Here is a 66,268-nt window from a genome sequence, read left to right on the forward strand (position 1 = left end):
TGAATGTGAGGACTTGCATTGAAGCGCATGGTTTTTTATTGGGTGTGACATTCAGTTGGTCTTAGCTGATAGGTTGTTTCAAGGACGCGTTTACCACAAGTTATGATTTCCATTACACAAGAGTAGATGTTAAAACTTCATGCTAATTTGAACTCGGCTCTCGCCAAGATAAGAACCAACTAAGAAGTAGATTTACAGTATACTAATGTGATCCATCTGTGTCTCCATCCATTTGCGCTTCCTTCCATATGATGATGTAGATATCCTTCTGTCTGGTGTTGATGGCTGAAGTGTAATGCTGGCTCCAGGGATCAGCTTATTGCCTCCCTAGCGCATCAGCACACAAAATGGCTGCGATGCTGGCTCCGGGGATCAACCACAGTGCGGTCTCCCCAGCGCATCAGCATGACAACCGTGTGGATTGAGCTAAGTAGGGTACATCTCTGGGGTCTTCAAGTGGGCACCTTCCACCCTCAGTGTGTTTCGTCGACTAGCCCATGACACCTCAAGACGGCTCGACGGTGATTCTGGCGTCCCACTCAACTCAGCCCAGCTTACTTACCCGTACATCAGCATTTCTTTCTTTCTTTCTATTGTGCTTGAGATCCCCAGCCAGAATCTTTGCGTCTCAACCACAGCCAGTTGCTGCTCTTCTCTGCTGCTTCAGATAAGTTAGAATTAGAACATGTTGAAGATTGAGACAGTCAGCTACTGGCTGATATACACACATGGCCTAAATAAAATGGAGACCTCTACTGTACTTTTGTGTCTTCCACAACCTCTAAGCGGTGAGTCCGATTCTGTGTCCGTTTCTGTGTCTTTTTTGGGGGATCAATTGTACTGTTTTATTTTTAGAGTGAGAAGAAGATTTACCCCCCACTTAAAGTTGTACAATGTTTTAGATGCGTACTTCCAACAGTGCGTGATCACATAAATAAAGACTGTGGAGAGAAAGCTGCGACTTTCTAAACTGCACGGAAACCCAGGCAATGTTAGTCACAATGGGCGTGACTGCAAATCTTTCCCACTTAATAAGGGCTGCTAGACAGACCTACCGAGAGGGCGGGGAGGACGGGGGAATTTCCCCGGGGCCCTAATGAAGGGGGGATTTTTTTTTTTTATATACAGTACTGTGCAAAAGTTTTAGGCAGGTGTGAAAAAATGCTGTAAAGTAAGAATGCTTTCAAAAATAGACATGTTAATAGTTTATATTTATCAATTAACAAAATGCAAAGTGAGTGAACAGAAGAAAAATCTACATCAAATCCATATTTGGTGTGACCACCCTTTGCCTTCAAAACAGCATCAATTCTTCTAGGTACACTTGCACACAGTTTTTGAAGGAACTCGGCAGGTAGGTTGGCCCAAACATCTTGGAGAACTAACCACAGTTCTTCTGTGGATTTAGGCAGCCTCAGTTGCTTCTCTCTCTTCATGTAATCCCAGACAGACTCGATGATGTTGAGATCAGGGCTCTGTGGGGGCCATACCATCACTTCCAGGACTCCTTGATCTTCTTTACGCTGAAGATAGTTCTTAATGACTTTCGCTGTATGTTTGCGGTCATTGTCATGCTGCAGAATAAATTTGGGGCCAATCAGATGCCTCCCTGATGGTATTGCATGATGGATAAGTATCTGCCTGTACTTCTCAGCATTGAGGAGACCATTAATTCTGACCAAATCCCCAACTCCATTTGCAGAAATGCAGCTCCAAACTTGCAAGGAACCTCCACCATGCTTCACTGTTGCCTGCAGACACTCATTCGTGTACCGCTCTCCAGCCCTTCGGCGAACAAACTGCCTTCTGCTACAGCCAAATATTTCAAATTTTGACTCATCAGTCCAGAGCACCCCAGTTCCTGTGTTTTCGTGCATAGTTGAGTCGCTTGGCCTTGTTTCCACGTCGGAGGTATGGCTTTTTGGCCGCAAGTCTTCCATGAAGGCCACTTCTGACCAGACTTCTCCGGACAGTAGATGGGTGTACCAGGGTCCCACTGTTTTCTGCCAATTCTGAGCTGATGGCACTGCTGGACATCTTTCATCTGCTGCAGTAAGTTTCCTTGGCCGACCACTGCGTCTACGGTCTTCAACGTTGCCCGTTTCTTTGTGCTTCTTCAAAAGAGCTTGGACAGCACATCTGGAAACCCCTGTCTGCCTTGAAATTTCTGCCTGGGAGAGACCTTGCTGATGCAGTATAAATACCTTGTGTCTTGTTGCTGTCCTCAGTCTTGCCATGGTGTATGACTTTTGACAGTAAACTGTCTTCAGCAACCTCACCTTGTTAGCTGAGTTTGGCTGTTCCTCACCCACTTTTATTCCTCCTACACAGCTGTTTCTGTTTCAGTTAATGATTGTGTTTCAACCTACATATTGAATTGATGATCATTAGCACCTGTTTGGTATAATTGTTTAATCATACACCTGACTATATGCCTACAAAATCCCTGACTTTGTGCAAGTGTACCTAGAAGAATTGATGCTGTTTTGAAGGCAAAGGGTGGTCACACCAAATTGCATTTAGTTAATTGATAAATATAATCTATTAACATGTCTATTTTTTAAAGCATTCTTACTTTACAGCATTTTTTCACACCTACCTAAAACTTTTGCACAGTACTGTATATATAAAATATTTTAAAACAACTAGTCCTGCACAAGACCCTTTGCGTTCCCACCAGCACATTAAAAAGAAAAACTCCCGTCCTGCACACCGAGCCGATGTGCTTCTGTGGTGTAATGATTGTGTATCCAGGCGCTGTCAAACACTTCCTTTCACACAGTGATTTGAACTTTAGCATTTCATATTTTACTACACCAAAAAGCTGAAAAAAAGGCAAAGCAATTATGTATTTTTTTAAAGACTTTTAGTTTGTTAGAATAATTGTATTGTGTAAAATAAATAAAGTACTTTCTTCAGCTGGTGGTAAACACAATTAGAGAATGATTTGTTATATCGCTTAAAATACAAATATATTTACCAATACAGGCTATTAGTTAAGAGCAGAGATGGGTGGTTTATTTTTGGCACGGGATAAATAAAATAGTGTATAGCAACACCATTAAAATGTAGTTTATGCTAAAGACATATGTTATTTGATGTTAAGTAAGCTTCCGATTAATGACTATTACACGTGGAATTTGTACAAAAAAAATATTTATTCACTTACCTAAAAAATAAGTTTTAATACTGTAAATAACTTAAACATAACTACTTTGAGAAAGAGTAGATTTTAATTGAGATATTGAAACTTCTAGGCGTCGTTGATAGTTTTCTTCAAACCCACTGTCAGAATACTGTATCGGCTGAAATGATCTTCCTCAGACACTGCTAAGATTGCAAGTATCATTGCTTGGTTTAGAAGCTTGGTTTAGATTACAGTATACTACAAAGTCGGCTCTCGGCAGCCCTGCTGCTAGATGGTGATCTGTTGGCAGGTGCTTGATGCTTCCCTGTGAACAGCCTCTTGCTTTGCAGAGTTTTCCACCCCAGCTATGAATCTCCTTTTAAAAGGGCTCTGGTCCATGTCTTTGTTCTAAACATGTTCCTAATTTGAAGCAACTAACCCTCCGCCCGGGTCCTAAACAGTATATGCTTTCATTATATTCATTTTACCACATTAAGAGTCATGCCTATAACATTAGACATAACACAAGAAAAACAAGCTCCTAAATACAAATGATGTGTGGGTGAGTTTAAAGTCCAGATTGAATGAAACCAGCTCACAGAACTGGCTGTCAGAGTTTTTGTATTGGGTTCAACCTGAATCATTTTTTCTACTCTGAATCTCAAGCATACCATTTAATCATTTTCAGTTTTCAGATGTATTACATTCTGATTTTTTTTAATACACAATGGCAGAACAATTATAATAACACAATCAGAATCACCATTAAAACCGTAAAGAAACTGTAAAATACAAACTTAAAGGACGCATTTTACCAAAAAACTTTAAAGGGTTAATAAAGCATACTTTAGTTTACTTGAGTAAGCTACTGTTCTTGGTAACAATTCTTCCCCCCCCCAAAAAAAATGCTTAAAGTTGCTTAAAAAAATGATACATTTTATGAATATACAATATTCTTTGCGAGTCACTGTGATATAACATGCAGAACTAGTTCAGCAATGCCAAATAATATTATTATGCGTGGACCCATGTGCATGATTTCAGTCCCTTTTTCACTAATACTGTACACACTTCAGTAGAATATGTGCATGCAATGTATTAATACAATCTGTATCTAATAAAGCAAACAAAAGAATAATTGCAATAGAAATTCAAAGGAGGATAAGTGTTTGTGTATATATTCTGAGGAAGTGTAGTCCTGGGGGAAAAAAAGGACTACGTCTCCCAGAAGGTCATCGGCTTCATTTGTTTAATTTCATTTGTAAATTGTTTGATTAGTAATGATCCCCTGCACCTGGCTATCATTGTAAATTAGAGCCAGGTGCAGGGTATTTAAAGAAAGCAGCCAGTCTTTTTGAGGCTGCTGTGTGGAGAGCCCGCTTGTTAGTGTGCACAAGCGTAAACCTGTGTGGTTTTGTTTTGTATTCCAGGTAAACAGCTTAGCTGTCCTGTTTGATAGTTAGGTTCCGGTTCTGTGTTTTAGTTAAGTGCTCAGGAAAAGAGCTAGGTGTTTGTTTTGTTTATTTTGGTTTTTAAGGCGCTCTTGCACTATTTTAATAATAAACACAAAAAACTGCACCTGCTGCCTAAAAGACAGAAGACAGTGTATTTAATACGCAAGGTGTTAGTATCGGTTCCCTGTTACTTACAAAGATATCCTGTCTACAGTCTAGTGATGCCTACTCACAAAGCTTTAACTTAGGAGTTGTGGAAAAAAGGATTTTATTTTCAAAATCAGTTTTTATGGAGAAAAATAAAACTATTTCTGAAACTGTTGTAGAGCAGTGTGTGCAATCTGCATCCCCTGCGTACAAGTCAACTACAGGACAGCTTCATCGGGTTACGCATGACAGCAAATGTTGCTTTAACACAAGAACTGGGCAAATCCGAGCAACTGCTATTGAGACATTAAACATAGTTTTTGAATTGATACCATAAAAAAGTCAAATGTATGATCAAATTCCAAGAATCCAACTTCTTGTAAATAAGCCCAGCCATAAGAGGGTCACGAGGTCCTCAAGTGTGTTTTGCTCAGGTTCCTCACCCTTGTTCTAGACTTTCTTAGCAACAATCTAGAACAGTTTTATGAATATCAAACTTTATTTGAATCATAAAAACAGACTGAAAAATGTCTTTAAGTAATGTTTAAGTCACTGTATTTTTTAAACGTGAGAATTGCACTGGAGTGTAATAACTCATTAATGTTAAATAACAGCAAAACATTTGCATAGCAACATTTCTACCAGTCTGTTGGAGAGTGCAGCCAGCGGCTGGTGTTGATTTGCAGGGAAGCACACAGATCACAGAGAAGTTTGGTGCAAAACCAGTTATTTATATTTAAGAACAATAATAAACAAAAGGCTAATTGAACAAAATATCAAACAATTTGAAGAAAGAAAAAGTGAAAACCAAAAATAAATATTTATAGTCACCTAATCACAGGTACTGTCTCCAATAACTGAGTCCAACCACAGAGCTGCAAAACTGCCCTCTGATCTACACAAAAGGAAGATCCTGACTGAACAAACTAACAGCCTTTATACCCTTCAAGGCCTACCCCTCCCCCAGAATAAACCTGTATGCAGGTGGTTATATAGAAACAAACCAGCAAACAGTTATTAATAATAGATAAAGTATTTAAAAAGAAACATAAATCAATGAATATATATATATAACTAAACATTAATCTAGCACGTGCATTAAAACTATGTTTTAAAACAAGCAGAGGGAAACTTAATTAAAATCAGCTATCCCCCTTTCAATATCTTTGAAATAACTTGTACGTCTGTGTGACAGGAGTGAAAGGAGTCCCTCTTGTAATTCGCCCTCCCGACTATTGGCAGCGCTGTGCAGGAAGGACCAAGACCGAGGAGAAAGGCTGAGTCATGGTTGGGGCAGAAGCCGCAGTGGTAGCGCCCATCTTAACTTGGGGCAGGACCTCATGGTCGAGTCCCATTATTGCAATCAGCTGTGCTGCGCTCGACGATTGGCTGAGGTGGGGCAGTGCACTGATTGCAGGGGTGGGACTCGGCACTATTTAGGTTGTGGGGTTCTGCCATTCGGTCTCCTTGTCCTGGACTGAGACGGTCGTGCTGCGTGAGCTCTGTGATTTTTGTTCATTTGTTTGTTGTGCTTATACCCAGACTGAGGATTCCCAGGCCGGCTGCCTCCGAGCCCGGAATTCCCCCTGTGATCCTTGGCATCTCCAGGAACTACTTATCCTGCTTGGGAGAGGGAGCCCAAGCCACCTGCTGTGCTGTGTGGATTATTGAGATACTACGTGGCAGTGTTTCTGTTCTGTGTAGACTATTTGTTTTCATTGCAAGCCTCTGCTTACCATAGCTGGTAACAGAGGCAGTTTTTTTTGTTTGTTTGCTGCAATTGTGTGGAAACCCACTGCTTGGGACTTTGTACTTTTGTGGGTGTTGTAAATAAAATCCAACCCCAACTACGTTTTTCCTGTCTCCATCACTTCTGGGTCACGTCACTTCCTCCCATAACCCACCACAGTCTGATAGCACAGAAGTCTCGTTTGTTTTGATCATGCTTGTCCTGACTGTGTAAGCTGCATGCACTGGATATTCTGTACACTTCTTGCTTACAATTAACTGCAGCCTGTCTTGCAGAGAACCGTTTTCCATGAACTGGTAAATCAAGCAATATGAGCCATTGTCAATGCAGCAAGCCACCAACTCCAAAATGTTACTGTGGTGATATCTGCAAATAAAAACATCCCAAGATAATCTTTATATTATGTTTCCAATAAGTCAGTACTAAACAACAAAAACAACAAAGCTTTCAGCGTTGTCCAAACAGATTGCAACATTTTTTTTTTTATTGTTCTAGGCCTAGTTCAGTTTCATGGCACTTAACTGTAAGATAATGACTTTACAGCACCTGAGCGATTGAGACGATCTAAAAGGTTTTTAATAAACTCTTTCGATATTGCAGACCTGTATTCAGGTCTAGGAACCGCAACGCCGCTCTATAATGCAGTATAACAGCAGACCAGTAAAATAATATCTATCTACATTTGTATTTCATTATGTTCAATGTAAGGCACTAAAATAATGTAATTAGTTATTTTAGGGTAGTTAGTCATAAGACTTTATGTCAAGTGTCCCTAATTGCTGTGTATTTACAAAGCACAGTAGTTACATGGTAAATACAGGTGTACTTACACATAACTGCAATGTTATTATGCATTGTTACAATGCACTTAATGTGTACATCTTTTTGCGCGATATATGTAAGTGCACAGTTGTATCAGAAAAGGGTTAGGTTTGAAATTAGGTTTAGAGCTAGGTTTAGAGTTAGGGTTGGGGTTTTATCATTAAGTACACTGTAACTATGCATAATAACATTGTAAGTATGTGTAAGTACACATGTATTTACTAAGTAACTACTCTGTAAATACACAGTAATTAAAGACACTTAATGTAAATCTTTCTTTACTAAGAGCTGACTTAAAGACTGGAGTAAAATGCTTCAAAACATATACCCATGTCTGATAATGTAGAAGGAATCTGTGTTACCAAATCAACATTTTTCAAGTCCCAAAGATATTGGCACATTGACACTGAACAGAAGAACATATGAATATTTACAAAGAGAGGAGGTCAGTAGCTGATTGATCCCACCAGAACTTTGTTAAGTCGGGTCTTAAGAAACACACAGATTCAGCATCAAAGCATATTGGATAAAACATGGATGAAAGCTGCTGCAATATGCAATAATCCTACATTATACAGTGCAATGCAGTTTGCTCTTGGAATCACAAACAATGCTTCTGTGTTGCCAGTTTCCTGTGCATTCCAAGGCTGTTTGAAAACTGTACATGTAAATATTTGTTTAGCCTTTTAAGCAGAGATGCCCAGTTTGCCTGGAGGTCAAAACTATAATAAACTATTTGTCTTTGTATCTGTTATGTTGCTGTGACAAACATATTTTCTATTGGCTACAGTAAGATAGGGTGAAATTTGATTACCGCGTAATGATTACACTATTCAACAATTATTTTATGTTGGGTGTAGCTGCTGACATAGCATACATACTTAGAGAGGATACATATCTCTGTACAGAAACATTTCTCCAAAGTTCTTCTGTACACCCCACCATGCTATCAAAAACAGAAATGACAAATGACATACAATATTATTATTATTTGTTTATTTAGCAGACGCCTTTATCCAAGGCGACTTACAGAGACTAGGGTGTGTGAACTATGCATCAGCTGCAGAGTCACTTACAATTACGTCTCACCCGAAAGACGGAGCACAAGGAGGTTAAGTGACTTGCTCAGGGTCAAACAATGAGTCAGTGGTTGAGGTGGGATTTGAACCGGGGACCTCCTGGTTACAAGCCATTTTCTTTAACCACTGGACCACACAGCCTCCTCCTACATTAGTACAGTGATGGAACATTTGAAGAATGTAGCACTAAATCTTTTTAAAATGACCATTCAAGGGAGCTTACAGTGCAGTAACTTTAAGAAAAAAATGCTCATTATTTTTGGAAACTTCTACCCACAATATTACTTTAGCACAGTATACTTGCCTCGTGCAGTTTCCTGAAGGCATATTGCTTATTAGCTTCAACCTCTCTGTAAACATCTCCAAACACTCCTGAACCAATTATCTGATCACTACTGAAGTTGTTGGTGGCTTTCTTAATATCTTAATACCTTCTTAATATCTTCAAATGACCACACCTTCCTATAATACAAAAGAAGAGCTGAAGGCTAATGTATTCAGAAGCTATCCCAACCCCACCTCACAGACATTGGTCATCAACTTTTTCACCTGATCACATGGCTCTGAGCTATTCAAATTGTACAAATGTTCTCTTTTTGCGCCATTTAATTGAAAAAACATTAGAAAGCTTGATTGCACTGCACTTAACATTATACTTGTATTTCTAGATTTTTTTTTAATGTAAGACAACTTAGTCAAGGCTTATCTTTCTCTAAAAAAGGTAAACATTTATTTACACCACCCTCCCGCAACTATTGCTCACCTTAGTTTGTATTCAGTTATTAAATCAAACATTGCATGCACATTTACTTACTGTAAACTGCAGTACAATTCTGTAAAAACAAGCCTATATAATTCCAAAGGTCCCACTTACCAAACTTCCTCCAGTCTCTGTCTTCCAGGCAGTCCATTCATTTGGAAAACTCTTCAATTACATGGTTAGAGAGGTCACTAATACGGAATATTTCTTTATTTTTGAAATTAACTAAATGACGCGTCTCTTCTGGTTATAACACACACACACACGCACACACAGTGTTGGAGGCTAGTGTGGTATTCTCTGTTCCGTGCAAGAATTTAAACTTCAGACCCAACTTCCTTTTTTTCTGACATTTTTACTTTGATTGAAGAGTTACCCGCAAGGGAAAGTCGGTTTGCTTAGCACAAGCTCGCTCTAGGGTTAAATAAAAGATACATTGTGACCATATACTATATATATATATATATATATATATATATATATATATATATATATAGTATGTGTGTTACTGTATGCAACACAGTTTCAATTTTCCCCAATTGCGATAACAGAGTAAAGAAATCACTGCACTCCCTGGGATCGAGTGGCGAGACTGCTTCCGTTCGACCCGAAACTCTTGATGCGAAACAAGGGCCGAACCCAAAGGTGGCTGTGAGTGTAGATGGCCCTTGGTCATCCATGTGACGCAATGGGATATCTGTGGGGGAGACATCTTTGAAAACATCATATGGTGCGTCTACCCGTGTATCTTCGTAACAGTGTAAATCCATGATGTATTGCGTAGTGAGTGAATAGCACAATAGACAGACGAAGTGAGAGATGATTACAGTTGTGAGGAGTGTTTATAGGCTTTGCTCCACCTCTTTCCACGTGTGTAACACACCTGCCAATGGTTACTGTCCCAATCCAATTCCCAATCCAATGTTCCAATGTGTTCCAATCTGCGGTAAACGCCTCCTTGAAAGGTCTTAATATGTGATGCGTTACCTGATAAACAACACCATGACTCTCCCACCCTCTCCCTTTAGACTCATACTTCCAATTGCCAGTTACACACACACATTCACACAGACTCGCACACAAAATACATTCATTATATTTATTTATTGTTAGACATTATTTTTCTTATTACAGAAAAAAATGTGGCAACATAAACCATGCATTTAAAAGTATGTGGATCGAACAATCCTTTTTCATGAAGCCTAACACAGAAAAAAATGTGGCAGCATAAACCATGCATGTAAAATTGCATCAATCCTTCAGTCTGGTCATTTGAAACAGGTCAACAAAGGCGCGAAGTCTCCCGACTGTTAACTCAGCTTTCACGCACACATTTTTCAGTTCTTTGTCTTGTTCTAATTTTTCTATTATCTATGAAAGGCACAAACACAAACATCACAAAACATCACAAAATCATAATAGGTATCACAACTTAATATATCAGACATGATTATACAGATGGCATTCTTTTTTCCAGATTCCAAACGGTGCTAGATGCATAATTATATTTAAAGTACCATTTGAAACCAGCCTCCTGAGGAAAAATACAATAGGCGATAAAGGTGTCTCCCTGTTATACCTTTTCCCCCTGCCCTTACATCACTGAATTGTCTTTAAAATTCGAAATCCTCATTTGCAAACAGTCTCCTAGGGAATCTCGGAAGACAATGTCCAACACAGACTTAATGATAAAGCAGGACTCTTTGATTCAATTCCAAAGACCCATGATCATCATCAGTCTGTCATTGGACCGATAATCTTGTCATTCTTTGTAAGAAAAATATATTTTTTAATTAAAATATGAATACAGATGTTGTACCTTTTCCCTGGTATTCTTTCTGCATTGTCCAATTTCTGTTTCAAACTTCTTTTGAATCATAGTTGCAGTTGTCCGTCTAATGGCATGGTGTGTAGGCCTGTTTTTCTAAAAAAAAAACAAATATCACTAAGTAAATAACAGATAAGTAGGGGTCTACTAAAATCGCTGTAAATTTATGTATTTTTCACGGGTATGTTGTGGAATAAAATTAGGATTTCGCGGACATTTCGCGGACCTGTTAAACATTAAATAAACCTAAGTAGACAGTATTTCAGAATGCTATAAAGCCTAAAAATAGTGGTACTTGCTTCCTTACTAAAACAGAGTGCTGGCATTTGTTAAAAGGCAGGCATGCAGTACCCCCCTGCAGTTGACTTGCCCATACATTGAGACTGCACATCTGCATCCACTGAATTGGTTGGAAGTTAAGGCAAAGCTTTGCCAAGTTATACAGATGTGGAAATCGATTAGAAACAGCCCCAAAACTCGGTTACACAAGGGCATCTGGCATACTTTAATGAAGGCAATGTATGCAGCACGTTATGTTATTTGTCCCATCCAATAATCTATTTTATCAGTACCGAGTCAAAACAAAGAAAACGTGGCTATTCGGATCAAAAATTCCAACTGCGAAAAAGTAAGCAGCAGGTTGAAGCGAGGTGGCTGTGCTGGATCGTTTTAGTACTGATTTAACTTGCAGACAGGAATACTTTTAGTCTGGGCTGACTTTCCAGTTTGGTTTCTGAAAGCTGTTTATTTTACGTTCTGTTCAGCAGCCTCTGTAGTAGCCTTTTGTTTAATGTGTGATTCTGAAGCTAAATTGCGATTGATCGTATTTTCTCCAAAGACACATTAAGATATGCAAAACAATTACCTCAGTCTGCATGTACAGTTTCTCTGGGAAATATCTTGAAACGATCATCATCCGAAATATACTCTGCTTTTTTTGTTGTCCATTTCTACTCTTTTACCTCCAATGCTGAAAACTAAATTTTAGCAACCTAAATCAAAACAATGCAGCACCAACTTTGTCCCACCCCCTACTGTACAGTACAGATCACAGAAAAGCAGTACAGATGCACTGATAGGCTGATTAAAACTTTGTCATTTGAATAGTAAACAAGAACGTTAACCGCTTTGTGTAAATATTATTTGTGGACGTTTTTTGTTTGTTTGTTTTTTGCTTAAGTGCAATGCACACGGTACGGAAAGGAATAAAAAAAGCCTATCTACAGAAGGAAGACACGTAGTTTGCATTGCTTGCGTTGTGCAGTAGTTCATTTAAACAAGGGTCTTTTTTTTCCTCTCCATACTTGTTTGATTGCATTGGCCCCTAAGAGGTGAATTTCGCGGTGACCCCTCAATTTCACGATTTCCGCAAAATCGCGATTTAGGTAGATCCCTACTTATAGTAGGCTATAACCCAAATATCAGTTAATTAAGATTCTTATGGGGTAAAATAAATCAATCTGTAGGTAGCCTAACGTACTGAATTTTACAATACTAAAAGTATAGTATTCAAGTACACCGGTCAAATATTATGGTTAGATTTTCACCCGAGAATACTGTAGCGATCTTAGTTCCCGCAGGCAGGCGCATCACAAAGAGCGAGGCAATCCACACACAGGCGGAGGGCGGGCGCGAAACCGGGACCTCTCGCACTAAAGCAAAGCGTCGATACCGCTGTACAAAAAAGCCAGCTCTCTTGCAAGGAGCGTATATTGGGCTTATGTCTTTGTGTGTGATTACGTCACCTACCAGCCCTACTGTTGCCTTCCCCCGTGCACGCTACAATACTTTCAGAATAATTATTTTTTTGTGAATAATAAACAGATGGGAAGTGAAGGACAGTAGACTGCTGTTTAGTAAACTGGGGTTATTCGCTAGATGTGATACGTCATCGTAAGTAAAATTTGTAAAGTAAAATCAGGAAAAGAGTGGAGTGCACTATTTTTCTAGCGTATTTCAGTTTTCGATGCGAATAATTTTAGCTCCGCCCACAACGTCATCACGTCGGCCAGTTTGTCTGCTAGAAATTGATTTGAATGGAAACCCAATTTTAGGTTGATTATGCGCATTACTTTTGCCGAATTTAAAATGCGCATAAGACGTTATTCGCTTCGATATCTTAATGGAAACATAGCCATAGTTAAGGTTTGAATGAAGGTTCTGTTTAAAGTTGATTTTACAACCAGCTCAAAAAGGGGGTAAATCCCTATCGATATGCATGAAAATTGGTGTGTGTGGTCGGATTGACAGGTTCAACAAACCCTGTGAACGGGGTAGCATTAGGTGAAATACTTTTTGAGATATAGAGTGGCGATAAAAACAGCTGTTTCAATAAAAAAGAAAAAAAGAAAAATTAAGTCGCTTTTGTATACACCTGTATCTCAAAAAGTACTGCCAATTAAGGAACCACACTTGGCATACGCAGAGTCCCGGCAGTGTAGATGTGCAACGGGACCATAAAGATAACGGTCTGACGTTACTTCTGTCTGACGTCAGTGCTTGGCAGCGTTGCTTTCAACCGTTCCATTTCACTGAATAGGGAGACATTGAATAGCCTATAGTTCAGCACACACGGGTCAGATCTGTGTTCCTTTCTGGATAAAACTGGTAATCAGTGGTAATGATTAGTGTTTGTGCCTTCAGTACTGGGGAAACTAATACTAACACTTTATGATACGGTCGGGAGTTCATCAAAACTGTCAGTGTTCCATTCCACACACACACACACACACACACACACACACACACACACACACAGCATCAGCGGTCAGAGAAACAAGCAAGTGAAACAGAGAATGCAGTGGCACTTTAGTATTACCCTGTTGTATTGTTGCTCACCAGTCCTTAATTTGTAATGACAGGGATGGCGGGGCCAAAAAAAAAAGATAACGTTTTGCCAAATAGAATAAAATACAAATGCATACTATTATATGTATGGATGTTATATATTCCATATTTAAGCACATACATTAAATACTTTCTGCTATTTGTTTACTGTATATCGCTGTGTAGCAGGATGGCTTGCAGTGGTGAGATGTGGTGACGTCACGGACCAGGAAGTAACTGAACCAAAACAGTGGATGGGCAGGTGAAACTGAACGCAACGGCGTTCAGCGTGTTTAATAAATAAATAAACACAACAAAAGATTTAAACAATAACAAAACACTAAACAAAAAGGCACGAGGGCCAAACGAATCAGACAGACAAACAAGTAAGTGTCGTGCTGGCTAATCCAGCACGTTTTAGCAATTGTTATTTTAAATTCTGTCTCCTCTCTATCTCCCCGTACCTCCTCTCTGTACACCCAACCCCGCAGCACTGACAGCTGCAGGTTCTTATACTCTGGCCAAGGGGTTTAAATAGCTGTTAATTATCTTATTACCCCTCGGCCACAGTCTGCACGCGTTTGGTAAGTCACAGGTTTTTAAATATAAATACCAAATAAATACCAAATAACAAAAGATGCAGCGCTTTTATCTGCGCCGCAAACAATAATACAAATAATAATAAATAAATACATAGGGGCGGGACACTCCGCCACACGCTGCCAAAGGAAGTTTGAGATTTTTTTAATTAACAGCGCGCGCTGGTCCACGAAGTTGTTCTTCAGCTGCTACAGAATGTTTATCATGAAGGAGACCTTCTTCACAACGCAAAGTAATTTACTGACAGGTGGGTAAAAGCTATTATTAATCATATGTGTTGATTTAAGAAACCCCTGAAATAAGGATGTATCAGACAGCAGTAGAACATCCACGAGTAAAATAAAAAAGTTATTTAACTTTTGTTAATGAAATGGGTGAATAATTATATATTTTTTAGAAAGTATAAGACATGACTGATGATGATAATCAATCAGCCTGAATTGAGAAAAAAATTAATACTACTTGCAGCAAGTTGTCTAAGACAGTAAAAAAAACAAAAAAAACCATTACAATACAGTATATTATTAATGCAGTGTAGTAATATTCATATTGTAATTGTTTATGTGTACAACTCATCAAGACAGTACAGTAAAGTACAACTATACAGAATTCTATTTATTACATTTCGAGTAAACTTTTGGACAATTCAATTTAGAAATGCATGTAACCTGTTATTGTTATTATTTCATTTTTAATAAATACTCTTAGTATATCACAGATTATTATATACATGTTCAGACATCCAAATCACTATACAGAATTCTATTTATTACATTTCAGAAACCGATAGGTTGCGGATGCAACCCCGGTTCCCTGAAAGAGAAAATAACCATCAACATGAGATATTGCCGTCAGGCAGCACCGGTAGGCTGAGCTTTTATAGCAAAGCTGCCGATAGGCCCCCACGCCAGCTGCAGTGTAAGCCCGCCCCCCTGGGAGCTTACTTAACTGCGCGCGCGGGGATGCACCTCCTCTTTTGCTCTTCAGGCCGTGAAGGCTACCGGAGCGACCTCGCAGCTTGATGGTTATTTTCTCTTTCAGGGAACCGGGGTTGCATCCGCAACCTATCGTTCCCTTTCAAGTCGAAAATAACCATCAACATGGGATACAGTGTACCCTAGCTGTCGCGAGGGAGGATTCTCGGCAGTAGGACAGACTTACGTCATAACGCAACTGCGTAGGCAGTACATCTAGGCATATGCGGAGCTGCGCCTCAGCGTCTATGCTCGTAATGACACCTGTTTTAAAGGTGGAACAGTCAACACCATGCTATCAACCACTCTATACGTCCGCATCCTGAGGCGTCGTAGAGTGTAAAACAGATGCTCCAAACAGTGGAGCAGAGGAATCCAGTACATTTAACCTGTAAAACCTCATGAAAGTATGCGGCGTAGCCCAACTGGCTGCCGCGCAAATATCAGACACCGGCACCCCTCGAAAGAGGGCCCAGGATGTCGCCATACCCCTGGTAGAATGCGCCTTCAACTGCCCTGGTGGTGGAAGGCCTGCAGATTCATACACTAATTTAATAGCATCCACTATCCAGTGGGAAAGGCGCTGTTTAGACAGCGGCTGACCCAAAGATCTAGAACCATGGCATATGAACAACTGTTCTGTCTGCCTCACAGTCTTTGTACGGTCAATATAACACCTCAATGCCCTCACGGGGCAGAGCATGTGTAACCGCTCTTCCTCTGGGGAAGAAAAAGGAGGAGGATGGAACGCCATCAACTCGACTGACTGGTTCATGTGGAACGGGGATATAACCTTTGGTAAAACGGCCGGATTAGGGCGCATGGAGACCTTAGAACCGTCTCCTGCAAAACGAGTACAAGAAGGATGCACTGAAAGTGCATGTAACTCGCTCACGCGTTTTGCTGATACCACAGCCAGCAAAAATGCAGTCTTAATAGATATGAGCTTCATATCCACGCTGTGGAGAGGCTCAAACGGTGCCTTGGTAAGGGCTTCTAGCACCACATCAAGGCTCCACGACGGTAAACTGGTCATTCTTGGAGGCCGCAAGCGTCTTGCGCCTTTCAGAAACTGAGATGCCAAAAAATGGCAACCAGGTGATAAACCGTCAATGCGTACATGACAAGCCGAAATGGCGGCTAAATACACTTTAAGTGTAGAAGGAGATTTCCCTTCATCCAGCAGTTTCTGCAGAAACTGCAATATTACTGCCATAGGACAGGAGACTGGGTCGTGGCTCTCAGCCAGACACCAACTCTGAAACAACTGCCACTTATACGCATACTGCGACCTAGTAGAGGGCGCTCTCGCACTCTGGATGGTCGATATAACTGCAGTCGAAAGCCCTAAGGCTGACAGGCGCTCCCGCTCAGGGGCCAAACCCATAACTGCATGAGTTTGGGGTTTGGATGCCAAAGCTCTCCTTGAGCTTGGGACAACAGGTCCGCTCGCAGAGGGAGCTCCCTCGGGCGACCGTGCAGTAATTGCACTAGACTCGGGAACCATATTCTCCGAGGCCACCGAGGAGCGATCAGAATCACTGTCGCTCGCTCTACCCTGACCTTCTCCAAGAAGGCGGGGAGCATCGGAATCGGTGGAAAGGCATACAGGAGCCCTGGCGGCCATTCGTGAGCCAGTGCATCCACCCCCAGGGGGCTGTCGAGGTCCTTCACCGAGAACCATAGGGGACAGTGCGTGGTCTCTTGCGAAGCGAAGAGATCGACTTGCGCTGTGCCGAACCATTCCCAGGTGCGCTCTACCACCCGAGGGTGAAGACGCCATTCGCCCGCAAGAGGACCTCCTCTGGACAGGAGATCCGCTGCGTAATTGACTCTGCCCGGCAGATGAACTGCACGCAGAGAGGCTAAACGCGGTTGAGCCCAGAGCAACAGCCGCGTTACCATCCGGTGAAGACCGGGGGACCGCAAGCCGCCCTGGCGATTGATATACGCCACTACTGTGGTGTTGTCTGACCGCACTAACACGTGCTTGTCTAGAAGCACTGGCAAGAAGTGCCGAAGGGCGAGGTCCACTGCTCTGAGTTCCAGAGCGTTGATGTGGGCTGACCTCCAGGGTCCTGACCACACTCCACGGGTCCCTGTCCCGTTCCAGACTGCTCCCCAACCTTGGTTGGAAGCGTCGGTTGTGATAACTTCCCTTCGGAAGATGGGACCCAAGCGCACGCCCTGGCGGATGTTCGACTGAACTTTCCACCAGCGTAATGCTTCCCAGCAGGTTCGGGATACCCTCAACCTGCGGTGCTTGTCTCTCCGCGGGTGCAACGCGAAGGCATTGAACCAGGTCTGCAGAGGTCTCTGGTGTAGTAAGCCCAAAGGAAGGGCTTGCGAGGCGGCAGCCATCAACCCCAGCATGCGCTGACAGAGCTCCATGCTGACTGTTTCTCTCAACCTGAATAGGGAGAGACACCGCTCTAATGAGGCAACTCTTTGTGTCGATAGGGTCGCTTCCATGGACACTGAGTCCAGATGCAGACCCAAAAACTCGGTCTGTTGGCTGGGCACGAGGCGGCTCTTGTCTGGATTGACCTTCAGACCTAGCCGCTGAAGATGGTCTGTAACCATCACTGTGTGCTGTGCCAGCTGCTCCTTTGACTGCGCGCAGACGAGCCAGTCGTCCAGATAGTTCAGCAGTCGGACGCCTTGAGCCCGCAAAGGAGCTAAAATGGCGTCCATACACTTCGAAAAGACAGACTGGACAATGTGCCTGTGCGTGAGCATCTTGAACGACAACACCCGTAGGTATTTGTTCAGTACACACAGGTCTAGAATAGGGCGGAGCCCGCCGTCCTTCTTTGGCACAAGGAAGTATTTGGAGTAGAACCCCTGGTCGGTCAGAGCAGGGTCTACTAGTTGAATGGCACGCTTCCTGAGCAATGCCTGTATTTCCACATTCAGAGCTGAGGACTGAACCACGTCCTTCACCACAGTTACCACCACCCCCCTGAAGGGGGGGGGGTTTTAACCGGAACTGAAGGGTGTACCCGGTGAGTATAGTTTTGCGCACCCAGATATCGCTGGTGCATTGTTGCCAAAACAGAAGCTGTGGAACAGTATAGGGTTGGGTTAATGGCTGCCTGGTTTTCTCAGGGCTGCTTAGGCTTCGCTCGCTCACGAGGGGCCTGGCCAGAGCCACGAGGGCGTGGTCTGCCGCCTCCTCTAGGTCGCCACCCTGTGCGCTGCGGTCGTACCATTGGGATTTGGCCACGCGCTGCTGTATCCGCCGGGGAGGTCTTAGTACCCCCGGACGCGGCTGGTGTTGCGGTGGTGTTCTACGCCACTGATGTTCTTGTGGGCGTTTGACCTGGAAAGGCCTACGCGGCCATATCGTAGCCAACTGCTGTGATGCCTCTCTAGCCTTAGCTGAGCTTTGCAGCATCTCTTCCACCGCTGGGCCAAATGTGTGCCCCGGTGTAATTGGGGCATCCAACAAGGGAGCTTTGTCATGCTCCTGGACTCTCGCCTGCAAGAGCCAGAGCTGTCGTCTGGCCACCACCAGAGACGCGATGCTCCTGCCCTGGGCCCGCGCGTTAAGCTGGGCTAGCTTGACCAGCAGCTGGGCAACTAGCCCCAACTCCGCTCTCAGAGACACCGAAGGGTAGTCTGGGAGATCCTTTATTAGCGCAGCCTGATAAACTGAGAGGAGGCTGGCCAGATTGGACAGCCTAACTGCCTCTGTAGCCGCCGAATAGCCCCTCTTGAGGTGCACCTCAGTGATCCTGCACTGCTTGTTAGGGCAGGTGGGGTCTTTCACCAACCCAGAGAGTGTTGGTGACTTCACCAACGCTGCGAACGCAGCGCCAACTGGCGGAAATGACGCCAGACCCGCTTCACTCGCACCTTGCATGGTAAAGGCAGCCGCCTTACGCGAGGTTGCCGGGGCGGAGGCTAGAGTCCCCCAAGTGGACTGCACCTCCTTAACAAAGTCTGGGAAGGCCGGAAGCGTCCTAGACTGCTGGCCCTGTGCCAAAGGCGACTCAAAAAGAGAGCGCCTAGGTTCTTCAGTGGCAGGCCATTCTAAGCCCAGGTGGCGAGTCGCCCGCTCTACTAGGGACCATAAAGAGTCATCTACGCCTACCTCCATCTCAGACTCTGAGTGGTGGGACGTGAGCTCTGCCTCCACACTATCCTCTCCGTGGAGAGGCTCACCCTCTGATGCATCTCGAGAGATAGCATCCACGTCCCATGCGTCCTGTTGCGCAACTGGAACGGACAGGGGTTGTGGTAGGATGATCGGCTGGTTGACAGCCGGTCTGACTGGCTCCTCTGCGGCCCGAGCTGTGGCAAGGGACATGAGCAGCGATTGCTGCCCCATCATAAGGTCCATAAACTGAGACATCTTATTAGAGAGCTCAGTTACACCACCTCGCCTGTCGCGACGAGGAGAACGGGAACGTCCTCTCCTTCGGGGCGATCTAGAGCGGGATTTCGAGATCTGACGGGGGCGTTCGCCGCGAGGAGAAGGGCCTCGTATTACAGAAAGGCTGTGGGAGCGGTCTCTCTTACGCCTAACGTCAGGAGATCGTTGACCAGGGGTAACCTGGGAAGGCGAACTCCTGGAAAAAGGCAGCTTCGCTGGCGGGGAAGCCAAAGAAGGCTGCGGGGCGGAAAGGGTGTGTGACGACCCAGATGAAGGGGAGCGATCCCCGACTGCTCTCCTCGCCCTACGACGCAGAGTGCGCGTCTGAAAGCTTGCACATAACGTGCAAAAGGCTTTGTCTGCCAAAGCAGATGCAGCATGCTCCGGCCCCAGACAGGACACGCAGTCCTCATGCGGGTCATTAGCCGGTAACTTCATCCCACAGGTGACACAGCGGTGAAATGACATGGTGCAGCACGTTGTATGCCGAAGCGTACCGTGCCAGTAATAGGAGCGCCGAGCGTTAAGCACTGAGCACCAAGCGAACAGCTTTAAGGTGCGTTGAGGCGCGTGCACCAAGCACTGAAAAGACAATCGTCAAGTGCGTGCACTGAGGCACCGAGCATCGAGGTGCGTGCACCAAAGGTGCGTGCACCGAGCACCGAGCGTCGAGGTGCGTGCACCGAGGCACCGAGCACCGAGCGTCGAGGTGCGTGCACCGAGGCACCGAGCGTCGAGGTGCGTGCACCAAGGCACTGAGCACCGAGCGTCGAGGCGCGTGCACCGAGGCACCGAGCGCCGAGCGTCGAGGTGCGTGCACCGAGCACCGAGCGCCGAGCGTCGAGGTGCGTGCACCGAGGCACCGAGCACCGAGCGTCGAGGTGCGTGCACCGAGGCACCGAGCACCGAGCGTCGAGGTGCGTGCACCGAGGCACCGAGCACCGAGCGTCGAGGTGCGTGCACCGAGCACCGAGCGTCGAGGTGCGTGCACTGAGGCACCGAGCACCGAGCGTCGAGGTGCGTGCACCGAGGCACCGAGCACCGAGCGTCGAGGTGCATGCACCGAGGCACCGAGCACCGAGCGTCGAGGTGCGTGCACCGAGCACCGAGCGTCGAGGTGCGTGCACCGAGGCACCGAGCACCGAGTGTCGAGGTGCGTGCACCGAGCACCGAGCGTCGAGGTGCGTGCACCGAGGCACCGAGCACCGAGCGTCGAGGTGCGTGCACCGAGGCACCGAGCACCGAGCGTCGAGGTGCGTGCACAGGTGCGTTGCGTGCACTGAGCCCAAGCACTAGGCGCCGAAGCGCTACACCAGGCGCCTAAGCGCTGACACCGAAAGCGCCGGAGCGCGTGTACTGCACCAGACGATCCACGTCAGCTGACCCGCAAAGCGGAGACGCTATGTGCTCTAGTACTGTGTCTGAGTCTCGAAAGACAAGGTGTTGTGCTGCTTATAAGGGCAACAGTTAATGCACTTGGTGGTCGTCTTCCTTATACTGTATGGGAAAAAAACTTTTTTTTTTTTTTTATTTGTTTGGACGCTGCAGCAGACACTACGTATAGTGTAAGACAGTGGGCTATACTCAATAGCAGCCACGTGGCGGTAGAACGCGCCGCGGTGGGGGGGGAGACTGCAATGCAGGCTGCACGCACACACACACACACACACGCGGTCTAGCCTAAGCAAGACCGAGGCTGCAAATATGCGCGTGGCCTAAGGCCAACGCAACACGCGTCCCAAACAATACACAATATAAAATATATATAACAATATATATATACAAAAAACCCAAAATATAAATATAATATAATTATATATTAATAATAACAATAAGAGAAGGAAGACGGGAGACCACGAAGACGCGATGCCGAAGCAAAGCGAAAGGAAAAATATATATTAACAAGAAATATATATAATCCTATTAACACAATAACTGAAATAAACTCAGAGAAGGGGTAATTAACCAGCTTCTCAAGCGTAAAGCTTATCGAGTACAATCAGTTAACAAGCTCTATTATCTATTACCTACCTTACCAAGGCTGAAGACAAAAGAGGAGGTGCATCCCCGCGCGCGCAGTTAAGTAAGCTCCCAGGGGGGCGGGCTTACACTGCAGCTGGCGTGGGGGCCTATCGGCAGCTTTGCTATAAAAGCTCAGCCTACCGGTGCTGCCTGACGGCAATATCTCATGTTGATGGATATTTTCGACTTGAAAGGGAACTTTTTTTCCTTTGGTGGTTGATCCAAATATCTCCTATCTAATTCAGGTAAGAACTGACAAGACTTGAAAGATGCGCCTGACAAATTGACAAATTTGCCATATTGGCAAATCCAGTATGGCATCAAGACCTCAAATTGCAAACAACGCATCTGTCTGCCTAAAAACCTGCAGGATTCTTACATGATCTTTCTAGAGAGAGTGGACAGAGCCACACAACATGAAGAATAACTGCTCCCTGGCAGTACTGTTCAAATAATGTCACCAGCTCTTCAGCCTCAGGTACAGCCCTTGCTTTCCCCACCTTTCCAGCCTCAGATAGAGCCATTGCTGTCCCCACCTCTCCAACCTCAAGTACAGTCCTTGCTGTCACCATATCCGCAGCCTCTCTGGCAGCCGTTGCTGTCCCCACCTCTCCATCCTCAGGTACAGCCGTTACTGTCCCCACCTCTCCAGCCTCGGTACAGCCATTGCTGCTTCCACGTCCTCAGCCTCAGGTACAGTCCTTGCTGTCCCCACCTCTGTAGCCTCCAGGGCAGCCATTGCTGTCCCCACCTCTTCAGCCTCGAAGGCAGCCATTGCTGTCCCCACCTCTCCAGCCTCAGGTACAGTCCATGCTACCCCCACATCTCCAGCCTCAGGTACAGTCCTTCTACCCCCACCTCTCCAGCCTCCAGGGACAGTCTTTGCTTTCCCCACTCCTCTAGCCTCAGGGGCAGGGATTAACAATATTTGATTTTGCCTCATTAAACCTGGCTTTTAAAAAAAAATCTTTAAATACTTCTTGTTGGTTGTTTGATTTTCCAAGATGCCTTCTGCAAAATTATGGAAATTCAATGGCAAAAACTTTGTCAAAGTAACGTTAAGGTTTGTTTGCAAATGTCCAAAAGGTTAGGAAATTGCAAGTTAAGGTAGCCACGCAACCTTAACTCTGCACCCTTATGTGTGTGTTTCCTGTCACACTTGACATCATCAATGACATGGGCAATGACATCACATGACAAATTCTCCCCGAAGACTGGCCATACGGAAGTCATTGTGATTGGTAACATGTTCAGTAACTGCATTATCTTTGCTGTCGAAATGTGCTTTAACCAACAACAGATTTCCATGTTATTATTTATTTCTTAGCATGTACTCAGAAATGTGTAATTCATGTTGAGGTATGTAGTGATGAGTATTTGATGTTTGGAAAGGAGTACCTGAAAATGGATGGGACATGCAATATGTGCAACCTTACATGTAAGATAACACTCTCCATTAAATTTCACTCAGAAGGCGCCAGTGAAATGGAAAAGGAATCTTCTGTAGTACTGTATGGTATACTGCTGCTCCATGTATACTGTGGTACACAAAGCGGTGTTTTATGTTTCTTGGAAGCATAAAATCCACGCATTACAATCCACTTCTGCTTTATGTACTTCATTGAACTGCAGAAATCTGCAATTGTACCTAAAAATTTCAATGTCATAATTGGTTTCCAGCCATAAGATTATGTTAGCAAGAATTCTTACTGAACTGTAAAGTTTGAAAGAAGAATGGGTAACAGTGCAAAAATAAAATGAATAATAATACTGTAGAAAATGCAGTGACTCCTTTTGCCATGTGAAACAGTGTAGTTCACACAAGAAAGCCAATGTTGTGGATTCCAATGTTAGAGTTTAGAGAAATATGGCTTGTGGAAGGTCCCAACTAATTAATGAGCTCTACTGTATTCTGAGTTAATTGGTTTTATTTAGAACACTGGTGAAATAATGAGCTTGATAGCAAAGATTGTGGGAATGGTAACATGTTCAGTAACTGCAATCACAATGACTTCCGTATGGCCAGTCTTCGGGGAGAATTTGTCATGTGATGTCATTGCCCATGTCATTGATGATGTCATATGTGATGTCAAGTGTGACAGGAAACATACACATAAGGGTGCAGAGTTAAGGTTGTGTGGTTACCTTAACCTGAAATTTCCTGACCCTTTGGACATTCGCAAACAAATCTTAACGTTACTTTAATTAAGTTTTTTCCATTTAATATATATATATTGTAACAGCAGCGGGAATGTGAGACAGCAGGGAGGGGGTTAAAGCCTCCCTGAAGAGAAAAAAACGCACCTTTTGTATTGTTTAATTGTTTTGCTTTTCTGTCAATTTTCTGTTTTGCTTTTTTGTTAATTGTTTTACTGCAAGTTAGTCAGGGATATAACCTGTTTAGTTAGTGCTCCAAAACGGAGTTAGGTGTTTATTTTTGTGTTTATTAAAAAAATAGCGCGTCAGCGCGGAAAAATCAATTTCTGTGTTCTGGATCGTAATTTTTAAAGGGGCACGAACCCGTGTGTGCAACAATCATTTACAATATATATAAATAAACAAAAACATTGTCAATGTCAAAAAACAAGTTAGAAAAACGCATCAGCCGTTTAAAGGGGTGATATCAAACACAAAAGCCCAAGTTAGGAGAAGCAATTAGGCCAATCTTGTCAAGCATCAAGCAAATAGGCACAATTGGAAAGGTGCTGGGGCCCAAGATTCACACAATTCTTGCTTCTAACTTGGCGCCTTTTTTGATCGCTTCGCTCCACTTTATCGCTCCACTTGAAATGCTCTTTGTATGACTTGAAGTGACTGAGACACACTCACACACTGAGACAGACAGACACACACTGAGATACATACACACACACTGAGACACACACACACGCTGAGGCACATACACACACACACTGAGAAACACACACACACTGACACACATACACTGAGACACAAACACTGAGACACAAACACTCTGAGACATACACACACTGACACACACACACCGAGACACATACACTGAGAAACACATACACTACAACACACACAGTCTCAGTGTGTGTGAGTGTGTCTCAGTGTGTGAGTGTGTGTCTCAGTCACTTCAAGTCATACAAAGAGCATTTCAAGTGGTTTGAACTTGCAACATGACGTTCTTGAAGAGCACACGACCTTAGCCCGCTGCGCCACTGTGCATTTCAAGTGGAGCGATAAAGTTGAGCGAAGCGATCAAAAAAAGGCGCCAAGTTAGAAGCAAAAATTGTGTGAATCTTGGGCCCCAGCACCTTTCCAATTGTACCTCTTTGAGCTGTATAGAGACTCTCGGTAGTTTTAAACAAGTTTTTCTAACTTTTACGAGGAACTAGCGTTCCTCTCAATATATATATATATATATAATATAAAATGTAAATGTACAGTAAGGCAGAAGTTTATCATTTACAGTTTACAATTAATTTTAAAAAAGTACTCTTGTGTTATAACCTCTTAAGGTACACAAGGAATTGAGCGCTTGTTCCATCGGTTTCTTCTTAAAATGCATTTGAGCGTGACTCAGTGTGGGAATGCTAATGCAGTTACTCAACATGTTACCAATCACAAGGATTATGATTTCCCAGTGTTATGTCCCTTATGGCCAGTCTTCGGGGAGAATTTGTCATGTGCTTAGTGATGTCATTGCCGATGTCATTGATGATGTCATATGTAATGTCAAGTGTGACGGTAAACATAAATATAAACTTGCAATTTCCTAACCTTTTAGACAACAAAACCTTAACGTTACTTTAACGAAGTTTTTGCCATTGAAAATATATATATATATATATATATATATATATATACAGTATATACTGTATACCAACATTCCATAAGAGTGCTTTTTACTATTCCTATTTTACTATGTATTATTTGACTGCATATATATTTATATACATATTTTACATATAAAATATATACAAGGTTTCCTACAGAAGGGTAGATACAGTAATTCTGATCTTTATGGTATACAAAACAAATCCAGCACTTCAGGTTAATGATATAAAAAACATCCAGTCAAAATGTTTAGTAGAGTACATTTTCAAAATACTGGTAGTAGGTCTACAATAGGCTACCCTACTCACTCACATTTCCCACTTCACGGGGCGGGAGCAAGGCCACCCGAGGTGACATTTAACAACATGGAGTTAGTAACAAATGAAACATATAAAGAGAGGGGCTCTGCCTCTTCGATGGCCCAACACATAGAAGGGGGGTTCCGTCACTGAGGAGACCCAACAAGCAAGAGAGGGGTCACCGCCTCTGAGGAGACCTGACATAAGAAGAGGCTCGCGAGCCAGACAGGAATAAACATGGAGTTAGTAAATATTAAAACATATAAAGAGAAGGGCTCAGTCTCTTCCAAGGCCAAACATATAGCAGGGGGGTTCCGTCGTTGAGGAGACCCGACAAACTGGAGAGGGGTCACCTTCTCTTAGGAGACCCGACAAACAAGAGAGGGGTCACCATCACTGAGGAGACCCGACAAACAGGAGAGGGGTCACTGTCACTGAGGAGACCCGACAAACAGGAAAGGGGTCACTGTCTCTGAGGAGACCCGACAAACAGGAGAGGGGTCACCGTCACTGAGGAGACCCGACATACGAAGAGGGGTCCCACCGCTTGGGGGCCTACACATAAATAGAGGCTTCAGAACTTGAAAGAGAGGAAGAAAAGATCATGTGATGCTGAAAGGTGGGGTTTGGCCGGACGTCCCCTCTGACTCATGGAGAACCCTCCTCTTAGAGGTAAATGAAGCTCAGCTTAACAAAGGGTTGGAGAAAGTGGAATCACTAACTCCCGAAAAGAAAGGCCCCTGGCTCCCCACTAAATACTCCTACATGTGTAGACAGACAAAGAACCGCCAATGCACATAGAAAACAAAGAAAAAGAGAAAACATTTAACACAAGTAGAAAAGAAAACATTTAACACGACAAAGAGGTTAGTAAGTTGCTCCCTACTAACTATGTGTAGACCATCTACACAGTGGAAAGGGAAAACCCCCTTTCTTTTTAGGGGGAAACCTGTGGTGGCCCTGGCAGAAAGAACAAATGTAAGCTCAACTGCTGATGAGGTCCAGCGCCCCATATTTTTGATTAAGTGCTGGTTAATTTTCGCTCTTGTTGCTGATGTGGCTACCCCAATTCTGAATGAATGAGGAGTTTAGAATTGCAGGGGAAGTCCTGTTCTGGAAACCAAAGTGGAGAGATGAGAACTGAACCAATGCCTTGATACAACAGACTGGCTTGAATTGATGAACAGGGTGTCAAACGATGAAATGGGTTTGCGCTCTGCATGGAAGCATATGGGCATAGAGCATAATCAATTTTTTATTTATTTTTTGATAGCTGAATACATCCGTTTTTGAAATGCGTAGGAAGAGATTGTAGCTGGAGCCCGATATAAAGTATCCTTTGCGTGTACTATGAAAGCCATGATCCAGTCCTGGTTGAATGGAGGTCAGATTAATCCTGCTTTGGAAACAGAAAGTTACATAAGAAGCCCAGCCTGTAGAGTACTAGGATCTGGTAGAGGGAGCGAGTGCTTAAGCCATGTAAGCTTGCGCTGAATTAAGCAATTTGTTGATAGCTGGATTTAGTTGAAGATCAGCTGATTGAACTGGGGGGTCACTGCTGGAGTTGGCAGGGCTGTAGGAACCAGATGGTGAAATTTGGAAATCTTTAAACGAGAAAGAGCATCTGCTACATTATTATAGATGCCCGGTAGATGGCGCGCTTGTATTAGAAAATTATTAGATACTGAAATCCATATTAGCCGCCGTAATAATTGCATGATAAGATGGGAACCAACTCCTCACCAACTATGCTACCCAGCTCCTGGTCCAGGCCCTGGTACTCTCCCGCCTAGACTACTGCAACTCCCTCCTGGCTGGCCTCCCTGCGTCCGCCACCCGTCCGCTCCAGCTCATCCAGAACTCTGCTGCCCGCCTGGTGTTCTCTCTGCCTCGCTTCGCCCACGCTACTTCACTACTCCGCTCGCTCCACTGGCTCCCGATCACCGCTCGCATCCAGTTCAAGACTCTTGTACTAGCCTACAGATGCCTTGACCAGTCTGCACCCAGCTACCTCCAGACCCTCATCTCTCCCTACACCCCCACTCGACCTCTCCGCTCCGCCTGCACTAGAAGACTAGCTCTACCACCGCTACGCTCCCCTGCCTCCAAAGCCCGCTCCTTCTCCACCCTTGCTCCGCAGTGGTGGAATGACCTTCCTACAGATGTCAGGACTGCCCAGTCCCTGACCACATTCCGGCGCCTCCTTAAGACCCACCTCTTCAAAGAGCACCTGTAGAGCTGCTCTGTTTGTATCCTGGGACACTATCGCCCTTCATGTAAATGTGCTTTATTTTGCTCTTATCAGCCCCCTATTTTACTGCATTTAATCCTGTACTTTAGAATACTGTAATCTGCCAAGTGTTTAACCTGTAGTACTTTGTATTTAATCACATCCTGATGTAACTATCACTATTTAATCATATCCTGATGTAACTATCACTATTACCTGCTGTATTATTGAATTGTGGTTTGTCAAACTTGTACTTTGCTTGAACAAAAGTTATTGTATTTCTTGCTCTTATTGTATTACTTGTATTGTAACGCTTGAAATGTTTTTGCTTACGATTGTAAGTCGCCCTGGATAAGGGCGTCTGCTAAGAAATAAATAATAATAATAATAATGGGAACTGGAACGACCTTTGTTGATAATATGCACTGTATATTATTATTATTTGTTTATTTAGCAGACGCCTTTATCTAAGGCGACTTACAGAGACTAGTGTGTGTGAACTATGCATCAGCTGCAGAGTCACTTACAATTACGTCTCACCCGAAAGACGGAGCACAAGGAGGTTAAGTGACTTGCTCAGGGTCTGTAAATATGTTATTGCAGTAGAATAATATTGATTTCTTAGACCAAAGATGACCCCATAGCTGAGCTGCCGAGACTATTGGATAAATTTTGAGAAGAGCTGTGGATGTTTGATGCAGTTTTCGATTTCTGTAGGCCATACACTGGAAAACCATTGATTGTTCAAGAGACCTCCAAAACCCAAAAATGAGGCGTCCGTAAACATAGACAGGCCGTTCCAATGCTGAATAAGAGCGGACCACATTTTAATGTATTTCATAGCTTCTGATGAAATATTGATGTAGGAGTCCAAGTTTTATGCTGACGATGCAAGAGCAAGTAATCGAGATATAAACGTCTGCCCCTGGGGGGATAATGTGAATTGCAAAGTTGAAATGACCCAGCAAAGAGAGCAGTGCACATTTCCTGATTGTTTTACTGATCTGGAAGTTCTGGATAAGAAAACAAATGTGATTGAGTTTAGATACGGGGAGGCTCGCTTCGAACTTTCCTGTGTCCAGTATGATTCCTAGAAATTCCAGAGAATGAAGGGGGCCGATTGTTTTTCTTCTGAAAGCGGGACGCCAACTTCTTTAAATAAACTCTTAGGAATAGTTATCGCTTCTGCTGGTGGATGTGAGGGAGGAGAGATCAATAGAAAATCATCAAGTAGGTGGAACAGAAATGGACATGGTATGCATTTAGAAGTATCTGAAATATTGTCAAATATCTATAGGCTGCTGCGGCAGCCGAAAGTTAACCGAGTAGCAAAATAAAACATTCCTTCCCAGTATATACCAAACAGGTGGCGAAGAGAAGGATTGGCATTAATAGCTGCTGCTTTTGCAGAAAATGCTTTGTGATAGTCAAAAAACATGGTCCCTCCATATCTGACAGACAGCTCCACAATGTAAAATTTGTAGGTGTCTAGTTCAGCTCTGCGGTTTGGGTATACTGAACATAGCACATCTCTGAATATGGCAAATGCAAGGAAGGAGGCGGAACCATATGCTGTTGCAGTAGTGAGGTTGTAGACCGGAGGCTCTACTGTAGGGACTGAGGTTAGAGCAGAACCGGAAGTGACTGTAGCTGCCGCTAGTGTTTACTGCAGGAATGGAGGAGAATACTGAAAGAGCTGAACTTTGCTTCTCTTGCTCAATGTTAGACACCCGTTTCTCCAAATCGCTCAGTTTGGTACTGACTGAAGATAATGTGTTGGCGAATGGCTGCATGAATGCTTACACTGCTTTTAGGAACTTGGCAGCTGGTTTAGTTTGCTTCCGGTAAATGATTGAACACACACTGCATAGAGCTGCACAATTTCTTAAAACAAAAAAGACACAAGCTGCATCAAAGATTGGAAACATTTCTGCTAAAGATTGCTCTGTCCAGTAGAAGAAGGGAACATTTCACATGCATGTTATTTTTATTTTTATTTCGTTTGATAATTCACTGCTAGTGAGAAAAGAATGTCTTTAAAACTTGGACATAAAAATCTAAATATTCTACAATGAAGCATTTACTGTTTTTCAGGTAAGCATTTCAACATTTAGGAACAACTGTTGTATAATAACTCTAGAGAATTATGAATTTTGAAATATTATGTTTAATCATTCAATATCTTGAAATACCTATTTTTAGACTGAAATGCCATGAAATAAGCCAATGTTTACAGTGAAGAAAATACAGCACTAATTATACATTAGTCTAACACTGTCAGAAAGTAAACAAAATCATATACATTAAATGTTAATCAGTTTCTTTTGATGTTTTTTTCTCTCGATCTGGTCGGGTACGATGAGAGCCCCGGTCTTTTGTACTGAATGCTGGGGTAGAGCGTGGCTGCATTGGACTGCGCATGAAAAAACTAAACAAAAAACAAGTTGGTTCCAGTTTTATAGTCAGTGAAGGAAGTAATAAAGTAAACCACAGTACAGTAATTGCAGGCATCAGTGTGTATTAAAATGCATAAACTGTTTGTGTTGAGTGACAGTCAGCAAGCAAGTAAACAAGCCTCCCTGTCTGAGCCTAACTGGTGGTGAAAACAAACGAAGGCTTGGCATTTGAAATTCAAAGGTGCAGAGCATCATTAATGTAAACATCAAGTTTACATACCAATGTGTATAAAAACAAGTAGGTAAGCAGTTTTATTCTACATTTATGTAGTTTTATTTTACAGAAAAAGCAATACATCAACTGAAGTATAAACATAATTAAGTTAATAAATGTGCCTATCTTGTACAAAAATAAATGAACAATGACTTCACCAGTAATAAGTTCTTCAAGTCACTTTGTTGTGTCCACAGCCAAGGTATATGGCACTGTTGCAATATTTTTAAGTTTAAAATCTTACTGTGTTTTTTGTTTTCTTTTTACAAAATAAACAGAACAATTTTATAAGCATTATAACCCACGACAGAGTGTGCGTTAAGACATTCTTACCAGTATATGTTGTAAATATTACTGTCATTTTAGACTTCACCATGTTATAATTTGCACTGTTGCAAAGCACACCAGCTTGAGGGCAGGGGAAGGGCTTTGCATTGGAACATCACATCAGGTGCAAAGCTTAGGTGCAGACAGAAGTAAGACATCACTTAAAGCTTGATCTCTATTAGATTACATCATCCCCACCTGCAGAGGCAGTGTATACATTTGAGGAGGTCAAACCTTCAGTCCAAGCACATTCAGTGCTTACACATTCCTACAGAACAATGTGTGCAATTATTAAAAAAAAAAAAAACACACATAATGAAATAGATATATATTAACATCACTCTTGGATTGATACCCTAATGAACTAGTTGATTCAACTCTAAAATTGTGATTGATTATATTAAAAACAATGACAATAAAGTGTCTTAATGAATTTTTAGTGCTTTAGAATATGTGGTGGGAAAATTACTCTTTGCTTTCTGTTTGTTTTCTTATGTCTGAGGTGCCAATTCGATAGGTAGAAAAAGAGTTATCAAGTAATATGTGTTTTGACTTTTATAAGTATTAAAGATATTATATAGAAATAAAATGTAAAGATGTGTTTGTGGTTTCAGCCGACTAGACTTGTGGGAGCTCGCATATTCAGCTGATGTCGCATCAGCCATGTAAGGAAGAATCAGTATGTTTGTAAAGGACCAACGTCCCATAGCAACTGACTCAACAAATCAATAACCAAAAGAAGAAGTTGGTAAACAAAACTCAAGATAAACCACAAGTCTAGTCTGGCTGCCTACAGGTGTTGAAGCAGGATGCTTGCATGCGTTTAACTAGCAGATATGTGACAAAAGTCATGTACGCTCAGAACAACTGTCTATATAAGGAGAAGATAGAAATAGATCTGAGAGCTTCTCTGCGATTGCTTGCAGAGCCTGCGTTGCTCTGTTGAAACTCCAGTCTGCAGACTTAATAAAAGCTTTTGTTTTACTCCACTTTGTCTGCAAGGCCTGAATCTCTGTTTTAGGGTCTGGGAACGAAACTTCCACCACAAATATAAAGCCTATAATAACCCAAAGCCTGCAAAGGATAGGTGCCATGAAGGTGGGCATGTAATGGAGACATTCACATTTTGTGTCATAATTGATAGGGAACTTATCACACTGTGACCTTATGTTACCACCTTTAAAAAATCAGCTTGGTTCAAAACAGAGACAAGTTAAAAAATATTGCAGATTTGGGCAAAAAACATGGTTTGATTTTTTCAGAAATATATAAAACCTCTTAGATTTTTGCCTAAAATTTTAGAAGGGCAATTTCCCACCCATTCTTTAACAATGATGTCTATTGACTTTACTCCATTGCACATGCACTCCTCTGAACTTAGAGCTGCAGTTATTGCTCAGTCTCTGTTGGTTCCATCCTGAAGAAGACAAATAAAGATGAGTTAGTCCAGATGATACTGTCAGACAATGGACCTTGTAGAATTGGGGTATTATAGTGTGCTAATGTCCTAGAGTGGAGACGGACAGTGCAGTGTCTAACCACTGCACTGGAGAGCCAGGCTGGTTCACAAGAACAGCTTCACAGCTTGGCTCACCTGTAGGGTTCAGAATCATCACAGCAGATGCAAAGCATGTTGGGAGTTCTGGTTTGATTGCTGTGACTCTGGGAATAGCAGTGGATTCATTACGTTGTTTTATGTTATTAGAATTGTTATTGTGTATTAACTGTTATTGGTTATGATGGATGATACTTGAAAAGTTGTTTTGAAAAACATGAATATTTTGGGTGATCTTGATCATGTTTGTTACCCTGAACAGGTGAAGCCGAAACGTCTGTAACAGTTTCTGAAGACACCAAAAGAGTTCTTGGCATGTTCAAGTCCAGAAAATACTACAGATTTTTTACTATGGTGTTGTCTGAAACCCATCACTATCTCTTACCAGCTTATAATGGTCTTTACGCCATGGATAGATGGAGAGATAGACTGAAAGAAACTACATGGATATTTCAATTTTGGGTGTTTCTGATGCCAGTATTCATGTCTCACCGTTAGGTTTCCCTTTGGAACTGCAGAAGATGTAAGCTCTGAGCTGTCCTTCTGTTTGTAGATGCATCCAAACCATTTCCTATATTCCATTCTCACCTGGTGATAATGAAAAAGAATCAACAATATGCCAGCGTGACGTTCAGTCCCCGGCTGGGGAACATGGGTTTCTACAACATTGACTGAAAAGACTGATATTGTATTGACTGGTGTACCAGTATTACCAGTCACCCTGCAGAAACCCATTCAGCGTGCTTCCTGTCTTGGCAGTCACCATTGCACAAACCATTTTTGGGGGCAATAATGAAAAACAATTTACACACAGTAATTCTACATTGGTCGCTAATAGATAGTTTTTGGAGTACCACGGACCGATGAAATGGGATGGGATGGAAAGACTATCTGTTCAGGTGGGGTAAAATTGCCCGTAGATACCTCACTTCCAATGCATTTATTCATCAGTCCCAGTAATAATTGCAGAGCAGTATATAATGGTCAATGCAACTTGCAGGACCAGTGATCCAACTCAAGGGTATCCCTGCAAAATACTGGATAGTAGCATGGCATAGGTAGATGCAGACAATGGCTTCTTACCTGCTGGTTTAGCACACAGTGCACCAGATAAATAAAGGGACCCTGCAGTGAGTTAATAATGACAAACACAAATCTGAAGAACTCCAATCCTTGAAAGAATCCCAGGATCCAGCTACAGCCCATGATGAAGCAGTGCGCAATGGCTTTGAAAGTCAGCAGTCTAAAGAAACACAAATCCACAGAATTAGTTTTTTATAATACAGACTGTTGTAACTTTCAACCAAGCTGAGACTATTCATCCTATTCATATAGGTGTGTGATGGGAGAGAAGGAATCTGCGATGTAAATATCCCTCCTGACCAGCAAAGGCACTGTGTAAGGGGGGTAGTACGCTTCACCATAGATGTGTGGACTCGACGGAAGGTGGTAACTGGAAGTCGGCCATTTTGGGGCAAGCACGTAGCTGCAAAATTGTGGTCAGCTGTGGGATAGGCGGCGATTGGATAAACCCTGGTGCCAGGCTGATCACGGGGAGTACAAAGGGAATGCAGTTACGTGAGTACAGCCCCTTACGCTGAGACGTGATTCTCAGCTGGAGCGTGTGCATGTTTGTTTTGTTATTGTTTGTGTTTGTCTTGTTGCAGAGGAGGATTGAGGAGTTTGAGAACTGCCACCACTGAGCCAGCACGTACCCCCAGATCACTACCCCATTGCACAGCACAGCAGGACCCAAACACCACTTTCCCTGTGAGTCTAGGAGCACAGTTTTTGTGCACTTAGCATTGTGGATTAAGGAGTGTGCAACCTGCTGCATTGGTTTCCCCTATACCATTGCTGGTATAGGGGCGACTTCTTTTATTTGTGTGTAACTTAAATAAATACAGACGTTCTTTTGGGAGATAAACTACTGTGTGTACATTGACTTAATCACAGAGCACGTGTCATCCTGCCACAGGGTGTATAATACTAACGAAGGCTTTAAAAAAACTGATAATATCAATGCAAATGACTAGAACAATTATTTATGCCCACTTTAAAGGTGCACTAACATTATCCCTGGTCCCCTGATGTTGTACTGTAGATCTTTTAGTTCTGAAGATATATATTTTTCAAGGACAGCGCTAAAAATTCCTGGTACTTCATCACTTCCTGTGCGCTAGGTTACATAGTCCAGATTTATGCAGTTCTAGTGAAGGTGTCGCTGGGTCGCGCAGTCCAGCAGAATGCAGTTGTAGTGAAGGTGGCGCTGGGACACGCAGTCCAGCAGAATGCAGCTCTAGTGAATGTGACGCTGGGTCACGCAGTCCAGCAGAACGCAGTTCTAGTGAATGTGACTGTCACATACCTGAGTTGCAGGGATATGGTTCTGCGGATCGAGACAGTGAAAATGGTGGACTTCCACAACCTTTTACAGAGGGAGTAGTACAAAAAATAGATAAAACTATTTACAGTAGGGTACCTTAGTGTGGCAAGTAAGGGGTAATATGTCTAAGGCAGGGGAAAAAAAGAGATTTTAGGGAACCACCTTTAGCCCCGGGATGGGGGGGGAGGGGAGTGGTTACATTTTTGAAAAAAATAAAAGGAAGTTGGTACCCTAGAGTTGGCCTGTGTAGTTAGTAAATCTGCTAATGGCCCTATATTACAGAACATAAAAGGGTGCCCCCATTACATTAGTAGCATGCATCTCCCAGCTCTGTGTAGCCTTGTATTGCTCAGAGTCCTATTTTAAGGTTTTTGTTTCTACGAAAAAGAAATGGTTCAATATTGATGATGTATCAGAGTTCAGCAGCATACTTCAGAAGTAGACAAAGATACTCACCTGGTGTCTTTCACTTTGGACACGTCCACGTTGAGGACACACATTTGCGATCTCAAAGTAAAGAGAATTGCAATGAAGAGAATGGTGTTTACCTGCGGGGCAAAGGTGCGTACAGTTTAAATCTCTGCAACACCTGTTCATTTTACAAAACTAGAACAAGCAATTCTAATAACAGAATTTAAGGGGTCTGTTCAATTCAAGGGGTCTATTCAGATGTACTGTGAATACCACCATTGTTTAAATATTAAATAAGGATACATGGAGTCTTGAGAGAAGCTTTCATTCAACACTGGATGAGCATGATGGTGCACAGGGGCAGGGCTCAGGGACGGGTGCTCATTTTCTTCTTGGCTCAAGTTTCTTGTTTATTTTTTCAGTGTGAAATAGTGGAGGCGGACGTCCATACTGTATGCCACTCTTTGTCTGTCCAGTTGTGATTAAAGTTGCTCTGGACATTCTCTGACACAGGGTTATAGAGCGCCTCATAATCTGTGGGTATGTGGAGGCTGTCTGTCACATTGTGCATACATCATGAGCACGGCATGGATATCTACTTACAGCGATTGTGAGACAAACAGGACCAAGAAAACTCCAGGCAAATCCTCTGTCCTGACACAGCCAGCAACTGAGGAGCGCAATAACAGAAATGATTACACCTACACTACTTTCCCTTGCAAACATTTATTTTTGCACTTTTACCATGGGTTTCCTATCATTATACTATGCATTTACTATAGTTTACCCTGTTTTTTAATATGCTTTGCCATGCTTTCACTGTGCTTTATTACACTGCTGTGCTTTTATAAGGGTTAGTTGCCAACAACAGGAACTGGAGCACAGTTTATACAAGAAAATCCAAGTGCACTACAAACAAAAAACAATTATTATGTCAAAGAATAAAAAGCTATAACATTTGCGGCTGGTTTCACAGGCCCTGATTAGCACTCATCTTGGACGACCTACTGTATTGTTATTTTAGGTCAGGTAGTCCACAATCAGTACTAATTGGGGTCTGTGTAACCAGACGTTAGATTGTTTGCTAGCTTGTAAGTTAATAGACACCACTTCTCTGTATAGTCTCTGTATATTCAACACACACATTTTGAACAATGCTAAACCCATTTGTAAACATTAAGAGCGAACTATAAGACAATTGTGAGAATTGTATGCTAATGATGGGGTTTAGACAATATAATGTTTGGTTATTACATTATCACACAGCACCTGTTAAAGATAAAGAGGTTGGATTAATACTCACAATGTGTCGGTCCCATACCCCCCTGGAAAGACTCCAGCAGACACAGCCACGATGAGAGCAGGAGAGCCGTACCCAGCCAGCAGCAGGTACCTCCTTCGCAGCCCCTGCCTGCTGCTGTAGTTCACCACCTTCAGGTTTCTCACCAGCAGGTAGAGCTGCACTCCCTCCAGGCACATCCAGGCAAAACTGGCTGTGAAGAGGTAGTGCAGGAGCCCAGCTATGACTGCACACAGCACCTGAGAAAGGACAGGCAGAGGGGCAGGTCAGCTGAGGTTTAAGAGATATACAGCCTCCCGTGTGATGATACCATAGACTGCAGAAAGGCAGGAGTGACTAGCATCAATGTGGGACAAACGCAGGTGGTGAGAACGTTGGTTGATAGAAGTGAACGCATCCAGAAAAGTCTGTCATTTTAAAACAAAGCTGAGAGTTTCATTACAAAACTAATCATTTCAGGGGATCAGCCTGATTGCCCTTCTCTGCTCCTTTAAGTGTCTTCTTTTACTCATAGTGAGGTGAACTGAATAACACACAGTATTCCAGCATGGTCTAACTAAAACTACCTAGGCTTGAATACTGCTATTTTGTCCATGTAACCTAACATTCTGTTTGCCTTTTTGTTCTCCATGCTGGTGAGATCGTAAGGAGTTATCAGACCACAACCCCCCGATTTACAAAAGTAACCACGTCATGTTACCTTTCATTTGAGTGTGGTTGAGACAATGCTAAATCTGGAAAGCTATGTTCCCTGTTTCTCTAGGTTTTTGTCATTCATTACAAGTTATTCATCATAGATGCTGATGTACTGTAACAGCAGACACTCAAGCAGGAAAACACCACATCAGCTTTATGTGGAAAAGTAAACTAACCTTTAACCTGGCATAGCTACAAAGTATACAGTCAAAGTGTGTGATTTTTTAAAGTCTTCTATTGTACAGTTTCCCATTTGTTTTGTAACCTGAAAACCCCTCTGTATCGACACAACCTCAACCCTGTATTGCAGGCAGTGACTCGCCTTCTTTTCGGTTCTGGACACCCCAACTAGAAACAGGAAGTGAGCCAGGAAGAGACAGACACTCAGGTGCAGGTGAATGGTGGTGTTGGCTTTCTGGATCGAACGGCAGAATAGGAATGTAAAGATAGCCAGACTGAGGCAGACCAGGGATGCGATCACTGCAATGTAGTTGATCACTGTCAAGGCAACATTTTCTTGCATCTGAAAAAAAAGACAATGACATTTTAATCAAAGATTTGGAGTTTCTAAAAATGGCCACTTGGGAATATGTGAGGCTGTGGCAGTCTGGCTCGCAGTGGTGACGTCACGGACCAGGAAGTAGAAACCAAAACAATGGATGGGCGGGTGAAGCCGAGTGCAGTAGCACTCAGCGTATTTATTAATAAACAAAACAACAAAACACAAAACAAAAGGGCACGAGGGCCAAACGAATAAACAAACAAACAAGTGAGTGTCGTGCTGGATAATCCAGCACGTTTTAGCAATTGTTTTTTTAAATGTTGCTCGCTCTCTCTGCTCCCCGTACTCTCCTCTGTACACCCAACCTCGAGTGCAGAGAGCTGCAGGTTTATATACTCTGGCCGAGGGATTAACTAGTTGTTAATTATCTTATTATCCCTCAGCCAGAGTCTGCACGCGTTTGGTAAGGATGCATGACTGTCAGCTAGTTAAATAATCAGTAGCTGATCAGCCATGCATCCTCACGGGGTTTTTAAATATAATAAAAGACGCAGCGCTTTTATCCGCGCCGCAAACAAAAATACAAATAATAATAAATAGAGGCGGGACACTCCGCCACAGAGGCATTCTTGGGATTGTTCTCTAAAACAAGCCATGTCTTGAGCTGGATATACAGACGTGCTCAAATTTGTTGGTACCCCTCCACAAAAAACGAAGAATGCACAATTTTCTCTGAAATAACTTGAAACTGACAAAAGTAATTGGCATCCACCATTGTTTATTCCATATTTAATAGAAATCAGACTTTGCTTTTGATTTTTTATTCAACATAATATTGTAAATAATAAAGCAAATGAAAATGGCATGGACAAAAATGATGGGACCGCTAACCTAATATTTTGTTGCACAACCTTTAGAGGCAATCACTGCAATCAAATGTTTTCTGTAGCTCTCAATGAGACTTCTGCACCTGTTAACAGGTAGTTTGGCCCACTCTTCCTGAGCAAACTGCTCCAGCTGTCTCAGGTTTGATGGGTGCCTTCTCCAGACTGCAAGTTTCAGCTCTTTCCATAGATGTTTGATAGGATTCAGATCAGGACTCATAGAAGGCCACTTCAGAATAGTCCAATGTTTTGTTCTTATCCATTCTTGGGTGCTTTTAGCTGTGTGTTTTGGGTCATTATCCTGTTTTAGGACCCATGACCTGCGACTGAGACAGAGCTTTCTGACACTGGGCAGTACGTTTCGCTCCAGAATGCCTTGATAGTCTTGAGATTTCATTGTGCCTTGCACAGATTCAAGGCACCCTGTGCCAGGCGCAGCAAAGCAGCCCCAAAACATAACCGAGCCTCCTCCATGTTTCACTGTAGGTATGGTGTTCTTTTCTTTGAAAGCTTCATTTTTTCGTCTGTGAACATAGAGCTGATGTGACTTGCCAAAAAGCTCCAGTTTTGACTCATCTGTCCAAAGGACATTCTCCCCGAAGGATTGTGGCTTGTCAACATACATTTTAGCAAATTCCAGTCTGGCTTTTTTATGTTTTTCTTTCAAAAGTGGAGTCCTCCTGGGTCTTCTTCCATGGAGCCCACTTTCACTCAAAAAGCGACGGCGTGATCAGAAACTGACGTACCTTCACCTTGGAATTCAGCTTGTATCTCTTTGGCAGTCATCCTTGGTTCTTTTTCTACCATTCGCACTATCCTTCTGTTCAATCTGAGGTCGATTTTCCTCTTGCGGCCGCGCCCAGGGAGGTTGCCTACAGTTCCATGGACCTTAAACTTCTTAATAATATTTGCAACTGTTGTCACAGGAACATCAAGCTGCTTGGAGATGGTCTTGTAGCCTTTACCTTTACCATGCTTGTCTATTATTTTCTTTCTGATCTCCTCAGACAACTCTCTCCTTTGCTTTCTCTGGTCCATGTTCAGTGTGGTGCACACAATGATACCAAACAGCACAGTGACTACTTTTCTCCATTTAAATAGGCTGAATGACTGATTACAAGATTGGAGACATGTGTGATACTAATTAAAGAAACTAATTAGTTTGAAATATCACTATAATCCAATTATTTATTATCTTTTCTAAGGGGTACCAACAAATGTGTCCAGGCCATTTTAGAATATCTTTGTAGAATAAGCAATAATTCATCTCTTTTCACAGCTTCTTTGCTTTATTCTATGACATACCAAAGGCATGCAAGTATACATGATAAAATATCTTTTAATTTCATCACTTTTCAGGAGGAATGAAGCATTATTTCAATGAGCTGTAAGGGTACCAACAAATTTGAGTACGTCTGTATATATATATATATATATATATATATATATATATATATATATATATATATGCATATAGCTAGGTATGGCTCATATGGCCTGAGGTGAAGGTGTAAGGATATTCAAGGTTTAATGACTGCAGTCGATCCCACTCAATGGCTACAAATTCACATGAATTCACAAAACATGGCTCAGCTTACACTTTGTCAAAGAGGCTGTGATACATGTGTCCCAATAGGCTCAAGGATTGTTTTGTTGAATATTTGAAGGACTGTTTTGGCTTAAGTTAAAAAGTGGTTAGAAAACTCAGTAATCTTAATAAACTCAAAAAGCTTAATCTCAAAAAACATTTCATGAAATTCAAACTAAAAAAACATTCTTTAAAATGTGGTAATTAGGACGTAATGGCTTCTCAGTGTTATGTCTTTTACATGGAATGTTCTCTTTAGTTAATAAAAGCTGGTCTTTGAAAATATGGAACAATGTGTTTCAACTATCAGTTACATTACTGATAAAACCTGTTGTTTTTGTATCGAACCGATTTTAATTATTACAAGTAAGTACACACTTGGTTACTATTGACTTTCAAGGTTGTGCAGTTGCTGTGAAAATGATTTCTGTGCAAGGTAACTGGCTATAGACTCTAGAATACAGATTACATTTGCTGCTTCTTGCGATAATGAATGGGTTTCTTCTTCTAAACACGTACCTGTTGGAATATTAATATTTATCCAAGAACTACTGTTTCATTTGTGTGATGTAAATACCTGTGATTCGTCTAGTGCCATTAATACAGCAAAGCTGGAGAGGTGGTCACAGCTGCACACAGTGTGTGTTTGGTTGGAGTGTAACTTTGTGCAGCCTTCGGTGGACCAAGAGCTTTCCTTCCCTTTGTATTTCCAGTAGACACATATCACTTCCTCTTTGGTTTTCCTTAACTAGAAAAGAACATTGCAAAACTGTTAAACCACAAACTGTGTACATTATGTGTCCACAAGGGCTTCCATGATTACAAATCACTTTACACAAAGAACCAACTCAAAGATGTAACATTTATATTCAGAAATTGTGTACTTAACCTCTGTAGTAATAAAACCGTGCTATCCATCTAATAAGCAACACAGAATGCTCTAAAAACTGTTTAAGTGACAACAAAGCAAATTAATAAAGTGCCAAATTAACTTAGTGGGTAGTGTCTGAGTTCAGCTCAGAGAAACTAGATTCATTTCTATTACTTTTTTACATTTCATTTAGTAATGTATGATGTTTGCCAGGCCCGTGCCGAGCACCGAGTACAAATGAGTACTTGTAACAAGTACTTTCCTGAGTTCAATTAATACAGCATTTTTTTTTTTTTTTAAACAGCTCATGGTTCCAATACTGCAGTGGTTACAGTCTATCACAAGTATAGAGGTAGAGAGCCAATCCAGGGGAGGAGGAGGACAGGCCATCAGCTACTGCTTTCTTCCACTGTGCATTTTGTTAAAAAGCACAGGAATAGTAAAGTATCCCTCCTGTAAGAGGACAGTGTTTTATCTTAACAAAGGTAAGGGGTTTCTTGTGCTGTTAAACAAGGTACTTTTTCTTGTGGCGTCTTTAAATTCAAGACCTCTGTAGCAGGGTGATGAGAGATGAAAGGAGTGAAATCTGGCCTCCAGACTGGGTTATACAAACGGTATTTTTATCATCAAAACATCAGTTATTTTCAAAACCAACCATGCACATAAACACTTTCAAAATACGACATATAAATCCCCAGAATGTTTTTTTTAAATGTAAAAAACCACAGATGTTTACAAACAATGAATCAAAAGATATATTCAATTTTGCAAGCAACGCATCTATCTGTACAAACAGATGGGAACCGCACAGCACAGTAAACTTACTTGCCCTCGAAAGCCTTTTCTTTTATATAAAGATTGTACAACATGTACACCAACACAAATAAGTGTTAATTAAATATAAAAGCATATGCAAAACTACTACTTATTATTATTACTATTATTATTATTATTATTATTAATACACGTAACTTACTTTGAGTTGTGGAGACATCTGAATTGGCACGGAAGCTTATTCTCTGTAAAGTCCTTTTGCAATCAGTGTTTTTTTTCAGTGGTTTGTAAATCCAATTTGGTGAAGTCACTAACCTATGTATACTTCTTTATGTTCGATGTTATTTTCTGTTCTGATATTTCTGTTACGGGTCCAAATCGGGACTCTGAAGTTTTTGTTCAGCAACCGAATTAAAGGCACATCTTTGTCTGTACTGTCGTCACCTCCCGCCACATCCTCCTCCTCTTCTTCTTCATCCCCCTCGTCATCCTCCTGTTCTCCATCCTCATCCTCTTTTAAATCGCTGTCATCACTATCCACATAGCTATACAGTCCCAACCAATTATACGTTTTATCAGCCTCAGAAGCCGTAAAACCTTCAAAACATTCTCCGTCCGAATCGCTTAAAAACTCACTCTCTAAATCCGCCATTATTATTATTATTATTATTATTATTATTTATTTCTTAGCAGACGCCCTTATCCAGGGCGACTTACAATTGTTACAAGATATCACATTCTTTTTTACATACAATTACCCATTTATACAGTTGGGTTTTTACTGGAGCAATCTAGGTAAAGTACCTTGCTCAAGGGTACAGCAGCAGTGTCCCCTACCAGGGATTGAACCCACAACCCTCCGGTCAAGAGTCCAGAGCCCTAACCACTACTCCACACTGCTGCCCTCAACTCTCAGCTAGCCTAGGAGACAGGGTTTTCTTTTTAACCAGTAAAAAAAGGTGTTCGCTTCACAACCATTTTAATTGGCTAATATTAACACCAAAGCCCTCTGCTACTGTTCGGCACAGTTTGTTGCTAGGTAAAATTGACCAATAAAAAAATAACAGAGAGCAAATGGGAGGGCAGATCTATGTCCGATAATCGGCCCTTTAGTCCTCATGCAGTACACCTCCGTGGGCCAATCATCGGCCCTTTAGTACTCTGAGGGTTAAGCATAAAGGGCCAAATATTCAAATGTCTGGCGTGTGTCGCAAGGGGAGTTGTAGAGATTTTTTTCCACAAGTTCTTTTTGCGAAAAAAGTAGCGCTTCTGAGTGAGATTCAAAATAGATGCTGCATTGGAAAAAATGGGTTTGTGGGTTCTTTTGTAAGTGCTTTTCCCACAAATTTGGGGGAGGTGTCATGAATAATCCCGCAAAATTGAAGTGTTAAATTGCTCGCAAATCACAGTGTTGCATGGAAATCACATAAGACTGGTTACACTCCTCTTAGTTATTTCGCAGGAAGCATTTCATGACAATCTCTGTTTCTAGTTAAAGAGTGAACATGGCTTTTAGACAGCTATATTTGCAAATGCTAGCAGAGCAACAGAAAAAGAGGAAATATTCTGCTGGCAGAATATACAGACAATGTATAACATTCATTGATTTGTCTACTGAAGTTGTCCTTAGTCAAGTCCTTAGTCAAGCCTTTGATTAAACATAATACATTTTGGTTTATTTCCAACTCAAACATTTAATTTATTTGTGGTTTATTTTAAACAATACTAATTACCAGTGCTTAATTTGTAAAGAAAGAGGTGTCGGGGCGCAAGCAATGACAATAATAGCGTTCTTAAGAAGCGCACATTCAAAATCATAACAAGTTTATTTGAAAGAGTATTGTACGTACTAGTGTTAGATTTTATAATTACGTATTCTACATCATACATGTAAAGCAGTAGTATGTGCAGAAAAATAAATTAAAGGCAAATACACAACAAAAAAAAAAAAAGCCTGTATACATAAGCACGTAACCCGTAGGGCGGAGAGGGCAGTGCCTCCCGCTCTTTGGTGGAGGCTGACGGGGGGGGGGGGGGGGGGGGGTTGCGGATGGACAATAACAACTATGTATTTTGCCCGTCCCCTTTTTTTGCTCGGTGTAAATGGTTTAAAATGAAATAAGAAGTGGAAAGGCATTCAGACTCCAGAAGGGCCGGCATTGATTAAAAAAAAAAGAAACGTACACGCACCCGACACAAACATTGGTTTGACCCATGGTCCGCGCTGTAGTAATATCTAGATATATCTAACATTATCAGCGCTGTGAATGCAACGGAACCCGCAGTTTATGGAGATTGCAATAAATAAATAAATACTGTACATAAATAAATGTAAATAAATAAATACATTTCTGTTTATAATTGTTAGCTTGGTTTGTTTTTATTCTCTATTAATTAAATTCTATTCATTGAAAGAAGGAAAGAGAGAACCAGACCGTTGTTATTGTTTTTATATATTTTTTGAATTGGGGAAGTTAGCAGGGCAATGTTCCTGCGTGGGGGTAGGGGGACAGGCAGGCATGAATGCGTTTAAGTTCAACACTAACCCCAAATAAAATGTTGTTCCTGTTATTAAGCAGTAGTATAATCGGAAGCAGTGGTATTTAAAAGTAACAGAAACTAGTTTTCACTTTAGTGAAGTAGGCTACTATATTTGTTTTAATTAAAAATGTGTTGTTTATTAAAATTAACGTTCAGCTTTCATATTGAAGCTTGTTGTGTACTACTCATTCAATCAAACCAAGTAGTGTAGGAATTTGCTTATATCGTTCAAGACGTTTTTCAAATCAAGTAAGCTTATTTCATTTGTGTATAAAAAATGACAATAGAGTCGCAGTCCTTCTTTCGCAGCCAGTGTCATCTTTATGGCACGTAAATGGTAAAGTAATTAAATGTCCCTGGCAGTGGACTGTCTCTGTTTAGCGCACGCAAGAACTTGCAGAATGGATAAAACTGTGTTGAGAATTGTAAGAAAACGCTTTTGAGAGCAAAATATTTAATGACATTTTTAAGTTTCACAGCTGAAGAGGTGCTGGGGCTATGCCTCGTCAAGCACAAATAATGCATCTTCATTTTGCAAAAACTTGCGATGGTTATATACAGAGAGAGAGAGAGAGAGAGAGAGAGAGAGAGAGTTGCGGTTGATTTCTTGATTCCATGTCAATTTATTAATTTCTGCAGCGCTGAGATAATTGCAGTTTCTCCGCAACTCTTTTAGATTTCACTCGCGATTTTACACAAAACATTCGCAACGCAAGCAGAGCTGCGAGAAAGATGAGAAAATGTGCAAGATCTTTGAATATTTACCACAAAGTCCAGTTGTGACAACCATCTGGGGAAGGGCGGAAGCATAGGTGCTCCAGGTTGTGCTGATGTCAAAGCCGGATTAGGTCAGAAATGTAATCGAATAGCGATTGGCTGTGACGGATTGATAGAGGCGGGGTCAGTGTGGAATAGCAGGGGGCTGAATGGTGGAAGACATAAGTCTAGGCAGAGACGAGGCAAAACAGAAATCGAAATCGACAAACGAAACAAAAATACACAGGCTGCAGGGTAATGTGTTTGGTTTTCTCTCTGGGATGGGAACTGCACTACAGGGCGAGTCAGAGATGTGGTGGAAGGGGGAAGGTTGAGAGACAGAGGCACCCGGTACACAACAACACTGCTGGTGAGCGAGTGAGAGCCCTGACGAGCCCTGGGCTACACGAGAGAGACGGCAACAGAGCAGTTATTTGTGTATATGTGTACTGTGCTTGTAAATATATTTGTAAAATTGAATGCACGTGTGGGGTTTCCACATGCATTACCCTATCGTTGTTAAATACAAAGTATTGAAACACAGTGTGACTGGACTTGTGTGGTTATTTATTAACACGTACCCCTACCATTTACACCCTCCTTTCCTTGTTTTGGTTGAACTAAAATAATCTCGTAGCATTTGAAAATGATAATCCTTTTTAAGCAGGTGTCTAAAAGGGCAACACATTTATTTGACCCTTTTGTCACCAGTCAGTATCACATTGCAAATGTTTTTAAACCGTCTTTCTGTAAATTGTAAAATTTACAGGTTTCTATATATTGAGCTTTAATTGCATTTTACAAAAAACAGCCATTATCTTTTCTTTTCTGAGTTGTCTCTCCACCTGCTGTGTATAAAAGAATACATCAAGGAACACCTGAAACCCCCCAAATAACTAATAAATAATAACAGCTTGCAGATTTGTTGTTTTCTGTGAGCACACAAGAACCTCCCCATCACAGTAACCCAATGGAATCCTCAAATAGCTGGTAAATACATAATAAAAGATCATTTTGCAGTCATGTAAAAGCAATTAAAATGAAGCTACTTACTCTTATTATTTTAAAACCTTGATTAGCTTTCATTAAGTGTTCTCCACCTACCTCATTGTGATGGAAGGTTAAATGGACTGGCTCTGAAAGTTTGTGGTGATTTCTGCCTATAGTGGCAGTAACCACTTGTGAGTTTAACTTGATAGATGATTGATTCTTGTAAAAGCTCCCATCCAAGACAGACTCCATCCCAGTGTATGAGACAAACCCAACTGTTACCTGACCTGTGGACACAAGCAGTTTAGGATTGGGTTTTATGATTTTTGCCCAATATAACCCCATTCACCTGAATGGAATGTTTAAAATGTATGTCAGTAATGACACCCCCCAGTTAGACTGTAAATACAGAATCAGAGCTATCGGTATCATGACTATCACCATGACGACTTGGTTTACTGTGTATGTAAATGACTGTCACAAGGTTGGCCGAGTGGTGACGTCAGACCCAGGAAAGGACACACACACACAGTACTGAAGTGAAATTAAATGATGAAGGCACTTGCTTGCGCCGGTTTATTGTAAATAAAAAGGCTGTACAAAACAGAACACGGCACTTTACGCCAAAATAAACAGACAAACAAAACAAATAGACACTCACAAACAGGGTGGACGAACGCTAAACACAAAACAAGTACTGTGCTGGTTCTCCAGCACATAGTAGCAGTTGTTATATTTTTATAAATATCTCCTTCTCTCTCACCCGTTCTCCACTCCCGAACACACAACCCCGAGTGAATGCTTCGTGCATCTATATATACTGTTGTGCTGGGATTCAATTACTAATTAATTATTCACTTGAATCCCAGCACGTGAACTAACCTGTGCACTCCCGTGCTCACATAATAATACACTTTTAATTTGCACGTGAAGTGATTTGTGCCACCCTCGTGTCTAAATACAATTATACATTATAAACACTCGTGCTTCACAGACCCATTTATATCCCGTGCAGTACTATCTATACACCAAAATTCATCATATAAAACAAATACACACAGGGGCAGGGCACACTGCCACAATGACTTCTTATTGTTCCTAATAAAGCGGCCAGCCAGTGTAAGTAAGCAAGTGTGATATATGGACATGTGAGATACAAACCTTGACAAAGTAAATGCTGAACTAACAGGGACATGGAATTGCTAGAGGTATATTATCAGCCATTACCTTGCTTATTCTCTTCCATAAGTTTTCCCAACTTAATCTCCAGTGTGTTTTTATTGGCTCGTAACTGTTCCTCTGATGTGTTGTGTTTGAATGGTATAATCAGCAACTCCATATCTTGAAGGAAAAGGCAGTTTGAGGTAAGGGAATTGCTAAGTGGGTTTCCTACGAAGTAAGTTTTGTTGAACACATTTTACATGAAAATAACAAAGTTCATATCTGTTTGGAAGGTGTGACTTGAGCATCCTTTCCATGCCATTGCCATAATCCCATCATGCATCTTTACTCACTATATAGTTTCAAAAACGTGAATGCATTTGTATGGTTGGGTACCCAGCACTTTCCACACTGTATATACCGCACCTCTGGAAAGTTTAATTGAATGTCGCCAAAGAGCACAGAGATTCCACAGGCGTGTATTTTTTTATTAAATCCCCACTAAATGAGATGCTACCTCCTGGTCACAATATTAAGAACTTCAGAAAATGTATGAATGAGAGGAAGCCATTAGGCCCATCTAAACATAGTAGCTGATTGATCTCATAGCGTTGTCAAGGTAGTTCTTGAAGTGTTTCTGCCTCAACTACGTGACTAGGCAGCCCATTCTATACCCTCACCACTCTCTGTGTGAAGAAGTGTCTCCTTTCCTCTGTCCTAAGTCTATCTCACTTAATTTCCAATGGTGTCCTCTGTTACTGGTTTCTGTACTGTGCTTAATTGGTTCAGGTTAACTACGTCATTCCCTTTCAAGATTTTAAATACTTCAATCATGCCCCTCTCCCCCTAACTCTTCTTTACTCTAGGCTAATAGATTCAGCTCTTCATAGCTCAGTCCTTTAAGCCCTGGAATTAGTCTGGTTGCTCTTCTTTGGACTCCAGGACAACAATGTCCCTTTGATCCTGCGGTGACCAGAATTGGACACAATATTCTCAGTGTGGTCTCACCAGTGCATTATACAACCTCATCATAACCTCCTTGGATTGATACTCTACAGTTGTGTCTGTATACCCAAGCATGCGGTTTGCCTTGTTGATTGCTTCCCCGCACTGTGTGGTTGCTGACAGCGATTCTATTACAACACGAAGGTCTTTCTCTTGCTGTGCCTGTTCTAGTTCTATCGCTCCATGTTCTACTTCTATTGATAATGGGTAAAGGACTCCTCTTTACCTAGATTGTCTGAGCGCACATTTTTCCTTAAGAGAACATCTGAAGGCTCAGTCAACTGCAGCACTGCCCTCTCTACAGTCTCCAGGTATGATTCAGCTGCAACAGACTTCTCATCCCTGGTCAGGTTATTCCACAAGGAAATGTCATTCAGAGCAGAGCTTAAAACAACAGCCACTTGCTGAAAGAAATGGAAGTCAATTAATCCCTTAAGGAGGCATGCAAAATTACCTTCATTGTCAGAAAACGTACAAACTGCACACTGGGAGGAGGGGGGCTTGTGGGCTGTGTACATTATTTGATAATGATGACTGTGACAGAGATCGAATGGTGCTTGGTGTTAGATCTCCCTCTCGACCTGTGAGGGCACTGTGTAACATGAACAGAGTACCCTTAACTAAATGGCACAAGAATTTATTCCGTAGGGTAGGTGGAAGTTGGTCATTTAGGAAAGGGGCGCAGCTACGGTATCCAAACTCAATGACCCAGACGGTAAACGGTGTGGCATCCGAGGACTGGAGGAGCGGATGCGCTCGTTAACCTAGGGGTCATGAGCAAGGATATAAATAGGGGACATATCTGACGTGATCGGTTCCTTGGTAAATGGTTAGTGTTGAAAACCTACAAGGAGTCTGTGCTGTTTCGTGAACCGTGAGTTTTGTCTTGTGTTTGTTAGTGTTTTGTTAACTGTCGTCTGTTTTTAATAGACTACCAGTTGCACGATCCCGAGCTATAGCGAAAGCCAGCATAAACCCGGACATCACTTTCACCCCTGCATTTCACGGAGAACTGTATTACACCACTTGCACGTATTCACTATCACCAAGAACTGTGTTTCTATTTTGTGTTTAGTGTTGGTGTGTAAAACCTTTTCGTTACGGGTCAAACCCGGGGAATTGCAAATACCGAGTCACTCCAACATTATTATTTACAGGTGTTTGCCATAAGGCTCTGGACATTGTTAGTTAAGTCAATAAACACCCTTGCACCTGGAAATCATTGTCTGTCTGTTTTATATTCGCTCTGCACTGCACTCATCTGTATTCACTCACCACTTTGCCACATTTATCAATAAAATATAATAGCGTTTATTAGGGTATTCAATGGCGGATTTCAAAAGGATGTTTTCTTTTTTACTTGCATAATTCATTAAGATCTGTTTGAGATATCATAGAAACAGCAGTCAATATAACCTTTCATACAGTACCATACTAAAAAAAAAAAATACAACCAGATTGGAAGATTCTGCCTGTCACGCAGAACATGCGAAACTGGACTAGAAAAACTATTTTCTGTAATTTGTTTGGAGTTTTTGTCTCTTGTACTAGATGAATACAATCACACTTGACCAACTTTATTTCAATATAAATCGAATCCACAGAGATGTTCTATAGCTTGCCCGGCATGAAGGTAATAATATACAATTGACTTTAAAATGACGTGAGCGGCCTATCTCGGTGGACAGAATCCTATGAAGAATATGTGAAGCCAAGTACAGTAGTCTCCTCCTTAGAAAACACCCTTCAGGAAGCAAGCAAAGTGTTCTCTTAGCTTAAGATGGAGTTGACCTCCCGATACAATATGAATCAATAAATAAAGACATATTTATTATGTGTCATGACGCACATGCATCAACATATGAAATGAACAGAATAAGTAAGAGCAAGGCAAGTGTATGTTAATAAACTATAATAATAAAGTAACAGACAAACTAACGTTAATAAACTAACTATCAAACTACATTAAGGCAGCACCCCTATAAAAAAAATGCAGCAACAGCTCTAGATTAATTATGAATACCTGTACAGAAGCAATCAAGACATGCACAAAAATATTTTATAGAATGGTGAAGCAACTCACCAGAACAGAAAACATGAAATTGCTCATACACTTGTGTCTGATTCAGGTTTTTTTCAGGAGCTCGAACAATTTCCAACTTTTTGTAGCAAGAGAAACAGCAGCGCGTTTCCCCATGTGTTTACATGCCATTTCATAGCGATGAGGTGCACTCATGGAAATTAAAATACAAAAAGAGGCAATGATATGATGGCAGTTCTGGAAAGATTGAATAAACCAATCAGTGTGCCTCAAGACACTCTCGCGATGACAAGTCAGTTTTGAATAGATTGAATAAATTATTTTAATTTAAGTTTGATGATTATGAGTTATCAGGTTACAAAACAGTACTGTATCAGTTGTGAATGAATAGCTATTGGTGCCACAAAGGTTATTTTAAGTGAAATTCCTGTTTCTTTAGTCGGCGCATTTACAATGGGAAAAATCTGTTTCACCACAAGGGTGTTCTCTTAGGCGAAGTGTTCTCTTCGGAGGTGTTCTTATACGCAGAGATTACTGTACCCCCTGCTTTCTGCGCATTGGCAGTGATTAACCCTGTGCGGTCCATTTATTAAATGCGCGTCAGGCACGCCAGGTCTAATTTATATTCACACGAGCAGTTAATTTTAGACACGCTGTTTAAAAGTATTTTTTTTCACAGTCAAACGGGTTTAAATGGCCCTGCATATCAACAAAGCTCTCACTAGGCATCTCCAGCCCCGCCCCACCCATTCGTTCGCTATAGCTTTCACCTATGTAAGAAATAAATAATAATAATAATAATAATAATAATAATAATAATAATAGTCGTACATACCGATCAATCATCTCCTGATCACTCGTTTTATCACCAAACTCCTCAATAATGCGATCCAAGTCATTATTTTATTACTATAACATCTCAAAAAAGCTCTGCAAATGTCCGTGTTCTCTGTGCGGGGACTCGCTATCAGACCGCCCCGTTATCTGATACCAGGGCCATGTATGACCGTTCATGAGATACGCCTTTTTTTTTTTTTTTTCCCCGACTTGTCTCGGCTCCTGTCGTTCCCACTCGGCCATTGAATGGTTTTCTCGACTTTTTCCGGAGAAAAAACGACTAAAACCCATTTTTTGCGTTTCTATAATGATGTCGGACAGGGTCCAACATTGGACCTGACAGGAATAATTGCAATGTCGGACCAGGTCCGACATAGGACCGCAAAGGGTTAACAGAGGTATGGAAACAAAGTGTTTGTTTGTGTTAGACACACAGAAAAATAATAACTAGCCATGGAGGACATAAGAACATAAAATGTACAAACGAGAAGAGGCCATTCGGCATATCTAAGCTCATCTGGTTCCTAGCAGATGATTGATCTCAAAAGGAAGGCTATTGGCCTGTCAGAGTGACGCTAGGAACATGGGATTGAGGCAAGAGCATGGGGCTGACCTTCAGCACAGGTAGTGATAGTGCACTGTGACTTGATTTTTAGTTGTAAATAAAGTTTATTGTTAAAAGGGAGAAGCTGCAGCTAGCTCTCTAGCTCTCAGCTGCAGGTCTTGCACCGTTTGTGGTCGAATTGGGTCACCCTCAGGCTTAATAGGCTATGTTGAGGCTTGTGCTCTAACTGACTAAACAACAAAGCAGTCATTCGCAAGGCGAGTGAGCGGGGAGAAGTGGACTGGCTTTATGTTCTTTAGTCCTGTGCAGCAGAAGGTACTGAGAGCTCGTGGGGGTGGGGGTGGGGGTTAGTAAGCTGGGTTCAGCTGCACTGATAAGGGTAATTAAACTTTGATTCTGACCTGCACCTGATATCCAGATGTAAACTTAGTAGAATTGAAGTTAGTGATGAGACAAAACCAGGCTGAGGAACTGTTTAGGTGACTCAATGTCCCTGTCTGTAAAAAAACAGAGACAAGCACATATTACCATTTATCTTAATAGCAACAGAATGGAAACATTCCATCTCCCAGTATACAAGCCCGGCAGATGATTCATTTAGGACGATTAGCTCTGAAGGTAAGGATAAGGAAATGGTACGTGATGAATCGGTGGCATTTGCTAGTTTTGCTGCATGTTACGTTACAGTTTACAGCACCAGTAACAATGTCAGCACCTTGGGTGAAAGAAACGAGCCTTCAAGCAGCTTTTAAATCTCTCAATGCAGATTCCATTGCCGTGGATTGATACTCAATTATATAGATGAGGACAAACAAAGGAAAGGCAGCTTTTCTTTTTGTGAAATGATCACATTTTCAACAGGTTCATTTAATACCTGCCAACAAAAAAACACATAATCTGCATACAGTACCACTATTTAATATACACCTCTCTGAATACTGAACCCCTATTTAATACACACCTCACTGAATACAGCACCCCTACTTAATATACACCTCTCTGAATACAGCACCCCTACTTAATATACACCTCTCTGAATACAGCACCCCTACTTAATATACACCTCTCTGAATACAGCACCCCTACTTAATATACACCTCTCTGAATACAGCACCCCTACTTAATATACACCTCTCTGAATACAGCACCCCTACTTAATATACACCTCTCTGAATACAGCACCCCTACTTAATATACACCTCTCTGAATACAGCACCCCTACTTAATATACACCTCTCTGAATACAGCACCACTACTTAATATACACCTCTGAATACAGCACTCCTACTTAATATACACCTCTCTGAATACAGCACCCCTTTTAATATACACCTCTCTGAATAGCGCTTAATTGTTTGGAGCAGTTTAGATGTTTTTAACAAACTGATCACCTACATTAATTGGAATGTTGCAGGTTTTCCCATCTTGGATCTTTGTTAAATCTGAAAAAACAAAACAGCACGAGAATAAGTTACCGTGTAACAGGAACTAACACAAAATATAATTAGTGGAAAGTAGGGCTGTAACGAAGGGTACATTTTGACCTTCAAAGGTTCGGAACACATTACCGAACGAAGGTTCGAACCTTCAATGGTAAGAATTTGCATAGTTTACTAGTGACCGTCACCGTAGCTACTAGATCATATTTTATTGAAAATCTTATTATTTTACAGGTAATCCATATAAATGGAATAAAACATTCACATGCTGTTTAAAAATACGTTCTACAGAACAGTAATCATGTTTTAATTTAAATAAAAATACACATTGTTTATGTACACGTAATTGATGCTGCTTGCGATACTTATTGATACATATACAGTCGTGTTGGACCATAATGCAATTTTCTACTCTCGATTATCAGCTGTAAATTATCGCGATGATTGTGATTATTGGCTTAATCAATATATAATTTATTCTGCGGCAGGGCAGAAGCTGCTGCTGTAAGTAGTGTGTGTGTGTGGGAATGTAAGGTTGGCAGGTATGTGTTAAATCTATCCCTGCCAGCAATCACAGGTGTGGCCATTCCCCAATTAGGTAATTGGTGCTAATTGGGGAGTGGCAACATGTACAAAAGGAAGGAAAAAAACTTAGTCTGGTGGATGGAGTAAGGTTAGTGTTTTGGAGCTGTGTTTTGTGTGTATTTAACCCTTTGCAGTCCATTTATTCAGCGCGTCTCAGGCGCGTCAGGTGCAAATTTATTTTCACAGGCGCAGTTTATTTTAGACGCGCTGTTTAAAAGTATGTTTTTTCACAGTAAAACCGGTTTAAAAGGCACTACATATCAACAGGACACTCAGTACTGCATCTCCAGCACCGCCCCACCCCTCATTCACTATATTTTTCAAATAACTCAATAATAGTACATACCGATAAATCATCTCTTGATCACTCGTTTTATCACCAAACTCCTCAATAATGCGATCCAAGTCGTTATTTTATTACTATAACATCTAAAAAAAGCTCTGCAAATGTCTGTGATGATCTTTGAGCGCTGGATGCAGAAGCAGCTATCTTGTTTATGTCCGTGTTATCTATGTGGTGCCTGTTTATTTGTTCTTGTTTTTGTATTTGTTTGTTTATTAAATGTGCACTCTAGTGCTTAAACTGCAGCTTCCTTGTCCGAGTCTCATTCCTGCCAGTAACAGCTTGGGCCGGGACGCTACCCTGTCACAGTAACAGTTTTTGTAACGTGTCTTGTTCTTGCTAACTTGTTTACAAAAGAAAAATTAACAACGTTTTTAAAAAATGCTTTCTAATTCATACAAGTTCTAAATTGTGATTAAAAAATCTCAGCTGTTGAACAGTTTCCCATTCCAAACACAGACCGGATGTTACTGTAACCTCCGGTTGGGATCTTAAGATACAGCTCTTGCTAATTTATTTTTTAACCCAAAAAGTAGGGTTGCAACCTTTATAGAATAATGATTAATTAATACTTTATAAAATGTATCTTTATAAAATGTATTCCCCTGGTCCCACGCTACCCTGTTCAAAATAAATGCAACTTTTCTCCAAATTGAAACACAGCTCAGCGAAATACTTCAGGCTGGATGAACATCTTTTTGCAAACTATAGATAAACAAGAGGTTTCTCTGTTCTCTTTTTTCTGTCTTCTATCTTGTTTAGTTTTGTATAGATTTGGCAGTGGATTTTAATACAACAACCTTTGTTTAAGTAATAGGCATTCTACAAATCAAAAGATCAAATTCTGCATGTGAGTGACATTTAATGTGTGATTTATTGTATTCACACATTGATGAACCTTCAAGGTTTAGAACTACCTTTGAATTCCTGGCTCGCAAACGAACCTTCGAGCCTTTGAACACAGCCCTAGTGGGAAGCGTATTCTGCTCTAGTTCTATTTACGTACCTTCACACCGTGTTTGATTGAGTATCCATCTCAATCCAGTATTAGGAAATAATCCGGGATTACAGGAGCAGGTGTAGCTGCCGACAGTGTTGGTACATTGTGCATTCGGACCACAGAGCCAGGGGGTTTGGGCGCACTCATCAATGGCTGCATGAAAACGCATTTGAAATTTCAGTTAGTATCCACTTTGTGTTTCCATTCCCAATACTCTCATTGGGCAGTCAGATGTTAAAAAACATTGTATTTCATGCAATATTACTATTAGCTTCATCCTCATACTGCCCTGTGTGACTTCTGTGGTAATTAACCCCAAGGAGACAGTCGCACGTGTGCAGTTTGTTGATTCATCCGGTGCTAAATGTTCTGTTAGTTAGGATTAAGTTTAAGGTTATGGGTAAAATTGTGATTTTAGGTTTGGGTATGATCCTGTGGATGCTTCTGCAGTACTTCGTTCTGGACAAACGGGACACACTTGTGGTGTCTGTTTTAACCATGTCCGGTTCCTAGTAGCTGAATGATCTCAAAACTTTGTGAAGTTGGGTCTTAAAGGATCGAAGTGATTCTGCCTCAGCAACATGACAAGGTAAAGGATTTGTCCAAACCTGGGTGGAATCTGTATGCATAACAATCTACCCCAGTACCTGTACAGTTGCTTTGTCCGGCCGTGAAGTTCTCCTGCCCAGAACTGGACCTGAAGCCTGCCTTGCAGGAGCAGCTGTAGCTTCCAATTGTGTTTCGACACCAAGCGTTCCGGCCACAGAGGGTGCTGTTCTCTTCACACTCATTTATATCTACAGAAAAACGAGAGAGGAAGTAAGCATTCTTTTTTCAGAGCCCCGTGAAGTGAGTTCTCATCATTTTAGTATTTTCATATTACCCAACGACGAGAGATCTCATCAAAGCGTGACATTGCTGGAAGCAGTAGTTGTGTGAAATGAATACATTTAAAGATCTGAGGCACACAAACTCTTTTTTTGGTTCACGTGGGGTGGAGATGGTGCAGATTCACAGCACGCTCTCATTCAAAACACACGTGCCTTTGTGTGATTTGATTTATCAGTCTGCTTTTGAAAAATGCGACGATGACAAAGTACAACCCTTTTAAATGTATAAAACGCATTTTAGAAAGCCTCTCTCCAATAGATTATTTTATTTTATTTCTATTTTTGTTTTGTAACCTACATCTATTGGGTCAATTGCAGCAACCTCATTTATTCTAACTGATGTGCCCAACAGATGGATTAAGTCTGATGCACTTGCTGGGGTTAACGTTAGAACCACTGCAGCATGACAAATGCTCATTAACTCACTGAGATCCTCAGTTAAACTAGATCAAGTTTAGTACCAACCGTAGCAGACTAAAGCAGACCCTTGAGGTCAAAAAAAAAGATCCACATTAAGTGGATTAAGGCAGTCCTGTGAAGTTAGAGACTATACTTGCTTGCTTGCTGTGATTCGCCCCCTCTTATCAATATCTCCATGCAGATCTGTTTACTAGAAGTTACACACATGAACGCTGTCTATGTATTTGTTCCTTATGCTTGTGTTTCTCGTGGTACACTGTCAGGGGAGTTTGATTCAAAGAATCAGAACACAGGCTCACCTTTGCTCTATTTTATAATACAGTTAGCCTATAGCAATACTGTATCCTGTGTTGAGTCTAGAGGTATTGGGAACAGAACAGATGGTGTAGTTTCACTAAGATGTATCTTTGACTGGGAATCGGAGTAGAAAATTCGCTTGGCTCGTTTGGAGGGTGGAGTTGGATGATTCCTTGTCACTCAAGAGCCTCTGTTTTCTGAGGACCATCGGTCTACACTGCCTAACATCCTATAGAGGGAATGCGGCTGTAACGAATAAAAGGGATCCAATTTATAAATGTTTCAATATATTGTGTAGATTAAAGGATTTGTCCAAACCTGGGTGGAATCTGTATGCATAACAATCTACCCCAGTACCTGTACAGTTGCTTTGTCCGGCCATGAAGTTCTCCTGCCCAGAACTGGACCTGAAGCCTGCCTTGCAGGAGCAGCTGTAGTTTCCAATTGTGTTTCGACACCAAGCGTTCTGGCCACAGAGGGCGCTGTTCTCTCTACACTCATTTATTTCTACAGAAAAACGACAGAGGAAGTAAGCATTCTTTTTTCAGAGCCCCGTGAAGTGAGTTCTCATCATTTTAGTATTTTCATATTACCCAACGACGAGAGATCTCGTCAAAGCGTGACATTGCTGGAAGCAGTAGTTGTGTGAAATGAATACATTTAAAGATCTGAGGCACACAAACTCTTTTTTTGGTTCACGTGGGGTGGAGATGGTGCAGATTCACAGCACACTCTCATTCAAAACACACGTGCCTTTGTGTGATTTGATTTATCAGTCTGCTTTTGAAAAATGCCACGATGACAAAGTACAACCCTTTTAAATGTATAACATGTTTTAAATTTCTAAACAACAAGGTAATGGATCTTATCATTAAGGAAGAGGGAGAGCAAATCTGAGACTAATCTGAGGAGCACGAGCGCTAAGCTTTTAGGGTTTTGCTACACATCGTTACAGCACACTTTCATCAGTCAATTCATGTTATGTATATTGATTGATATGTTTTTTTTTTCAACACTTTGAAAACTGTATATAATTCTCTCCTGCCAGTAGTAGGGCAGCAGTGTGGAGTAGTGGTTAGGGCTCTGGACTCTTGGTCGGAGGGTCGTGGGTTCAATCCCAGGTGGGGGGGACACTGCTGCTGTACCCTTGAGCAAGGTACTTTACCTAGATTGCTCCAGTAAAAACCCAAACTGTATAAATGGGTAATTATATGTAAAAATAATTTGTAAAAAAAATAATGTAATTGTATGTAAAACGTGATATCTTTTAACAAGTGTAAGTCGCCCTGGATAAGGGCGTCAGCGAAAAAATAAATAAAAAAATAACTTGTTGGTAGTTGTGATTCCAGATTCCAGTGCTCTTACCTTTACAGAATGTGTCTCTCTCTGTAAAATTGTGTTTCCCTGTTGATCTGTACCCTGGCACGCACTGACAGTAGAAACTCTCCAGTGTATCGAAGCACGTTGAATGATCAGGACACACAGGTGCGGGATCAGCACACTCATTTCTACTTGAAGAATCTGAAGAATTAAAACATCAATTCTGAAATGCACAAACACACGCCGGCCCACACAGCTATAGACACAAGTGTTGCATCTCTCTACAATTTTAGGAATGAGACAGAATTTAAAAAAAATAAGAATTTAGATCTTTTATATAACATTATGTAATCAAATGTCCATTTTTCCCCATTTTTGTCAGTTTTTCATTAAGTAGATGAAAAACTACAAAGCGATGTGTAAGTCAATATGGTAACGTGACATTATTCAGCAGGTTACCATCACATGACCCACTAATAAGAGACGAAGACTTACTTGAACACTGCACCTGATCCCAGGCTGCGACAATGCAAATACCTGCAAAGAATTCAAAACAGTAATCACTGACTTCATCCCACGACGTTACTGTTTAAACAGGGCAAGCAGTGACAGCAGCATCTACAATACAGGGTGCAGATCAACGACTGACCACAGTATATACAGGGTGCAGATCAATGACTGACCACAGTATATACAGGGTAGATGTGAATGACTGACCACAGTATATACAGGACAATACTCTGCCCACAACTGTTCTAAATGCTGAAATGCAATCATGTTTCTAAACAGACCTAGCATGAAGAAACTACACTGTATCTTCTGTGAGAGCTGGAGACACTTTGTTACAATGCAACGTTACTGAGCGCAAGACTGCAAGTGAGCACTAATATGTACCTGGAAAAGACTTTTGTAGTAAATATGAAAAGAATAACCAGACACTGCACACGTCCTTCCCTTTAAAACCCTACAGCTGTGGACAAAGGTTCTGCATCACCCTATCGAATTAAAGAATTGTCCTTCATAAAGTCGAATGAAACACATTCGGCCATGGCTGTACAGCTGACATCTGTTTTTGCCTACTTATTTCTGACAATGATAAAATGTTTAAGAAAAATTCAAAAACACTCAAAGCTTTTAAAATGAATATCAACTCCCTAATTTCATTCAACTCACTGGCACGTTTTCTGTTCCATCTTTCCATGGTTTTTATTATTTTGTGACATGTCTGTCAGATTTTGCATAGTCCTTACCCCCTAAAATAAACAGCATATAGCCTTTCCATCGTAAACGGATAATCCCGTCTGTTTAAGTGGTATGACCAAAATCCCGGCTGCGTTGCAAATGATTTTAACCAGAGGCAGTGAGCGCGGGCGTTCTATTGTTCCTGACTCCTGCATTACATCAGTCTAGTGCCAGTCTCCATGGCATCAGCTCAAATCATTTTGAACCCACAATACTGCACTGATACGAACATATGAAAAGTTACAAACAAGAGGAGGCCACTGACCCACCATCTAACCTCCTAGTAGCTGATAGAATTCAGAACTTTGTCAAGTCGGGTCTTAAAGGATCCCAGTGATTCAGTCATTTTTATGACTGATAAATATGATCGCTATGCACGTGACGATAACCAAGTTGTCTGTTTCCATGGGTTAGGAATGTTGTGATTTGTTCAGATTGTAAAACAATGAAGACACATTGCAAGTCAAACTTTCAACATCCGTGGCTGGCTGTGGCGCGCTACAGTTTGTATATATGCGGTTCCAGCGCGGCTCCCGAGGTTTGACAAACTTATGCCAGCTGTCCAGTTTCATTCCTGCCAAGCACACAGGCACAGGCACAGGCACACACACACACACGCACAGGCACACACACACAGGCACACACACACACACACACGCACAGGCACAGGCACAGGCGCACACACACAGTTTGAGTAAATACTTTTAGAACTTACCCAGCAGCAAAAGTCGGTAGCTTGCCTGCATGACTGCAGAAATCCCCGTGCGCCCAAAACCTACAGCGCTGAAGTCAGCCGCACCCCCACCAGCCCTTGTCAGCAAAAACACGAACAATTCACGTATTCTCCAAGTCAAAAATGCAACTTTCAATAACTCCAATACACAATTCTGGCACCTTCTCTTCGGCGCAGTATATCACTTGCCCGCATACAGTCCAATATAAGGGTTGCTGGCTAGGACTCTCCCCGTGTGATAATAAGGCTCACAATAGCGGCTCCGTCTGAGACACGGGTTTCCAGCAGTATCTCTAACTGGTTGCGTCTCTCCGCCTCTCTCTCAGCGCACTGAAGCTGGCAGGCAGCGCAACAGCAGTTATTCCGCCGACACACCCATGGGACCTTAGAGGAAACTACCGACAGAGGTGGAGCTGTGGGGGGAGTTAGAGAAAAAGCTCGCTCACACTATTTAAAGCTATGTCAAACAGCTTGGCTGTACGCCTCCCTCTTATTAAATGTAATGTTTACATATGTAAGAACATTGTCACATCGCAAGCACTTTTATCCAATGTGCCACTTTAGAATGTTTTCTGTGGACAAAAAAAAAACAACATTTAAGGAGGGGTCCCGCGGATCATTTTTTTCTTCATTTTTTCTAGTTGTTTACTTTTTTGTTTTTGCTTACCTCAGCTAAAATAAAAATGAAACCGCTTTAAAAATAGTACTGGTTTTACTGCACACATGCTCACACACAGTAGTATTCGCTTGCTCTATCAAATACAATTGTATAGAAGACCGAGCGGCTATTCACAGCGAATCCTCCCAAAAAACGGACATTTTACTATAAATTATAAATATTCTCTATAATACTGTGTATAATTATTTAATCGCTGTTTAGCAGCTCAACGTGAACCGCAAATGAAAACATACACATTCCACGTCCACATTTTCCACCTGTACGCTTGAGCGATTTCGATTGACTGACTTTTATAATTAATTTTATATATATATATAGGTCGATATATGCCAGATGTCAGTTACGTTCTACCGTTTATTTTAATTATATTAAATTGTATTTATAGGGCGGTGTTTAGAGATAAATCAGGTCCGATTCAGTTGCAATTCAACAGTACCCACTGAAAAAAAAAAAAAAAAAACAACCTGCGTAATGTTATTTCATAGGCGTAGGAACCTATTGGCTTAGTCGGGCTGTAGCCTGACTAAATATTTTGACTTTTTTTCATTTGCACGCTTTTGTATGCTGTTTACAGTCTTTTAGAAAAACGTGCATTTCAAAACTCTCCTGTATGAAAGAATGTCCCTCCCCCACAACACACAGGCAGTGTCAGCGTGTGTAGAGAGACACAAAGTGTCATCTTTCAGGGTTCACGCGGAGCCTTAAAAAAAGTCTTATATTTGTTTTTCCATTTTAAAGGCCGTGAAAGGTCTTAAATATGACAGATTTGCAGCTGAAGGTCTTAAAAAGGTCTTCAATGTATTTTTTTTCTGTTTAACACTTTGGATGCCAGCGTCGCCGTTCGGCGCCCAGCGGATCTGTGTAATGTCTGTCACCTGTTTTGTATTGTCCTGATAATTTTAATTAATCAAGTAAATTAGTTGCTTGTTAGGAGGGGAAATAAAGGTATAGGAGAAATGAAAGAATGAGAGGTTGCAACGCAAACGGGAGCGCTGAGTTAAGCGCCGCTCGAGAAGTAAAGAAAGAAAGGAATAAGTAAAGAGAGAAAGGGGTTCGAGAGTTGGTTTTTTTGTGGTATACTACGCCACGGATTTTGGAAAGTTAAACCTGGACGTTTGTGGTTTTGAAGGCGTATGTAGTATCGAAAGCGAACTTGACCTGAATTGGCTGTTTCAACTTACTGCAGATGACGTGCAGGTTCACCGACCAAACTAAGTAAGACCAAACCTTCCACCTTTAGCGGTTGTGATATTTTCCCCTCGAATAGTACTGCATGTAAATTATATTTTAAATATTAATTATAATTATGTTGGTTTAATGGGGTGGGACATTAGAACTGAAGGATTATGTTATAAAGTGTTATTGCAGTCTGCTTGTAGTATGTTATTGAAATCTAGAGGGGGGTGTGTTGATTGCTGACTGGGTTGTTAGCGCAGCCTACAAGGGTTTTGCAAGTGTGTGGATTTATTATTGAGTGTTTATTTTTGTTGTCTGTTTGTTATTGCACATTGAGTTTTATGATGTTCTTTTGAGTGTGTGAGTTTGATTTGATGTTTTGCAGTTTGATTATTATTAAGCACTTTAGTTTGGAGTTCCTTTATTATTTGATTATGTGTTAAACCCCTTCTAGGTGTGCTCACATTTACTGTGCGCATTTAACCCCCCCCCCCCCCCCCCCCCCATTCTACTAAAGCTTTGATTGTACAACGTCACTTTATACTGCTGCTACTGTTTGTAATTACTGAAAGATATTTAATTCAATATGATTTTAATTAGACTAGCAAACAAATATCAGTGGTTTTTATTTCTGGTGTAAAATTGGTATTCTTTGAGCTCCCCGGTTCCTCTGTTCTTTTATTGCTATATCCTGACCTCACTGGACAACAAAGGTGGTGGCAGCGGTTGCGCTACCCGAACCCGAACGACCTCGCCTGTAGACCGGGAGTGAGCGTTACATCTGTACCAGTGGTGTGAATCGGCGACAGGCAGCTGTACCTTGTTGATTAAAAACAACAAGAAACTTGAAAACATGTCACCACAATAAGCAGCACAACTGCTGCTTTCGATTGGTCTGTTAAATATATGCTGTATTTTTTTTTTTTTTTAGCAAATCACACGAAGAGTACCGCGGTAGACTTTATTTCACGTTTACCTATATTGTCCGATTGTTTACCCATTTTTTTTAAATTGGATAATAAAACGCACGTCTGTTAACAACTAACAATTTCATCACTTGCAAAACAGGAACATATTTCCCTTTGTACTTTTGTGTCATTTATAGCTTTTTTTTTTTTTTTTTTTTTTTAAATATTCAGGGATATATCAAAACACTTACTAAACTATGTGGAATGTTGGTGAAAGACTGGAAAACAAGGTTCGCTAAGCAGGGTGTGCTGGAAAGCCTTCAAGTGAGAGTGCAGTGGTGGTGTTTATTTTATTTACAATTCCCTGTCTTTCAGCTTTGACAGCTATTATTTAATAGCATTTTCTTTGAGTAGAAGAAATAAGATACTTACAAAAAAACCGCTATTAAATGCAGTTTTGTTAAGTGCGATTAGCGGGTTGTCAAAGTTTTTTGATTTGGTCCCAGCCTTAATGTCATTCAAAATTTCATAAATATATAATTGCGTTCTCAAGGCTCAAATTTGCCAGCTGTGGGTCGCCAGGGGCGGCCAAAAGTAGTCTCTGCGATTATTTTTTTAATATGCATTCACCACCCGCATCTGTGGGAGAGGGCTTGTCAGGTACGAAATAAAACCTGGTTTCACTGATAGTTTTTTCCTCCCTGATTTTATGAAGCACTAGTGTTTGTTGTTAATGAATACAAACATTTACCTCAATATTCCATGCGTGGTTTGGTAGCCAGTTGTTCAGTATTCCAGCGGCACCGTAAACAAATCAATATATGGGTACTAAAAAAAATATTCTTAATTTAACTACATGTTATAGGATAAAAGTATCAGAAACGGTGTTTACTACTATTACAGTACGTAATAAAATGTATTGGCAAGAGTAATATAATTGTAATATCTGGTACAAAAGTAATATAATTGTAATATCTGTGTTGTTGCTAATCGTGCTTTGTTCAGTTAATTCAGTGTGTTCATAAAGTTTATTCAAAGTCTGCTGTGATGAGCTACTGATATCAAGTTGTTTTATTTTTTACAACTTGTCATTATTGTATTATATTTATGTTTTATTTGGGCGGAATCGATTTGGAGCAGTGATTAAACAGTTTGAATACTCTGGGCAGCAGTGTGGAGTAGTGGTTAGGGCTCTGGACTCTTGACCGGAGGGTTGTGGGTTCAATCCCCAGTGGGAGACACTGCTGTTGTACCCTTGGGCAAGGTACTTTACCTAGATTGCTCCAGTAAAAACCCAACTGTATAAATGGGTAATTGTATGTAAAATAATGTGTTATCTGTATAATGTAAAATGTATGTGATATCTTGTAACAATTGTAAGTCGCCCTGGATAAGGGCGTCTGCTAAATAAATAATAATAATAATATTTTTCACAAATGTGTGCTCCTCTTTTGTTTGGCTGTCAGCAACTTAACTTTCAAATGTTATTAAACAGTTTGAATACTGTATATTCGTGCCGGATTACAGTGGATTAAGGCACACTTGTTGACCATTCAGGTTACAGGAAATCTCAACCATATTTTATACAGTAAATTATATCATGTTTTGCAACCATAAAATGCTAAACTGAAATCCAAAGTGTTTTTGGTTCCTTTTGAAGTGACTATTAAGTAATTTTTAAATACATGTTGCTTAATAAAAAAACACTATAGTGTAGATTTAATCGGGGGGGGGGGGGGGGGGACTGAAGTCACTGAAATATTTTAACTAAGAGTATTTAGTTGGCCCCTAAATTATTTGGCAACCAAATTTTAAAATCTAGGAGCCAGATGCCCCGAAGGATTTTGGCTAACTTTGAGCCCTGGTTCTGTTTGTTGATCAGCTGGAATGAAGTGCTGCTCTATTGATTAAAGAAAGATTGAACAATAACTCCCTTGTCATCAACTATTATCACTGCATTGGTACTGTACGTATGGTACAAGCATCAAAGGTTTGATTCTTTTATTGTCACAATTTACATTTGGTATATTTGCTGTGAAAATGGGTCTTACATTTCTGAAAATTGGTCTTAAAGCCCTTTCATTGCACTTAAGAATGGACTGTTTTTTTTTCTTTAAAATCAGCCAAATGGTACAGTATATAATGTGAAAGCCGGTGATAACTTGATATCTATTCAGCTAGGATGATTCTACTTTTGTCCCCCCAACACCCCCCCAACTAAGTTTTAGCCCTACTAATATTTTTTTGCTTCCTATGCCCATGTGTCATTTACTTACTTGATAATATCCTTGTGGATATGCTGGCTTCACACAACTGTACACATGCTCACACACAGTAAGTATTCGCTTGCTCTATCAAATAGAATTGTATAGAAGATCGCACGGCTATTCACAGCGAATCCTCCCAAAAAACTGACATTTTACTACAAATATTCTCTAAAACACTGTGCATAATTATTTAATCACTGTTTAGCAGCTTAACGTAAAGCGCAGATGAAAACATACACATTTCACGTCCACATTTTCCACCTGTATGCTTGAGCAATTTCGATTGACTGACTTTTATAATTAATAATATAGGTCATTTTAGGTAACAAAGTATCCACAAAACTCTTCAGAATCGCTTGCTCTATGAAATACAATTGTAACGGTAATATATAAAGTGTTTGTTTTATTATTTAATATAGGATGTGTGTTGATATAAATTGGTTTTGATTTGTTGTGGCTTGAACAGAATTGCGAAGTTTGTATCTGTAATTTATTAGAAGTGACTTTTGTTTTACAAAACTGGTGTGTTTTTATATGAGCACTATCGGTAATGCAAGTAGTGTAATGTGTAATGCATAAATGGGTTAATATAGTATGGTTAAGTTATGCTAAAGGTCAAATTTAAAGCTGGCTGTGAAACTTCCCATAATTTCTTATTGACTGCAGATGGTTGTTATATAACATGCAGAGTTCTGATTTGAAGCCAAAATGATCTAAGCGATTATCTTTTACGGTTGTTCAAGGGAAGTTGCTACAGTACAAAACATGGCTGATGTGGGCCAATGAGATTTCAGCATTGATCATCTAACCAGTGATTACAATATTTGGGTAAAAATTGACAGTCAGCTGTGTCCGAACTGATTTGTGATAACGTTTCATCTAGAACAACCAATGCGCTTAAATTTCACACCAACTACTTGGAAGCCGTAAAGCTGTTCGCAACTCTAGTTAAAGCTGTTATTCTCCTTAATTCAAAGTAGGTTATTCCCTGTCCCTGATAGCCTTTCAT

At 41.3% G+C, this 66,268-nt stretch overlaps 1 protein-coding gene across 3 annotated transcripts; it reads right to left on the minus strand.

Moving 5' to 3' along the window:
* Positions 1 to 30,279: 30,279 nt before the first annotated feature.
* On the minus strand, positions 30,280 to 60,580 carry LOC117402151 (adhesion G protein-coupled receptor E2-like). Of its 3 annotated transcripts, XM_034913667.2 has the most exons (19): positions 60,212 to 60,577; positions 58,750 to 58,791; positions 58,300 to 58,455; positions 57,292 to 57,441; positions 55,975 to 56,124; positions 55,334 to 55,480; positions 53,356 to 53,402; positions 52,362 to 52,457; positions 48,744 to 48,921; positions 47,579 to 47,692; positions 46,466 to 46,638; positions 40,997 to 41,167; positions 37,768 to 37,968; positions 36,753 to 36,988; positions 36,053 to 36,119; positions 35,495 to 35,586; positions 33,736 to 33,895; positions 33,145 to 33,240; positions 30,281 to 32,514 (listed from the first exon to the last, which is right to left on the minus strand). In XM_034913667.2, exons 1-19 carry the CDS (start codon positions 60,240 to 60,242, stop codon positions 32,494 to 32,496), a joined length of 2,328 nt encoding a protein of 775 aa, XP_034769558.2. In that variant the 5' UTR covers positions 60,243 to 60,577; the 3' UTR covers positions 30,281 to 32,493. The 3 variants fall into 3 exon arrangements, with proteins under 3 accessions (XP_034769560.2, XP_034769558.2, XP_034769559.2); XM_034913669.2 differs by lacking the exon at positions 55,975 to 56,124 and having other exon boundaries at positions 30,280 to 32,514; positions 60,212 to 60,580; XM_034913668.2 differs by lacking the exon at positions 52,362 to 52,457.
* Positions 60,581 to 66,268: the final 5,688 nt, after the last annotated feature.

This window comes from Acipenser ruthenus, chromosome 34 (assembly GCF_902713425.1).
Source record: "Acipenser ruthenus chromosome 34, fAciRut3.2 maternal haplotype, whole genome shotgun sequence".
Taxonomy (NCBI): Eukaryota; Metazoa; Chordata; class Actinopteri; order Acipenseriformes; family Acipenseridae; genus Acipenser; species Acipenser ruthenus.

Bases quoted from the DNA above. Each gene is read 5' to 3' on its own strand.
- LOC117402151 (XM_034913667.2), bottom strand. From the start codon at position 60,242: ATGCAGGCAAGCTACCGACTTTTGCTGCTGG. The intron at 47,693-48,743 runs GTAAAGAGGAGT...TTTTCCTTCAAG, and splicing joins TGTGCGCTCAGACAATCTAG to ATATGGAGTTGCTGATTATA. The intron at 37,969-40,996 runs GTATTTACATCA...CTTTTTTTTCAG, and splicing joins TGGCACTAGACGAATCACAG to ATGCAAGAAAATGTTGCCTT.